At 45.8% G+C, this 70,937-nt stretch overlaps 2 protein-coding genes and 1 long non-coding RNA gene across 7 annotated transcripts; 2 read left to right on the forward strand and 1 right to left on the reverse strand.

Moving 5' to 3' along the window:
* The first annotated feature begins 233 nt into the window (after nucleotides 1-233).
* LOC137231508 (uncharacterized protein C6orf201-like) lies at nucleotides 234-6,135 on the forward strand. Its single transcript, XM_067751891.1, has 2 exons — nucleotides 234-466; nucleotides 6,072-6,135. Exons 1-2 carry the CDS (start codon nucleotides 249-251, stop codon nucleotides 6,133-6,135), a joined length of 282 nt encoding a protein of 93 aa, XP_067607992.1. The 5' UTR covers nucleotides 234-248.
* Nucleotides 5,894-26,389, reverse strand: ECI2 (enoyl-CoA delta isomerase 2). The gene is made up of 10 exons (XM_067751890.1): nucleotides 26,280-26,389; nucleotides 23,077-23,239; nucleotides 20,860-20,958; nucleotides 20,464-20,652; nucleotides 17,868-17,937; nucleotides 14,466-14,568; nucleotides 13,608-13,728; nucleotides 9,086-9,175; nucleotides 7,340-7,483; nucleotides 5,894-6,697 (listed from the first exon to the last, which is right to left on the reverse strand). The coding sequence occupies exons 1-10, from the start codon at nucleotides 26,333-26,335 to the stop codon at nucleotides 6,542-6,544; spliced, it is 1,191 nt and encodes a 396-aa protein (XP_067607991.1). The 5' UTR covers nucleotides 26,336-26,389; the 3' UTR covers nucleotides 5,894-6,541.
* A 257-nt stretch (nucleotides 26,390-26,646) lies between these two features.
* Nucleotides 26,647-48,272, forward strand: LOC137231509 (uncharacterized). 5 transcript variants are annotated; one of them, XR_010946626.1, is made up of 7 exons: nucleotides 26,647-27,147; nucleotides 27,239-27,414; nucleotides 28,736-28,870; nucleotides 34,108-34,274; nucleotides 35,380-35,925; nucleotides 36,754-36,897; nucleotides 40,111-48,272. It is a non-coding gene; the product is annotated as an uncharacterized lncRNA (long non-coding RNA). The 5 variants fall into 5 exon arrangements; XR_010946625.1 differs by having other exon boundaries at nucleotides 26,647-26,831; nucleotides 27,177-27,414; XR_010946623.1 differs by having other exon boundaries at nucleotides 26,647-27,414.
* The last annotated feature ends 22,665 nt before the right edge of the window (nucleotides 48,273-70,937 follow it).

Raw genomic sequence — 70,937 nt, forward strand, 5'->3', positions numbered from 1 at the left:
ATTACACCAATGACCTTCAGTACCTGTGGTAGTACGAGCACACCTGCTTTGTTCGTTCATTCACTCATTTCTTGCTGTGCATCTATTAGATGTCTAGAACCAGGCTACGGTCTAAGTGTTGCTCACTGATATTTTTGGAATGAAGAAATGGCAGAGACCTCAATAGCAATTAAGTGGCACAAACAGTCTTTCTCAAATTAATGGCATCTTTGCTGTGCAAAAATGGAAAGGAACATTGAATTGTATTAATGATTGTTCTACGACTAGGTGAGAATTCTGAATTCTCTGGCTTAGAAAGGATCTTAGAAAGACATCGATTTCCCAAAGAGATTAATCTGACCCCCAAACCAAGCAGTATGCCCCTGTGGAGAAGAAAAGTCAACAACAATGCAAATCAGGGGTGGAAGAAACGCCATGTGTGGAATAAAAACACAAAGGAGCCTCCAGTGTCAACCATAGTTGTCAGGTAGGTGCCTAATTTTTGTCCTATGCAGGCATATTTAGAGATGGATAGGGTGACCACAAACCCTCTTTATGCCTTAAAAAGCTAAAAAATGACTTAATGTTGTCTTTGGCATATACGGTGAGTGTGAAAACAAGCATTGCTCTGTATAAAAGCACATGAGTCCCGTTTGCACACCTCCCCGTGTCTGCAGGAGCCCTCATTGGGAGAAAACTCATGGAGACTGGAGCAGGTGCGTGGGTTCCCCACGGGCCATCGCATTCCAGGTCAGTGAGCAGAGACCTAGCAGGGCTGGAGAGGAGGGATTCTTAGGGACCCAACCACCGAGCTGTAGGGCTTTTATGCTGCATGAGTTGGGAAGCACCAGCCCACCCCAAGCATGACCAGGACGTAGGATGATATCATGAGAGTGGCAGAACTTCGGCTTTACACCTAGTCTACAAGATTTCTTCTTTTAAACGTAAGCACGTACAGCTATAACATTTCCGCTTAGCACTGATTTGACTTTATCCCACAGGTTTTGGTATGTTGTGTTTTTATTTCATTTGTTTCATGATATATTCTAATTTCCCCTTTGACTCATTGGTGGTTTAAAGGTGTGTTGTTTAATTGCCGTATATTTGTGGATTTTCCAGTTTTCCTTCTGCTGTTGATTTCTAGTTTAATTCCATTGTAATTAGAAGAAGATATATGATTTTACTCTTTTTAAATTTAGGGCTTCCCTGGTGGCGCAGTGGTTGAGAGTCCACCTGCCGATGCGGGGTACACGGGTTCGTGTCCCAGTCCGGGAAGATCCCACGTGTCACGGAGCTGCTGGGCCCGTGAGCCATGGCCGCTGAGCCTGCGCGTCCGTAGCCTGTGCTCCACAACGGGAGAGGCCACAGCAGTGAGAGGCCTGCGTACGGCAAAAAAAAAAAAAAAAAAATTATTAACACTTGTTCTGTGGCCAAACATATGATCTTTCCTGGTTAATGTTCCATGTGCACTTGAGAAAAATGTGTATTCTGTTGTAGTTGGGTGGAGTGTTCTGTACACATCGGTTAGGTCCAAGCGATCTATAGTGTTGTCCAAGTTCTCTATTTCCTTATTATCTTCTGTCTGATTTTCTATCCACTATTGAAAGTGGGGTATTGAAGTCTCCTACTATTATTGTAGGCTGTTTCTCCCTTCAATTCTGTCAGTTTCCTTATATATATTGGAGTTCTAATATTAGTGTGTAAATGTTTATAATTGTTATATCTTCTTGCTGTCTTGACCCTTTTATCATGATATTATGTCCATATCTTATAACAGCTTTTGAGTCTATTTTGTCTAAAATAAGAGCCATCCTCCTCTCTTTTGGTTACTATTTGTATGGAATATCTTTTTTTCATCCTTTCACTTTTAACTTATGCATGTCGCTAGATCTAAAGTGAGACTCTTATAGGCAGCATATAGTTGAACCTTGATTTTTTAATCCTGTCAATCTGTGTTTTTTGATTGGAGAGTCTAATATATTTAATTATCAATAGGGAAGCACTTACTTTTGCCATCTTGTTTCCCGTATGTCTTATATCTTTTTTTTGTCCCTCATTTCCTCCATTACTACTTTCCTTTGAGTTGAGTTGATATTTTTGTGTTGACACATTTTGATTCCCTCCTCATTTCTTTTTGGGTATTTTCTATGAATATTTTCTTTGTGGTTACCACGGGGGTTACAGATAACATCCTAAAATCATGATGATCTGTCTTAAACTTTTACCAACTTAACTGCATACAAAAACTACTGATTTACAGCTCTGCATCTCCATTTGTTATTTTTTTTATTTTTTATTTTTTGCGGTATGCAGGCCTCTCACTGTTGTGGCCTCTCCTGCTGCGGAGCACAGGCTCCGGATGCGCAGGCTCAGCGGCCACGGCCCACGGGCCCAGCCGCTCCGCGGCATGCGATCCTCCTGGACCGGGGCACAAACCCGTGTCCCCTGCATCGGCAGGCGGACTCCCAACCACTGCGCCACCAAGGAAGCCCTCTCCATTTGTTATCGATGTCACAGATTACATCTTTATATATTATATACCCATTAACATAGATTTATAATTATATCTTAAGCATTTGTCTTTTAAATCCTGTAGAAAATAAAAAGTGAGGTTACAAAGCAAAATTACAATAATAGTTTTATATTTGTGTGCATGTATTTACCTTTGCTGGAGAACTTTATATTTTCATGTGGCTTTGACTTACTATCTAGCATCCTTTCATTTCAACTTGGACTCCCTTCAGCATTTCTTGCAGGGCACATCTAGTGGTAATGAACTCCCCCAGATTTTGCATAGGAATGTCTGAAATTTCTCCCTCATTTTTGAAGGACACTATTTGCCAGATGTAGAGTTAGCAGGTGACAATTGTTTTTGTTCTTTCAGCACTTTCAACACATCATTCCGTTCCCTTCTGGCTGCTGAGAAATCTGCTCATCTCATTGGGGATCCCTTGTGTGTGATGAGTTGCTTTTCTCTTTCTGCTTTCAAGATTCATGCTTTGTCTTTGACAGGTTTGATTACAATGTGTCTCAGTGTAGGTCTCCTTGTGTTTATCCTACTTATGGTTCATTGAGCTTTTTGCATTGTATATCATGTCTTTCCTCAAACTGTGTTAAGTTTTTAGCCATTATTTCTTCAAATATATTGCTCTGTCCCGCTGTCTCTCCTCCTCCTGGAATTCCCATTGTGTGCACACTGGTCGCTTGACGGTGTCCCATAAGTCCCTTAGTCTCTGCTCACTTTTGTTCTTTCTTCTTTTTGCTCCTCAAACTCAACAATTTCAAATGTCTTTAAGTGTGCCGATGCTTTCTTTTTCCTGTTTTGAGTCTGCTGGTGAACCCCTCTAGTGAATTTTTCAATTCAGTTCTTGTAATTTTCATCTTCAGAATTAATTAAAAAAAATAATTTCCATCTCTTTGTTAGTATTATTTTGTCACACAGTGTTTTCCTGATTTCCTTTAGCTCTTTGCCCATGTTTTCCTTTAGCTCTTTTGAACATATTTGACAGTTGTTTTAAAGTCTTTTTCTCGGAGGTCTCATGCCTGTGTTTCTTCATGGACTATTTGTGGAGATTTTGTTCCTTTGAATGGGTCACGTTTCCCCGTTTCTTGGCATGCCTTATGACCTTTTCTTGAAAACTATGCATTTGAAAGAACAGCCACCTCTCCCAGTGCTTGCACGCCGCTGTGCAAGACCTTGAAATGGTGGGCCCATGAGTCTTGAGACCAGCCCAGGCCTTTTCAGGTTTAACTGGGCATGATTCCTGTCTGAGCCTGTGTATAGGTTTAATTTTTGGTTTTGTTTTTTTTAATCCTGCCCCCCCACCCCCAACTGCTTTTAAATGTCTTCCCAAAGAGTCTCATTCCAGCTTCTTCTTAAATGCTCTATTGTCTTCCTCTGCTTGTAATCTCTTTCTCTGCATCCACAGGTGTGCAATCAGCTTGTACTTTTCACGTGTTTCAGTGCCTTCTGTGGCTTCTAGCCCAGGACCCAAACTATGCCAATGTTTCCATCTGAACTTTGAGTCAGGCAAGACAGCAACCAATCCCTCAGGCAAGCCAGACAGGCCAGCATGTTGCAAACAAGTTCCAGTCTGTTCCTTCCATCCCAAGAGAAGGAAGTGGGAAGCAGACTAATTCCTTCCAACCACATCATGCAGGGGAGTAGGTGGGGCAAGAGTGAGTAAAAATGTCACAAAATCTCCTATCATTTTTAATGTAACTTATTTCTTGATTGGACATTCACTTGTTTGCTGTAGATGTCTGACGGGTTTCTGTAGTTGATTATTTGATGTTTCTGTTGGGCGATGAGGACCTGAAACTTCCAACATCTTGCTGATGTCACTCTGATTATTTATTTTTCCTAGTATTTTTTTCTCCCTGTACTTCACATTGCTTAGTTTCTGTTGATTTATCTTCTAGGTTCTTTGACTCCTTTGTCATCTACATTCTGCTAGAGTCCCTCCAGAGAATTTTTTTTTTTTGCCACATCATGCAGCTTTTGGGATCAAACCCAGGCCACCACAGTGAAAGTGCTAAATCCTAACCACTGGAATACCATGGGATTCCCTAGAGAATTATTTTTAAATTTCAGATTTTCAGTTCTAAATATTTTATTTGGTTCTTTGTGTGTGTAGTTTGTTTCTCTGATGAGAATTCATGTAGTTTTAATCATTTCAAGTGGGTTTTTCTTTACCTTGTGGAGCACAGTTATGAGAAATGCTTTAAAGTCTTTGTGGGACAATTCCAACATCTAGGTCATCTCGGGATTGACGTGTGTTGTCTTTTTTCACCTTAGTGTCCACATTTTCATGGTCTTTTGTATGTCAGTAATTTTGGATTGTATCATGGACACTGAATATTATGTTGCCTGGAGCCTGAGTTTGTTGAACTATCTGGAGAATGTTGATGGTTTTGTTTTAGCAAGTAATCAACCTGCTTAGGTTGAGACTATAAGCTGTCTTGATCTTGTGTTAGTGGTGCTTAAATTCCCAGTTTACTTCCCAAAGCCTTTACCATGTTGGTTTGAGCCTGTCCCACTTGTGAACCTAAGCTGTGTAGGTTTATACCTAGAATTAGGGGAGCATCTCACTCCTTCTCTGCTCTGGGATTCTCCTCTCCAGCCCCAGGGAATCCTTCTCCTGGTTAGAGAGATGTTCTTCTTGGCCTCAAATTTTCTTTTGCCAGTCACACCATGGCAACCACTGCACTGCTGCACAGTTGGGCCTGCCTCTGGGGCATATGTCCCGTGCTTAGGACAGAGATCCCAGCAATTGTTTCCTAATGTCCCACAATCTCAGAAACTCATGGGCAGATGCTTCTCCACATTTTGATGCCTTACCACAATCCGTCTGCTTTTGTTTAATGTCAGCATCCTCAAGCCATTGTTTTTCACCTTTTGTCCAGAGATGTTAGTTGAAGTTAGTGGGAGGGATGGGCGGCTCATGGGGACACAGTGGGGCTGGGACTCTCTGACCCTCACTGGGACTCTGACTCTGGAAAAGCTACTTACATCTCCATGCCTTGGACTCCTTACTTGTAAATGGGCAGCAGCAACAGTTTACCTCATTTTTAATTCTGGGCATTGTTTTTTGAGGACAAAATGTGCTTATGGGCATTAAGCACTAGAAACAAATAGTGCTCAGTAAACACGACTGGGTTATTACTATTAATGTATTTCCTATAAGAGTGAACACTTTGGGTTAGGATTACTGGAATAAAAAAATTAAGAATTAAGAAGTCAGAGGTTCGGTGGGTTGGCTATCTGGATGCTGACGCTTGAAGGAGGTTAAAAAGGAAGGAGGACATTTAGAAGAGCAAAGTCTTCCACGCCAATCCTACAGCCACTGGAATTAAACTCTTGTCAGGTGATTCATACGGCAGCCATCGAAACAGAGTCACAAGGACGGTTAAGGCAGCTTTCAGGGGTGCTTTTTATAAAGTACCACATTGAACGAGAATGGAGACTCCAAGACAGACGAGGAGATCATCACTGATACAGAGCATCACTTCCAATGAAATGGTCCAAGCCCTTCATCCCTTTTTATCAAATTATGGGGGGGATGAAACTAAGATTCTAATTCATCCTCTAGTAATACTGCTCCCTCTGTTTGCTCCCCCTGCCAGACGGCTGAAAAAGAACATGCGACCCACTGAAGATCTTGACTCGGTCATCCAGAGACTGTCGGTGTTTGGGCCGATCAAGTCAGTGAGCCTGTGTGGACGGCAAAGTGCAGTAGTGGTTTTCGAACACACGGTCTCAGCCTGCAGCACTGTGAATGCCTTTCAGAGCAGGACGCCGGGCACAATGTTTCAGTGTGCCTGGCAACAGCGATTCATAGCGAAAGACGTAAGACTCCCCACTACCAAAAACCTACATAAATTCTCAAAGCTGGTTTCACATCATTTGTTTTTCATCAGGGCTCTAGTGAAGTATAATTATCAGAACTGGTATTTTAGCACTGAAAAAAGGCACAGCGAGGTTTACTTAGTTCAGGAATTGGAAAGCAGAAATAGTAGCACATCCCTTCCTTGGAAACGCTTAGCTTTGATGTGATGGCCATCACAGCTTTGCTTTTTTGGACAGGAAGCTCACGACGGCGTTCATGCACTCATCTGACAGCCACCTCTCCCGCAGGACGTTGCTTTCTTCAGCATTAATCGCGTGCAACTTTTCTTTCTCCGTATTTCTGATGACCTGTTTTGAAATTCTCATGGCCTGAAAAAACAAAACCAACAGTGAGGTTAAGAGGCATTCTAAGAGGAGTGAGATTATTCTAGAATTCTGATGCTTGTTTCTCTGTCGTTCATTTGATCCTGTGACACCTTAAGAAACGTGTAGATAAGACACTGTTCCTCAAACGTTCGTGTGTGCACACATCCTCCCAGCAGGTGTGGGGCAGGGCTTGTGATCACACATTTCTAAGAAGCTGTAGACAGAAACCAAAGCTTCTGGCTCCAGGACATTTTGAGCGGTGAGAACATGAGAAAATCAGTCACCAGCTATCACATGTAAAAACGAAAGTGCTGTGTGGTCAGAATCTCCTCACAGTTAACCTGTCTGGCTGCTCACCTGGATTCAAGGATGAACGTGCTGGTAAAGGTTGCCTATCAACCTCCTCCAAGTGGTGCCCAGAGAGAACCGCCCCTCGGTCTCCACAGCACAGGAGTGGGACGCCTATTTGATCAGTTTTGTAAAAGTCAGTATTTCTAACATTATTAGGCTTACTTTTAATCTCAGATTTAGATGTGCTCAGAGCCAGCTGTCTTGTTTTTTAAATTGCTTATTCTCTTAAGGCAAACAGATGATTTACATGGTTCTTACAAGCAAAACAAAACAAACAAGAAAACGAATACGAACATTTGGGGGGAGCTTTGAATATGCTTTCAGCCTGACCCAAACTTCTTTCTGAAAAGTGCTGTCGGGAAAAACTTCAGTAACAAGTCCTTGGGTACATGCTTCCCGGGCTGTTAACTTCTTCCCAAAAACGAGCATCTCTGTTGCCTGAAATGAAAAGCGGGATTGAGACGTTACCGCAGTGAAACAAGGCTCAGCTAACTTCAGAATGAACTGCTTCCAGCAGACACAGGGACATCTCCTTCTGGCCGCTGAGGCTGCCAGTATTTCTCATTAAGGGGGAAACTGATGGTGCCACAGGCAATGGTTTGCCAGCTTTGTGCTGACACCACTGGGCTTTCTGGACAGTTTGTAGAGGTTGCCGCTTCTGTGTTTGTCTACGACGCGGAGCAAAAAGAGCTGGGAGCCTGGGGCAGAAAGGCTGCGAGGCAGGTGTTGATTCTACGACACACGGCAGCAATGAGTTCCTGTTTTAGACACTATAAACAATTATAAAACAAAAAGAAAAATCACCGTCATAGGAAATGCCAACCAACATTTAGGCACACCAACTGTCAAAATTCCCTTCCCCGGGGACTTCCCTGGTGGTCCAGTGGGTAAGACTCCACGCTCCCAATGCAGGGGGTCTGGGTTTGATCCCTGGTTGGGGAACTAGATCCCACGCACCTCAATTAAGAGTCTGCATGCTGCAACTAAAGATCCCACGTGCTGCAACTGAGACGCGGCGCAGCCAAAATAAATAAATTAAATATATATATATATATATATATATATATATATATATATATATATATATATATTAAAATTCCTTTCCCTGGAAATTCACACAGTGGTCTGGCTCTGACAGTTTTCTTTACCTGCCCAGGTACTCCAATGAGCTCCACTTAACTGAAGGAAAGTGAGGGAGACTGATGTTCAGTTTCTAACAATACTGGGGGCACCAAGTGGATTTCCCTTCCCATGTCTGCAATTTCTCTTCCAGAAAAGGAAAGACGGTTTCAGAGTCAAATGTTCTAAGCCTTAGGGTTGGGTCTGCCCAAATTTTCAAAGTTCAAAGCTGTATAAGAATTCAGGGCACGTGACTGAAGAAAGAGATTTAAAAAGGGAATTCCTTGGTGGCCTAATGGTTAGGATTTCAGGCTCTCACTGCCGTGGCCGGGGTTCAGTCCCCAGTCGGGGAACTGAGATCCTGCAAGCCGCATGGCATGTCCAGAAACAAAAGAAAAGAGATTTTAAAAATATACACTTTTTTCAATGAAAACCTAATAGCAACGAACAGAGGCTCAATTCCCACTCCCCCCCTTTCAGATCCAAAGGATGTCTGCTAAGCCTCTCCCTACCCCCGGCTCTCAGTCTTGTCATGATCCCCTTGGGGTCCTGCCCACCAAGGGTGGGCACCTAGGTTTCCATAACTGCAGGGACAGACCTGAGCGGCCACTGGGCCCCTTGGAGCCTTGCTGCCCTGTGGGACAGTCTGGAGGAAAGGCTGTGGGGGCCGGGAACGGCGCTGAGAGCACGGGTCACCCAGCTGAGAGTCACCCCCAGTTTGGGGACAGAGCGTCTAAATTTCCCTGCGGACCAGACGCTTCCCACAGCCTGGTTCCTCTATGTTTAAAACTCTTGGAGTTGGGTAGCAAATAATTCGCTTCCGTCTGCTGCCTCTACTATAGAGGGAAAGAACAGAGAGTGTGGGGTTACTTTTGGAATGGAGATGACATTACCTTTCGTTTTAAGGTTTCCAAAAATTACCTTGCTTGGGCCCATTATCTTCGGAAAAGTGTAAGAGGAGCATCCTTCTGGACTCTGGCCTAGGTGACTGAATGGAGTATGAAATGTTGCCTTTTTGAAGAGAGAGGAAAAAAAAGAAAATCATCTTTTCACATGTGATTTCAAAAAAATCACTATTTGTTTCTATCCTCCTTACAATACTTAACTGAAGAACTTTAAAAAAAATTAGGGTTATTGTATTATTACACAGGCAGACCTCCTTTTATCGTGCTTTGCTTTATTGTGCTTCGCAGATACCGCATTTTTATTTTTTGTTTACAAATGGAAGGTCTGGGGCAACCCCAAGTCGAGCAAGTCTGCCGGAGCCATTTTCCCAACAGCGTTACTTTAAATTAAAGCTGTTCTAAAATGTCTGATGGTTTTCTTAGACATAATGCTATTGCACGCTTAACAGACTACAGTAAATGTAAACATAACATTTATATGTACTGGGAAACCAAAAAAGTCCCGTGACTCACTTTATTGTGATATCTGCTTTACTGCGGTGGCCTGGAACCAAACCCACAATCTCTCTGAGGTCTGCCTGTATACACACAAAATCCACTCTTGACGTACGCGGTTTGATGAGTTTAAACAAATGCATACAGTTATGGAGCCACTACCATGACCAAGGTACAGAATAGTTCCATCACCCACCCCCCCACGCCAAGGTGTCCTCACGCCCCTTCTGCAGTCAGTCTGTCTCTCACCCTCAAGCAACCACGGATGTTTTGTTCCTACAGTTTTGCCTTTTCTAGAATGCATATAAATGGAGTCACACGTTCTGTAGCCTCTTCTCCTTTGGTGGGCTTCTGTCCTTAGCAGAAGGCTCGAGTCACCACGTTGTTACTGCACATAGTAGGGTCTGCTCCTTATTTCTGAGTATTCCATTGTACGGATGCGTCACAATTCGCTTATCCATTCACCAATTGGAGCCACTGTGGTATTTCCAGTATTCTGGATGTTATAAATAAGGTTATGATGGAGGTGTATTTTCAACTCTCTTGGGTACATGCCCAGGCATGCAGCTGCTGGGCTGCGTTGTTCATGTGTGCTCAGACGTTGCCAGGCTATTTTGCGAGGTGCAGCAGGGAGTTCCAACCACGCTGCATTCTCCCTAAACCTGTCGTTATCCTTAGTCTTTTCAATTTTACCCACGCTAGTAGGTGTGTTGTGGTGTCTCGGTGGTGGTGGTGGTGTTTTTTTGTGGTACGCGGGCCTCCCACCATTGTGGCCTCTCCCATTGCGGAGCACAGGCTCCAGACGCGCAGGCTCAGCAGCCATGGCTCATGGGACCAGCCGCTCCGCAGCATGTGGGATCTTCCAGGACTGGGGCACGAACCTGTGTCCCCCACATCGGCAGGCGGACTCTCATCCACTGCGCCACCAGGGAAGCCCTTGGTGTGGTTTTAATCTGCTGTTCCCTAATGACTAATGATGTTGAGCATCTTTTCGTGTGTTTATCAGCCATCTGCATACCTTCTTTGGTGAAGTAGCTTGCAATACTTTGCCCACTATTTTTAAGTTGTATTGGTTGTCTTTTTTTTTTTAATTAATTAATTAATTAATTTATGGCTGCATTGGGTCTTCGTTGCTGCACACGGGCTTTCTCCAGTTGCGGCAAGTGGGGGCTACTCTTCGTTGCGATGCGCGAGCTTCTCATTGCAGTGGCTTCCCTTGTTGTGGAGCATGGGTTCTAGGCACGTGGGCTTCAGTAGTTGTGGCATGAGGGCTCAGTAGTTGTGGCTCGCGGGCTCTAGAGCGCAGGCTCAGTAGTTGTGGCGCACGGGCTTAGCTGCTCCTCGGCATGTGGGATCTTCCCGGACCACGGCTCGAACCCGTGTCCCCTGCATTGGCAGGCAGATTCTTAACCCCTGCACCACCAGGAAGTCCTTTTCTTAATGGTGTCTTTCTCACGTGTTTTTAAGAGCCATTTATACTTTCTTTTCTGTGGGCTATTTATTCCTCTCTGTCGTGTATTTTTATATTAATTTGTTGATCCATCACTTTATAGACACATTTTAAAAAATATATTAGAAAGTTTAGCCTGTATTGTGAGTTGAAAAATTACTTCCTCAATCTGCCATTTGTCTTGATTTTGCCCCAGAGGTTTTTTGATTGGTTTTAAATACCAGAAACTACTTTAATGTTGGTTATTTAGACTACAGAGTCATTTGTAGTTTTTTTCTAGATGTCAGAAATAGTTTTGTGTGTTTCTTGATGAATGAAAAGTTCTTATGAAAGGAAATTAACTTATAATCAACAATTCCGTAAACAGCATATTTAGACTTCATTTCCCATAATCAAGTATGGAGGGTTTTTTTAATGAATATTGCTAGAAAATATAAACATATAATGTACAAAGCATACAAATCAAAATAATAAAAGTATAAAGTAAACAGTTATTAATGTCACCTGTCTTCTCTTTTCCCCCCTAAAAGAAAGCGTATTGGAGAAAATGTGCTGAGAAGTCACAGCCTAAGGAACATGACCAGAAAACTGAAAGCAGAAGCCGATCTTGGTAAGAGCCACAAACAGGTGCGTGGAAAGCTGATAATAAGCAGCATTTAATTCACTTATAAACATTATTATAAGCAACGGAGCAGTAGATGTAGTTAAGGGTTAGATGCTGGCCTCGGGCTGCCCGGTGACCCTGGAGCTTCTTAACTTCTCTGTGCCACGGTTTTCTCATCTGTAAAATGGGATGAGAGCACCTGCCTCGCAGGGCAGTTAACGTGGGCATTTACTGAACACATATAATGTGCATCAGCAGAGTGCCTCCTAGATACTGAGTGCTCAAAGATCTATTACTGTTATGATTTCTGCCTTTTTATTAACTCAAAGAGGAAATGTACTGTTTGCTGACAGAGAAGCTAATAGGCAGAGGCACTACTTATTGCCCATAATAAAGAATAAGTTAGTTATATGGGTTAAATGTTAACCCACATTTAATATGGTATCTAGTCATGAAGCCAGGAATGAGAAACCCTGTAAAATGAATTCCTCTCCACAGCTTCTTTCTTCTGTGTCTTTGCCTGATTTTAAATTGAGCCCTGGTGTAACTCAGTTGGGTGAGCTCTCAGCAGTGGTCACTGTTTGTCAAATATTTTGCTTTGGGCCCAACCTTTTAGCATACATAACATATATGCATTTCCCTCTGATTTCAATTGAATTCAAATTGTATCGTAAGATGGGAGTCCTAGAAATCTTTAAAAAGATGATGTACATGACAATCATTTGGAATCCAGTGGGAGAATCTGGACAAGATTCAAATATGATGATACTGGCCTCCAAGTACTGAAGAATGAGACCCCCAAGTTCAGGTCAGGAACTCCTGATCCCACCCTGCTCAAAGCAGGTCAATTAATTGGTCATTTAACACACAGAATGTGACCAAAGACTGTTAATTTCTGCCTTTGAGCAGAGACTTCCACCTACAAAGGTTAGGTAGCCTAGCGTCTAGACTTCCATTTGCTATTTTTATGGGAAAATTATTAGTAAAAATTAGATCTGACAATATGCCCAACCTCATTGAAAGGAATCCAGGAAAAGGTGAGCCACAGAGTTAAGGACCCTCATATACGGCCCCATCAGTGGAGAAAACACCTCCAGACAAAGCCAGGAATCTCTTCAGCGGTAAAAACCAAGTGTTCCCTGCAAGGCTGTATGTACGTTAGCAAACTGTACTGCCACAAAAGCAAAGTCACTCTAAGAATCTGATAACCCTACGAGGTGGTTATTAGTGCTACAGTAAACGTTCTAAGATAAACGTTCATCACATTTTTGTTTATAAGGATAAAAACTTATAGGGTTCCAGTGTCAGGGACTGGTTAAATGAGATAAGTTAAATAACCCAAATGTTAGCACTGCTTATCTGAGTGGTGAGATAAGGAGTGACTTTTAAATTAACTCTTTTCTTTGTACTTTTCCATATTTTCCAAAATTTTATTTTCTACTATGACATATATTATGACTGTAGTAGGAAGAAAAATTAAAATCTATATAACTCAATGGTGAACACGACTCCTCTGAGCTTTGGTTTTCTTATCTGCAAAGGAGGGAGTGAAAGTGGAATAACGCCTGAAAGTTCTTCCTTATTCTGGATTTATAAATTCCAGGATTCACTTACTTGGAAAAACTGATCAAATAACTCACTTGCATAACCTCCAAAACAGCTATTTTTTGCCCCCTGCTAACAAGCTTTGAAGGTTCCTGACTATTTTAGAGTAAAAATGAACAAGTGTTGTGTAACAGGATTAGAGCACAGAGCCAAAAGAGCTGGGGCAAAATGTTCACAACAATATTCGTGTTTAGGAAAATTCAAGTTAATAGTAAAGGAAAAAAAAAAGCATCATATTAGACTAATTCTTTGGGAAAAATTTAAATTCGGTCCATTCTACCATAAACCATATGTAATCTGTTTACTAGTAGCAACAATAAAGGAGAATTCAGAGGATCTCTTTTTAACTTGTATCACTTCATACATTTCCGGGAGCTGACTTACCCTGTCGGTCGCATACACGATATCAAATAGCCCGAGAATGGTGACGGAGATTCCTACAGCTGGTCCATTTACCACTGCAACGAGAGGCTTCGGAAAATCTATAAAACAGTCGACAAAATCCCTACAGACGTGGAAATATAAAAGCATGTTTAAATATGCCGAAGTAGCAGCAGGCGAGACAGGGTGAGTCTGGAACGTGCTTTTCTGGCCAGGCTGGTGAATTTCCCATCGCCCAGCAGTGCCTCTCTGCCCTGCCACCTCCCTGGCCTCTCGCACCAGGTTCCTCCCATCTGAACGGCACTTGAGGGAAACTCGCAGGGTCCCACAGGTCAGCCTTCGTTCAAATCTTGTGTTCTAGGCATTCGGTCAGGGACGTAAGCCAGCTGTAGACTCAGAGGCGAGGGTGGCCGCCAGCACGTGCTGCGGTATCCCAGCTCAGTGGGCACCAGAGACGCAGCGGGGACTAATGAGGCGGGAGGAGATGCCTTCACGCCCTCTGTGTCTTCTGAGACCATTTCAAGTCTCCTATGAGCAGCGATCATGGCAGTCACGCCTTCCTCTGGCCAGAGGAGAAGTTGCTAAACTCCTCTGCCTCAATATGGGAGAATTTAATTGGTAGCGGTAGTTGACTTGTATGCTTTCCAATCAAATGTGGTGTAGGGAGGCCAGGAGAACGGGTAACAGAAGTTACAGTGATGGAGCAAATGCCCCCTACTGATAGAAGCTTGGAGAAATATGCTTGCCTAAAGTCACAGCCGATTACACAGAACCTAAGAAGTATTTATTTTACGTTGGCGCAGCTGAAGACCCCACACCGATAAGGATAAGCCCCCCGGGATGAGACAGACGTGCTCTCACCTCAGTAAAACGGCCCCGCTTCTGGCTTTCTCCTCCACTCCACCAGGGGGAATATCCGTGAAGTTGGTCAGATCATTCCCACTACAGTAATAGTCCCCATTGCCTGTAAACAAAATCCATGGATCCAGCACTCACTCACTCTGCAGTAGTCACTGGGCATCTTGTATGTGCCAGGCTCTGTACCAAGCTCTGGAAATACACTGGTGGACCAGCTGGGGTCCTGCCCTAATTGACAGTCCAGGGAGTCAGCTGGACCTTGATTTAAAGACACATGGATAACTGTAGGCAACGCAACTATGACGATACAAAGGGACACGAGGACAGGACAGCAGGCAATGGGGCTCTGCTCTCACCTGGGGGTTCAGGGAGGGACTTTGCTAAGGCGGGAATGACTGGACTGAGATCTGAAGGACACGGGCAGGGGTAGATGGAAAGAGGGTGGGGGGAATATTCTCCAGTGGTGACAGCATGTGCAAAGGCTCTGGGGAGGGGGGGACCCAGCATAGCATGGGCTGAGAGAAACAGATGCCTTTAATTTTCTTTTTTCAGTCCAGACAGATAAATTAGAAAACAGAATTTAGGAAATCTATATAACATGAATTAGAGAGGCAAGTCTAATTGATATAATTGTAACACTATACCTTAAAAATCAAGAATGAACTTTTAATATTTTTAAATTTCTTTTTTATTTAAAACATTTTTTTCATTACTATTATGTTTTTGGCTGCACCGTGTGGCATGCGGGATCTTAGTTCCCCGACCAGGGATCGAACCGGTGCCCCCTGCACTGGGGACACGGAATCTTAGCCACTGGACCACCAGGGAAGTCCCTGAACTTACTTTTTAAGTGTTCCTGGATGATATAAAATATTGGCCATTTTGTTGATTCTTAATCTTCAAGGCAGAGATTTCAATATATAGCTAATATACACGAAATTTTAATAGATTCTAAAAAAGTAAAATTGGTAAAACCAATCATTTCTGATTATAATACAATAAACTAGGAATTGATAACAGAAATGGAAAACCAAAAAAAAAAAAAAAATCCTTTCTGGAAATTAAAGGACCTACTATTACAACGTTTAGATCAAACAGGAACCAGAAAATGAACGTGAAGGATATACAGAAAATCACTATAGGAAAAGCACTATTTATCAAAACCTAACCTTTCAGTTTCCTCACCTGTAAGATACGAGTAATAACAGGGCCTAACCTCACAGGGTTATTGCAAGAAAGCTTAGAAAAGTGAAGAATCAAAACGCTATCAGATGAATTAAAATGCTTAGACCAGTGCTCAGCAAACAGGAAGTATGATAGAAACGTTAGCCATTATTACCATTATTACGAAACCCAGCAACTTCACTTCTAAGAATATAGCCTTTGGATTCTGCACATTCACTGCAAGACATATGTCCAAGGATACCCTTGCAGCATGATTTTAATAGCAACAGACTAAGTACGGTCTACCCATTCATCAATACAGGAATGATGAAATAAATTATGGAATCCCCAAACTTTCATACTTTGTAGTCCTGCAGATGTATACGTGCTGACAGAGAACAATTTTTTTGGATACGCTGTTAGGAGAAGGTGGGTATAGTATGTATGTACTATATGCTTCCTTTTCTGTTTACAAGAGGCGGGGTACACGCACATAGGCAGTTTCTGGAAGGCTCAAGAAAAGCTGAGTTTTTCTAGGAAGCAAGACTGGGGTTCCAAGGAGAGTGAGATTTAGTTTTGTTGTATGCCATTTCACAATCTTTGGATTTTTTAAAAAACCATGTGCCTGTATTATACTTTTAGTTAAAAAATTTTTTATGTATATGTATAGCTGACTGACTTCGTTATAGAACAGAAACTAACACACCATTGTAAAGCAATTATACTCCAATAAAGATGTTAAAAAATTTTTTTTAAATTAAAAAACCAGAAAACATTCTTCTCCTGTATCAAGCCAACGCCACCTCTAGACTGATTTTGTTGCCTCCATTCTCCGAGGTGTATTTGTGAAAAACAAGGGCCATGCTCAACTCTTCCCTTTCCTTCACCCCCTCTCATCAGCTGTTAGGTATCTCTCTTTCTCCTCATCTCCCTTTTTTACTGAAAGATCTCTGATATCTCTATATAATATTATATATTTTACACATTTTAATGAAAATTAAAAGAAAATAAAATCACTCTGGGAATTCCCTGGTGGTCTAGTGGTTAGGACTCCGCACTTTCACTGCCAAGGGTGCAGGTTCAATCCCTAGTTGGGGAACTAAGATCCCGCAAGCTGCGTGGCGTGGCCAAAAAAGAAAATAAATAAAATAAAATAAAATCAGTCCTGCTTCCACTGCGTCAACAAATGGTAACAGCTTCCGTCTTCCAAGTACCTGCTGTGAGCCCTGCCCTGCACTGTCTCGTGCCACCACCTCGACCATTCTGTGGGGTTAGGAAGACACTGTCTTCTCCACTCGGGAAGCAGAGGTCGCCCACAGGTAGTGAGGAATGAAGCCCGGATTTAAACACCAGTGGATCCGAGTCCTGACCCTCAGCTTGCACCACTACACGCAGTGCCCCTTCCAGGTTCAATGACTTCCGTTCTCTGAGTTCTCATCAGCCCAGGCCTAGAAGCATGCATAGTTTCCACTTATTATCACAGTGCTGATATAACTGCTAATGCTATTTATTATATCTTAAACATTTGCTATACTGTCGGTTTTTAGAGTTGTAATTTTTAATACTTGTACAGTATATAGTCTGCTGGATGTTCTATAATGTGCTTTATTATTCTGTCACGCAGCATATTTACAATGTTTTAACATTTTCACAATTATAAGTAATGCTGCAAAGATTATCTTTCTTGCATAAGACCTTTCCTTTTTCTTGGATAATTTCCCTAAAATAAATTCCCATAAGTGGAATCCCTGTATCAAAGTATATGAACATTTTACATACCGTCAAATGCCCTTTCCTTAGCTACTTACACTTTTTAGAGCCATCACGCTGTCAGCAAGGGAGTAGAGGCATTTATTCCACCATAACCTTGTCAAAACTGGGTATAACATGAAATTTTGCTAATTCAGGTAAGTATAAAGTGGTATCTCATCATTTTGATTTCTGTTTATTAATCTGGTTGCATTTTCCTTGTTTCTTTTATGCCTGTACTTTCTCATATAAATTATCTGTTCATTTTACTCACCCGTTTATCTAATAGGTCTTAGTACTTTTCTTACCAATTTGTATCTGCTTTTTACGTGATAAAGGTATCAATCCTGTGTCTATCGTATTTCTTATGTATTTAAGAATTAGAGTATCTTAGCACTAGGAAAGATATTAGAGCCTATTTACTCAATTTCCTACTTAGATGAAAATCCCCCCAAATAGAAATTTAACTAGAAATCTAAGAAAATGTCTCACCTGTTAAAACAGTTATGGCTGAATCATCCTTGCTTGCAGCCTCAAGTGCAAGTATGATGTCGTGATACATCTGTGTGAAAGGGGGAAGACGAGGAAAAGAAAAAAACTCTGAAAATGGTAACCATCACCCAGGGGCTTCACTAAACATCAGTCTGCAAAGCCCACCCTCTGCAAAGTGCCAAACACTTCGCTGGCTGTATTTATAGAGCCAGAACGAAAGACTGAAAGGACTTCCATTCCTTTTATGATTACGTGGTGCGTATTCTGTACCAAGTGCTATGTAGAAGATGCTGGAGAACATATCCACGTTTTTCCCCCAAAATGAACAAGTAAGACACAGTCCTTGAGCTTTTGGAATTAACAGACGGGGAGGGACAGCTCTAAAATGGGTGGAAAGTACAAAGCAGCAGAAAGCTCAGAGGAGCTGCCGGTCCTTTTCTGTGGGTACAATGGCGCGGGGAGCAGAGAAAGATTTCCAGGAAGCAGTTTTTTATTTGGGACGTCAAGACAGCATGAGTGTGGCAGGCAGCCTGGGAGTGTTATGGAGAGTGAAAGGCTGGACTCCGTCAAGAACAGTGGGCCCAATATTTCAAATCAGCAATGTCTCTGAAAATCTTGGACGTGTAGCTGTCATAGCTTTCAAGGCATTTAAAACAGGTGCAGTTTCTACCTTAGATGAGGGAGAGAATGGTGAAGAGCGCTGACGTTTGTAGATACACATCCTTTACTGAAAAAACAGACGCATGGACTTTACATAACGTATGAATGGAGGTGAAATCACTTCTACTGAGGCAGGGAATGAGGAAGTCGTTCCATTACGACTACCGGGATGATGATGCAGCATGACAGGGTATCTGGGAAGAGCCAGGCTCAAGGGATGGATAGATCATGGCTTCAACTTAGATCTTCCTGGTTATTAGTCATGTGAGTTGCAGTAAATAAGTACTTAACCTAATTATTTTCTTGTTAGGTAGCAATAGTGGTAGGCTCCTTGTGGGAATTAAACCTCTGTGTGGAAAGTACTGACACACACGCGCCACTCTGTAGAGTAGTTATTACTACTACTACCATGGATATATAAAAATGAGTCAGTGGGCTTCTGTGGTGGCGCAGTGGTTGAGAGTCTGCCTGCCGATGAAGGGGACACGGGTTCGTGCCCCGGTCCGGGAAGATCCCACATGCCGCGGAGCGGCTGGGCCCGTGAGCCATGGCCGCTGAGCCTGTGCGTCCGGAGCCTGTGCTCCGCAACGGGAGAGGCCACAACAGTGAGAGGCCCGCACATCGAGAAAAAAAAAAAAAAAAAAAAAAGAGTCAGGAGAAAAGAAAAAGTTTTGAGACTCGAATGCTTTGTTAACTGCATAGTGCATATCCAGCTTCATGGAATCCTTATTTGAGACTATTTTAAGGTAGTGCGCTTTTTCTACTACAACAGAGGTGATATGTCCGATGAAAAGGGGTTACGGCCGTTTTGAATTTTACTCCCAGTTCAGCACCAAGTATCCAATTAATCCTCTACTTTTTTCTCAAGGGGAAAGGGCTGAAGTGGCTATTTTTTCCTTAAACTTCGGTTTATTTTAATGATACATATGTTTGTCTCGCGTGTATAACATAATGATTTAATATTTGTATACATTGTAAAATAACCACAATAAGCCAACGTCCATCACCACACATCGTTACAGTGTTTTTTCTTTGTGATGAGAAATTTTAAGATTTATTGTCTTAGCAACTTTCAGACACGGAAAACAGTATTATAGTCACTGTGCTGTACAGGTGATCCCTGTGATATTTTCATTTTATAACTGGAAGTTTGTACATTTTGACCCCCTTCACCCCACACCTCTGACAACCGCCAATCTGCTGTTCTCTGTATTTATAAGTGAGATCATACGGTATTCGCCTTTTTCTAAGCTATTTCGCTTAGCATAATGCCCTCAAGGGCCATCCACGTCGTCACAAATGGCAAGATTTCACAATTTTTTACGGCTGAACAGTGTTCCACTGTGTAGACGCACCATGTTCTCTTTGTCCATCGTCCACTGATGGATGCTTAGGCTGTGGAAGGGGTTATTTCTATTATTGTTCTAGTTCAACGACCGATTCAAAGACTAGCAGTGCCCTTGTGAAGCAGCTCATTTCAAGCAGAGCTGGGTTATGATCTATTTAAGTTCTTCTCTCCTTTTTCCCTCTACTTGTACAAAATAAAGCTCCACGCAGGTTGATTAGTACTCACTCTCAAGTCTAAGTGACATGAAGGTATGTCCAGGGAGCGTCTATGCCAACCTGAGAGAAGCCCTCTGCATCTTCTCTTACTGTGACATGTGTTTCATTTATATTCACATCATTTATCTGTGTTTCCATCATCAGAAAAGTTGCAGTGCCTCTGGGCATGCATAACCTACCCGAAGCTCACAAATTCTAAATAATCAATGTCCCACTCTGCTGTATGAAGTAGCCACAATCATTAATCTTCTGTACGAATCAAACACAAGCTCTCACAGAAACAGGAAGGATGCTGACACACTATAGTTTTTGAGTGAAACAGACAGAGGAAGAAAAGAAAAGCAGGACGGACTCTTAGGGCAGGTCGTGTTACCTGAGTGGTGAGTGCATTTTTTTTGTCGGGCCGGTTCAATGTGATGGTTGTGATGCCATCTTGGGAGGTCACCACCACGGCGTCACTTCCTGGTTGCTTCCTGTCTGCTGCAGGTGTCACCTGGATGGAGGGCTCAGACGAAGCACTCAAACTGGACACCAAGTCCACGTAGTTACGCCTGGCGGTTTCCTGCAGAGAGATGACAATTTCAGCCCACGGTCAATGAACAAGCATTCTGAGAAACTTCCTGGCAATGAAGAAAGAACAGAGATTCTGGTTCGGTAGAGGGATCTCAAGATCTAGAAGGCTCATCTGTGATGGCTTAATAATGAGAAGCAACCCCTTCCTTTAGGAGCACAGCAAATGGAATAAGAGCAGAATGGTAAGTAAGTGTACCTTGGGCAGACTGCCAAGAGCACTCCAAGCATCCCACTTGGCCTTATTGATAAAGTCAAGCACACCTGGTTTGGGCACATTACAAGGTCCTTCAGTGGCCTGTGAAAAGGAGAGGGGCAATTACTGGTCAAACGCCCATGCAAACTGGAGCCTTAAACAGTTAAGACCCATAAGATGCACGCTAGCGTGAACGCACCTTCCCCTCCCAAGGCACATAGATTTATTTGAATTTCCTTCTCCCTTCGACGCTGTTGCTAAAAATGCACAAGCAAGAGAAAGAAGCCTGGAGGGACAAAGTACGCCATTGGCTGTTAGTCCCTAACATAAGTTACAGCTGCCTGTGCGTGAAAATAATGCAAGATTAGGGTTTGGGGAAAGTACTGAATACTTTTTAGAAAATCATCATCGTTCATTAGTTTTAGCGATGGTCACATTCTTCATACATGATGAAAATCTTCAAGCAAATAATCTTCAAAGGTAACTCGCCCACAAACATTTTGAACACACAGTGTATTCTGAAAGCCCATTCAAAAGAAACACCCTCCCCAACCCAGTTCCATGGCAGATATCTGATAACTGAGCAACACAGCTGCAGCTGCGTACGAGGGGGCAGGGGTGGGGTCATCAGTGCCGCTGGCCCTTAGGACACTTAACTGAAGGACACGCGAGCAGCAAGCAAAAAGCAACTAAAGTTTACTTGTTTGAGGGGAGGCGCACTGAGTGTTCTGAGATGAAAAAAATATGCACTCAGTTATTTTCAGAGATGGCAAATTTAAAACTCCATTTAATAACCATGCTTTTCAACTTCGTAATATAACTAGCTGAAGGAGGCTCTGAAAAACAAGGGCAGCAAAGGAGGCTAAGACTCTCCAAAGAAAGAGAGATAAGACTCACCTCGCAAGAGTTAGCCATCTGAGAAATCAGAGGCAACACAGGCCGTAAGACTGCGCCCCTCCACTTCTGACACCAAGTGCGAGATTGGGGGGCTCCCGAAACCACCCTCGGGTTCAATAATCTGCTAGAATGACTCACAGAATGCACTGAAAGCTGCTGTACTCTTGGTTACCGGCTATTAGGGGGAAAGGATATGGATTAAGGTCAGCAAGGGAGGATGCAGAGGGTGGAATCTGGGGAAGGTGTGTGTGTGACACCCCAGCCCGCCGCCAACCGGCCACTGCGGAGTCAGGACAGCGTACTCTTCCAGTCCCAGACTGATGCGTGACAACACACAGAGTACTGCCCACGAGCGAAGCTCATTCAAGCCTCAGTGTTCAGAGTTTTCACTGGGGCTCCACCACCTCGGCATGATTGAAGGGTAATTGCAGCCCCTACTCTAAATACCATGGTTAGACTCTCCAGGCAAACAGAGACACTTCTATCACTCTTAGTATTTCAAGGGCTTAGAAATTACCTCCCAGAAGCCAAGGGCAAAGGTCAGACCTCTTTGGGGGCAAAGTTAAGTTCTTTACTATACACACCAGTATGAAAGTAAGAGAGGCTGATATGCGTCACAGGAAGAGAAAAATAGAAAACACACAGGAACCCAGAGGGGCTGACTTCCCAGGACATTTTTCAGACACTGTAACTTAAAAACTTGAGTTTTAAAATTTTGTAATAAAAAATTTCAAACATATACAAAAGTAGAATACTGTCATGAACTCCCAATCTTCGTCACCCAAACTCAGTAACGCTCATTTTTGCCATACTTGCTTCATCCACCCTTTTCTTTCCTTTTTTGTTTCATTATTTGAGAGAATGCCAAACACCATACTATTTTACCCCTAGGTATTCAGTATGCATTCCTAAAAAAAAAAACAAAACAAAACAACAAAAAAACATTTTCTTATACAACCATGATGTCATTAAGAATAATTCCTAGGTAACACCTAATACTCAGTTCCTAATCACATTTCCCCAATTGTCTCAAGACCACTTTTTCGGCTGATTTATTTTAATTAGTGGCCAAATAAGATCTACACCTTTGGTTGTTATGTCTTTTAAGTCTCTTTTACTCTGGAGTGGTCCTGAGGAGTTACTTTTTGCCTTAGTAATATTTTGAAGTCTAATATAATAAACTCTCATGTATACACTCTTGGTAGGAAAGGCAGCAACACAATCCCTAAAAGCATTAAGGCTGCATTTTAGTACAACACACAGCACGTCTGTCTGAGGACCTATCTGCTCAAAATGTCTTTATGTCGCACCTTAGGCATTTACCTGCTTATACAGTGCATAGAGTTTTAGCTTCACTTCATTTCCTGGATCCTTCTTCAAGAGTTTCACCTGATTCAGGGCATTTTCAAAGTCCTTCTGGCTGGCTCTCATTGCTGGGCCACACAAGTGCAGCTGAAGTGCTGGGAAACGGGTGACCTGCAGAGGACTGCAAACAGACAGGCTGACTGCTAATCGTTCCCAGCCCTTACACGCCAAAATGCTACGTTTCTCCAGAAATAGTTTCCCTATACTTCCCCAGCCACCTGGCTGTGAATGGTTAGTGGTTTCCAAAACTGTCCCGAGATAAGAAATCAGTACAGAAGCTAACGGCAGTCACGGAGCCTTCAAATCAAACAGAGGGAAAGCAGCCAGAAGCCGGGGAGCCGTGGACTTGTGCCCCGAGCAGGAAGTCAGTAAAGGCCTGTGGGATGGAGGACAGCAGGAGTGCTGCGCGGGGTGTGAAGACCGCAGAGCCACTTGCGTACAACTGAAGTGAAAGGAAAGACCCAAAAAGTTGTTTTTAGAAGTGAAGTGGTTTTGATATAAGAATGATGTGAGCTGTGTCAGGTTGACATCTCATCCTCCTGGTTGGTAGCCGCTCGGAGCTCAGCGTCTGAGGGGTCCTGCGGGGGACGTACTGATAAGAGCAGATGAAGTGACTGTATGCAGAGGGGTCATTGAGACTATAAATCCCCAGAGTTTGTGAGGACCGTCCGAGAGTGTCAGTCTGGGCAAGGCTCCCCTCTGCTGATCCAGATAGCTCTCCAAGACCTTGGGGCACTAGCTCCTGCCATGGTAAAGGGGACTCTTCGATCAGCAGTGGTGAACGCCATGTAGCGGCCACCGAAGAATCAGCCTGCCTGGCCACACCAGCAAACTGCTCCAGCATCAGGGGACTTTTACTTGGGGGCTGGCAGCTGGACATCAGCTCTTGGATGGCAAAGTCAAAACTCTCTACTGCCTTATGAAGAGGCATTATCCTGTATGCTACTGGCTTGTGAAATTATTACTATTCCCGCAGTGAACCTGGGTTAAATAAAACAGTGGCAAAGACAATCTCAGTCTCTGAGTTTAATATGCCTGCCCCACCCCCAGACAAAATAAAGATACTGAGACCAAGGGGGTAAAGTACAAAGAATTCAGCCATTTGGGTCCCAAGGTCCAGAAACAGCCTCTGCAGTTGAAACTGAGTCCCCGTAAAACCGAGTTTCCTTACAGAGTTTGTGAGTCATCCCTCTGTCCAAAACTTTATTCCCTTTCTTGTCTCCTCTGACCTCAATCCTGGGCTAACTGAGCACTAATCAACCAGAGTCAGATGACTAAAATTGCTGCTGTCGATAACATGGTTTTTGTACTAAAACTGTTATTATAGACATCATTGTTAACGTGCAGACTCAGGTTGTTTCTGCAGAGCAGGACGAGTTCACAGACCCCTGTGCCATGGACCACCTGGCCAGAGAGTTATAAAACAGAGACACGCAATGATTAATAAATGTCACAAGAGGATAATTAATTTCAGCTTCTTTGTTCTTCCCCTCAAAAAAAAAAAAAAAAAAAGCCTGTAACACAAAGATCAATTTGGAGTGTACCTGAGGCTTGTCCTCCCACTGCCTTGCTTAGCGCCCTGCAATAAATCCTTACTTTGCTGCAAACTCCTGCTGTCAGAATTTGGTTTTCTGCCCCTCAGGCACATAAGCCCTTTGCTCAGTCACATAGTCACTGATCAACAAAGTATAAACTTTTATCAGGTCAATTCCTTACTCTGCTCAGCAAACATGTGTGTCCCAGCACACACACAGGTGAAAGGAGGGGAAAATGAAGATGTAAGAAATGTTCAGAGGAGGGCTTCCGTGGTGGCGCAGTGGTTGAGAGTCCCCCTGCCGATGCAGGGTACACGGGTTCGTGCCCCGGTCCGGGAAGATCCCACGTGCCGCGGAGCGGCTGGGCCCGTGAGCCATGGCCACTGAGCCTGCGCATCCGGAGCCTGTGCTCGGGAGAGGCCACAGCAGTGAGAGGCCCGCGTACCACAAAAAAAAAAAAAAAGAAATGTTCAGAGCAGAGATGAGCAGTTGCTGGCATTCCAGATAGAGAGCACTTCTTTCTTAGGGAGGTGAAAGTCCTACCTGGGGGAAATCTACCTGCCTTGGATGCTAGGCTGTGAAGCCTGCTGAGCAGACATACTCACCCCTAACCCAGACATGTCTAATGAGCCAGGTGCAGAGCAGAGACAGCAAGTGCCACCAGGTAACTAGCTTTTTAAGCACACACAGTAAGCAGAGGGGAGGGGAAAGCATCAATGCACAGCAGTGAGGTCACAAACAAACAACACTGTTGTTTCACAACAAATGACCCTCAGTAATAAAGTTAAAGGCATCAAAGATGATTAAAATAATAGCTACAAATAAAGCCCAAACCTAACAAATGTATCACCTCCTCTGCAATAATGTAACTTTCAAAGAGTAGGTTCAAACCTTGAGTTAGCCTCATTCAGTAAAATCAGCCTTCTATGAGTTTTACATTAAATAATTGAATCCGTTTTTTTTTTTTTTCCCCAAAAAGGGAAAAAACTGCATTTTACATGAATTTGGCACCTGGCAAGTTACAAGCAGAAAATGAAAGGAAAACTTAAAATGTACATAAAGGGCGAAATGTGCAAGTTCTCACAAAATATGGTGCAAACTTATTTATTTTAAAATAGAGTTTTTAAAAAATTACAAAACACGACCGCTTAGTATATAAAATCGGGAAAATCGTAACTCCACCCCCGAACGCAACCGGCACGTTCCAGGGTTTTCCCCTTGCCGGTGCACAGCCCGGTTCTGGTTTCCACGTGGCCCGGCTGTGCATCCCGCCACCATCACCAGGCAGGACGTTCTCCACGAAGCAGACGGGTCACCCCCACCTGACCTCGGGGCGCGCTCCCACGGCGGGCACGAGCCCACACGGCCGCTCACGCGACCCCCCCAACTCAGCAAAGCATCTCGGAGCCCGGCGGCGGGGGCGGGCGGGGACGCGCGCGGCGAGACCCAGCTCGGCCGTCCTGACCCTCCGGCCCAGAGGAGGGCGAGCGGGAGAGGGACACCTGACGTCACGCTCTGCTAGCAGCCCGCAAACCCTGCTGCTACCGAGACGCGATAACAGACAGCGCGCCCCCCGCAAGCAAGGCGGCGTCCGAGGGCGACCTTGGGCCCGGGCTTGGCACTTACCGGCTGAGAGCGCCCGAGCACCACAGCCGCGCCAGCCTTCCGGCCACTCCTGCCATGGCTGCTCCAGGGCGTGGGCGGGACTGCGGGCCGTGGGGTGGGGGTGGGGACTGACTCCCGGACGGGGCCGGGACACCATAGGTCTGAGCGGGGCCGGGGAGGGGCGGGGCCTGAACGCGATAGGTTGGATAGGGGCCAGGGGCGGGGCCGGAGCCCGGGGAGGGCGGGCTGGGGCGGGCCTGAAGGCGACAGGTGGCGGCGGGGCCGGGGGCGGGGCCCGCGCGGGGGGAGGGGCCGGGAGTGATAGGTTGGGTCAGATCAGCGGCCGGGGCGGGGCCGGGGCGGGGCCGGGGGCGGGAGGCGTGTGGCTCTGCCCTAGGGCCCTGCGGGGTTGGCGGGAGCACCCGCTGACCCGGCGTTTGAGGCCGGAGGCGGGGAGGCAGCCGAGGGCGCGTGAAAGGCACGTGTTCGCTCCGCAAAGTGAGCGGCTCGAAGACCCGGTAGAGTGGGGGCGTCAGACATTCTCTGTCGAACAGTTTAAATCCAGCTTTTCAGGTCAGTCACCGTCTCAGGGTGTTTTGGAGTTCTGCCAAAGCATTTAACAAACTGTTTTTATGGGGAAGAAACCCTGAGAGTTGGAAGGGCCTTTGTCACCTTGTCCAGGTCTCGGAGGAAAAAATTCCGATTTTTAGATGAAGGGAGTTGACACCTGCGGACCAGCTAGAGTGAGCCAGGCTCGTTCTTGTCCTCTGAGCAGCCCTGCAGGGAAAATGCTGTCGCCCTGTTTTGCTGATGTGTAACGTGAGGGCCGCGAAGATTAATTAGATGACTTCCCCGAGGACCTGAGACTTGCAAGTGGTTGAAGTCCCAAGTAATTTTATTATTTGTGCTTCATCATAGGTGGGGGGCAAGACTGAAGGCCGTGTAGAACAGTTTGGACTTATTCTGAACCCTTTCTCCAGATGTTACAAGGTGATGGTTGGTAGGCTGAGCTGAGACCCTCTCTCAGGCTGACGTAAGTAACCCTCGGAGGGAATGGAAATGCCTGAGAAGAGATTGAGATGCTGGAAGACTCACTGGGCTCCGGAAGGGGAAACACCGCTCACAGAAATATTAATTTAAAAAAAATTCCTTACTGGTAAGCATATTTGGATGGTGACACTTTTCGTAAGACAAGTGAAGACTTCTCAGGCTTATGCCTACTATATTTTACACAGAAAAGTGGGGTATGGGAAATTTGCCGTTTTTGTCAAAGTATCATTTAAAAAATACAGGAGCACGTGTCAAAGATTTACCTAACCCATTAATTAGGGAACCAGCAGGATGATAAAAAAGAATTTGAAAAACTGGTTTATAGAGTCAGTGTAAAAACGTGAGCCATGGCCGCAGAGCCTGTGCGTCCGGAGCCTGTGCTCTGCAACGGGAGAGGCCACGACAGTGAGAGGCCCGCGTACCGCAAAAAAAAAAGATAAAAAGAAAAAAAAAGAAACGCGGAAGCCCAGCCGAGACCTCACCTAAAGCTGTAATCATCCTGTGATATGAGCAGGTTCCCCCAGTGCTTATGAAGGCTTTGGGAGGGGGACGTCCCATCTGGTTAGATCTTTGAGTATTGACTGCAGGGGAGGGGTCTGCCTAGGAGGGGAGTCGATCCTGTTCTGCGTGCAGAGAATCCCTGATACCCCCTCGTGGCCGCAGGTGCCCGGGAGGAGCTGTCCGCTGCTGTAATGAGTCTTAGGGGCACAGTGTTGTGCTCAGTGTTGGAGCTAAATGTTTCCTTTTTAACATTACAGAGTAGAATCTACCATGTTTGACACGCCTGCAGTCGTAGTATTATTTTAATTTCCGATCTTTAAACCATCAGGTGCTGTTATAATGATGTGTGAAAAGCCTGTCGTGCTCAGTCACGAGGGACATTCTGACACCGTTATTTAGTTAACCATGCAGACCGGGAGCCGGAAGCACCCGGGCTCCCTCTGTCTCACTGACACATCACTTCTGTTGGTTGCTGTGTCCCGGTGATCCTGCCTCCTAAGTATTTTTTCATTTCCCCCCCTTTTCCCCTACCACTGTCTTTCCTCAGGCACTTATCATGTTTGGGTTACTGTTGCTTAGATTACTGGGTTCCTATAACAGCCACTGACCGGTTTTGCTGATCTCAGCCCTGCATCTGCAATCCACTCTCTTCCTGCTTCCTGACTGATCTCCCTACCTTGTAAACCTGACACGATACTCATAATTCTCCCCTAATCATCCCCCGCTTGGCTGAAAATCTCACAGTGGGACCCCTTCGCCTCCGAACAAATCCAAACTTCTTAGCCTGACGTATACGGTCCTCAAGACTTGGCCCTAGCCTACGGCCCAGTTTATCTCTCACCAGCCCCACACTTGAACCTTTTCGTTTCCGGTGAACTTGGGATGCTCAGTTTCTCTCTCTGTATTTGCATGTTCTCTCATTCCAGGCACTATCTTATCTAGGAAGTCTCCTCTGACCCTCCACTGGGTGTGTCCCCTCCTTCTGTGATTTCACAGGAGATCTCTGGTGATCTTCTCAGGCTTCTCTTTCTCCAAGTAGCTGTCACTATGTTATGTGTGTGGTGAGTCATTTGTCTTATTACTCACCCAAGGGACACCCGGGGAAGTCTCCTACCCTTACGGTAAACCCCACTGCCCTTCTCCTGACACAATCCGTGACACAAAATACCCTGTGAATGTGTGTTAAAAGTTCTTATCTCCGCCATATTTTTCCATGTTTGATAATATGTTGTGAGTAAATTGCTACCTTTTTATTAAGTTGTCAGAAGGAATTAACATCAGTGTTTTTGTGCTTTGAAATATTTCTTTTTCAGTGAGTGGTAGCTCATGGAGAAAGAATTTGACTATTGCTAGGTTCCTGCAGTAAAACAAACTAGAAAAAGTGGTACCAAGGAAACTATGGTATTATTAACTCTATAAATTTCTGGGGGGAAAATATGTTATGTCTTCCATTAGTCATTAAAGATCGTTAGTCACGTTCTGTGTTCTGTATCGCAACTGTTTCCTGCAATGACGTTGCTTGAGATCAGTTAAACCTATGCTGCTATGATGCTTTCTTTTCCAAATTAATGCTCTTTTTTTTTCCTAGTTAGGCTTTGTATCATCTTCCTACACAGCCTTGTATGTTCATGTCAGAGATATTAATGGTAGTCTTCTGGAATCTTATATGCATTTTGAGTGTTCTTTCCTAGTCCCAATAGTTGTGATTTAGAGAAGAAAGACATTTCATAAGTAAACATTTGACCCACTGTTCTACCCCTGCTGTAGTTCTCATCACCTGTGGGATGTGTTCATTCACCCAAGGCTGGTTTTATCCACTTTTTGGGGGGTGTTTGTGCAAACATTAAACCAGCCTTGGGCTCTAGGATTACTTTTCAACTGGCAAAGAAATCTCCCTCAGGCATCCCCGTCTGAGAATGATTGGAACCGATAGATATTATTGTGTAAGAAATGGCAGGTTTTTTTCCAGGGTCCTCCCAGTTCTTCATGTTTACACCAAAGCTTAACTTATAACCTGTCCAAATGCATAGAAAAGAACAAGAACAATGGCCACAATAAAAGGTCAGCTGAAAAGAGCCACAAAAAACCCATAAGCTCTGTATTCAGCACAGTGTTATATAGTATACGTTGGTTCCAGGGTTTTGAAAGAGAGCATCCCTGTTTGGTGGAACAGAGGGCATCCTTGCTGACCAGCAAAGGTGACCCGGACTCTCCTTTCTGTATAAGAAAGTTTAAAGTTCTATTCATAAATCACCACTTTAAGACTTTAAAAAAAGATTGAAAAGACACAGTCCATCCTCACTATTCTCAGATTCTGTATTTGAGAATTCACCTAACTTGTGAAAATTTATTCGTAACCTCAAAATCAGTACCCCCGGGGCTTCCTCTGTTATTTGCAGGCACGTACAGACTTGAGTCTCCCTGCACGCGTGTTCCCAGCTGAGACTGATCAAGGAGACCTCTGCCTTCTTGTTCTATCCCACACTGTAAATACATGTCCTTTTTGCGGTCTATTTAGTATAATTTCCACATTTTTGTTTTTTGTTGTTGGTAGTGGTGGTGCTGGGGGTGATTCTGCTGTTTAAATGGTCCCCAAGTCTAGTGCGAAGTGCTGTCCAGTGTCCCTAAGAGCAAGAAGGCTGTGACATGGCTTACGGGGAAAATACATCATTCAGGCATGAGCTACAGTGCTGCTGGCGTGAGTTTGATCCTAATGAATCAAAAATATATATTAAATAAGATGTCTTTAAACAAAAATACATATCAAACAAGGTTCTGTGTTGACCAGTTGATGAAAATGTTTTGACCAGAGGCTCACAGGAACCTGGCCCTTTGTTTTTCCTAGGAGCCATGGGTCGGTATCCGCTAATTCAGTATTCACTAACTACATTGACTTTGGAGAATCTAACTTCCATGAATAACAAGAATTAACTGTCTATGCAGTAGTCAGAGCTTGGGTTCTCCTAGAAGCAGACCCCAAGAAAGGAGTTTGTTTGGGAAATGATCCCAGGAAACATTGGTGTGAGGTAGGAAAGTAAGACAGGAGAGCAGAGGCAGCCAATGAAGGGTGAATTATCAAGCAAATTACTTCCATAGGCAACTGATGGTCAACGCAGGCAGCTCTGGGAGCCAGTGAAGAACATGTGCCTTGGAGTTTAATTCCCTTATGGTCCAAGAACAGAGTTTGTATGAATTCAGTTCCTTTAGATTTGCTCAAATTTGTTTAGCAAACCATACGTTGAGAGCGTATGGTCTATCTTGGTGACGTTTCCACGTACCTTAGAAAAGAATGGGTATTCTATCACGGTCCGATGGGTATTCTCTAAATGTCACCTACTGATTTTCTGTCCGCTTGTTTTATAGATTTCTGAGAGAGGGATGTTGATGTTTCCAAGTACAATTGTGAATTTACCTATTTCTCCATTCAGTTCTATCAGTTTCGGCTTCATGATCTGTTGTTAGGTGCATACAAATTGATGATTGTATGTCTTCTTGATGAATTGACTGTTCTATCATTATGTATTGTCCCTTTTAATCTCTGATAAATAATTTTCCTTGATATGAAGCATAATTTATTTGATATTAATATAGACAATACAGCTTTCTTTTCTTTGGGATTTATCTATTTCCAAACTTTTAATGTATGTATTGGATTGGCCAAAAAGTTCGTTCGGGTTTTTCTGTAACAGCTTATGGGAAAACCCGAACGAACTTTTTGGTCAACCCAATATATCATCATATTTAAAGTCGGTTGCTTGTAGACAGTATATAGGTTTCTTTGGTTTAAATCCAATCTCACCATCTTTGTTTTTGAAATGGTGTGATGTAATGTGTTTATCCATATAGTTGAATTAGTCCCACCATTTTGTGATTTTCTGTTTGTTTCCTCCGCTTTTCCTTCTTCTGTTCCCCCTTTCTGCCTTCCTCTGAGTATTTTTTTAGTATTCTATTTTAATATATCAGTTAGTTTTTTGGCTATATCCCTTTGTGTTTTTTTTAGCTGTTGCTCTAGGGATTATAATACACAGGTCCAAGTTTTTACAGTCTAGTTAATTTTTTTTTTTACAGCTTCAGGAAAAACCTAGAAGGCTTGCAACCACATAGGTCTCTTTACCTCCCCCTTTACCTTACGGTGTCACATGTATCGTATTTACACACACTGACAGCTTCCCAGACAATGTTAAATTGTTGCTTTCAGCCTTCATACATATTTTAGAGAACTTAAAAAGAGAAAAATATCACTTAACCAGACACTTATCATTTTTATTGTGCTTCCTTCATTCCTGAAGTTCCAGGTTTCCCTCTGGGAACATCTTCCTCCAGCGGAAACTTCCTTTAGCAATTTCTCTTAGAGCAAACATACCCGCAGTGAATTCTTTTGTTTTCCTTCGCCTGAGAATACCCTTATTTTACCTTCACCCCTGAAGGATGTTTTCACTGCATATAGAATTCTGCGTTGGTATTTCTTTCAGCCCTTTAAAGATTTCACTCCACCGCTTTTATGAATTCTGACAAGGAATCCTTTGTATTCTCTAGCATCTGTGGTATTTGATTATTATCCCCCTACACATAATGTATCATTTTGCTATGGCTGCTTTCAAGACTTTATCTTTGGTTTGCAGCAGTTTAATTTTGATGTGTATATGCATGGGTTTATTTATTTTTTTGAGTTTACCTTGTTTGGGGCTCCCTGAACTTCTCGAATCTCTAAATTTATGTCTTTCACTAAATTTGAGGAGTTTTTAGTCATTATTTCTTCAAATATTTTGACTGTCACACATCTTTCTCCTCTTCTTAGGGACTCCAGTGATACGGGGGTTGTCCCACAGGTCCCTGTGACTGTTTATGTTTCTGCCCTTTTTCTGTCTGTTCTTCAGGTTGGATCATTCCTATGGCTCCATCTTCAAGTTCAGGGAACTTTTTCTGTCATCTCCATTCTGCTCTTGCGCCTCCCAAGTGCCTTGTTTCTTTCAGACATTCTATTTTTCAGTTCTAAAATTTCCATTTGGCCCTTTCCTATAGTTTCTCTTTTTCTGCTGACAGTTTATCTTTACTTTCGTTTTAGAAGTGCTCGCACTTACCTCGTGGAGGAAGGTTATAATGGCTGCTTCCTGTTGGTTTCATTTTACGTTGCATCATTCTGTTTGGTCTCTTGCATTTGGCCCCTTGCATTTTCTGTTTCTGATGCGCCTGCTGTGGGCTGCCCATCCCTCACTGCCCAGTACTGCATTGGGCAGTGCTGCACTTGATGATGCCGTATCTTGGGTTCTCAGCTAGGCTATTAGATCTCTGCTGATTAGAGTGGGACCATTGATTCTCCTTCTTCAACAGTGTCTTTGATCCTGCTGAACAATTTGAAGTAAATTGAAGTAAGCGGATTCATTGTAGAAAATTCACAAGGCCAACCCAGCCACTGTAATACTTTGTTTATGACAATATGATTATTATCTTGAATAACTCTTTTCGTTCTAAGCATCTGTGGGATTTCATGGGAAAGAAATATGGTGCACATTCCCTACCACCCAGCATCTTCAGCCCAATTAAAGTTGCAGGCAGCCTTCATGAATATCATCGTGTACTTTACAGAGACTCCACAGGTACCCAGCCCAGATGGAATTAACCCGTTAGTGTTGCTGTCAATCACAGGAAGTTGAGACAAAGTGTTTATTAACATTATTGACCTAAAAGGAAGGATCTGCCGTTCATCTGCCATGGTCACCTGCTTCATTAACTTATTGGCAGCATTTAGCAAGGCTGGAAAATTGACTGGTTGATTCATTCATTCATTCCCTCCTTCAGCAGACATTTTTGTTTTTTTTCTTTTTGCCATGCTGTGCAGCATGCAGGGTCTTAGTTCCCTGACCAGGGATGGAACCTGCGCCCCCTGAAGTGGAAGCGCATAGTCTTAACCACTAGACTGCTGGGGAAGTCCCAGCAGACACCTTTTGATCGTTCATTATGTATCAGGCGGCAGCAGCAGAGGATTCTGCTGGAGTGCAGCTGAGCCCTGGGTGCCCACGGAGTGATGAGTTTGTTGAGGAGAAGCTGTGGAACAGCAGGTCTCCACTCTTTCTGCTGAGGCAGAGAAGGGAGAGTGAGGCTCCAGTAGAACCGGTCCAGGAAGCCGCAGGGGAGGGAGGGTCTTAGGACCCATATTTGCTATAACAACATCAGTAGGAGTTCAGTAACTCTTAAGTTCAATAACTTAAGTTGAGCAATATGGGAAAGCCGCAATGTGCCACACGTATCATCCAACATTACCACAGAGGTCGGTACAACTATGTTTGTTATTTTACAGATCAAGAAATTGAAGCACAGAGAGCCTAAGTAGCTTGCCCAGCGTCTCCCAGTTACTAAGTGGATGACCTGCTCTGGAAGCTCAGACGCTGAACCACAGTGTTTTCTCTGTGTGATCAGAGAACCAAGGACATGGATTATGGTGAAAACATACATACAGAGTTTCTGGTAAGCAATACTTTTTTTAAAGTCAGAAAATACAAATATTGTGTCAAAAAAAATCAAACGCCTTATTATTTTAATCCAAGTGAGTCTCCTCTGTGTTAAATTGAATTCAGATAAATGAATCTGGTATAAATGGAAAAGGATTACAGATTAGAGAGGTTTGATGGAAAACTCCCAGGAAAATATGTTTATGGGTTTAAGACCATCTGACATTAATATGTGGAGATTTTTATTAAAGGAAAAGGATGGAATTAATGAATTGTAATTATTGCTGATTGTTTTTTTAAATTGTGCCAAAATACACATAACATCAAATTTACCTTCTTAGAGCCTTTTAAGGATACAATCCAGCTGCTTCAAGTACAGTGACAACACTGGGCATCCAGTTGCCAGAAGTTTCCATGTAGCCAAAATGAAACTCCGTACCCATTAAACAACAACTCCCTATTCTTTCCTCTCCCAATCGCTTCTCTACTTTCTGTCTGCGAATTTGACTCCTCTAGGGACCTCATATGAGTAAAATCATACAATATTTGTCTTTTGCAATGGGAATATTTCACTTACCATGATGTCTTCAAGGTTCATCCACATTGTAGCCTGAGGTGTCAGAATTTCCTTCCTTTTAAAGGCTGAACAATATTCCACTGTATCTGTAGATGACATTTTGTTTATCCGTCCATCTGTTGATGGACACTGCTTCCACCTTTTGGCTATTGTGAATAATGTTGTGTGAACTTAGGTGTACACTACTTTTAGTTCTTCCGGATATATGCCCAGTTGTTGATTATTTTTAACCAAGTTTCTCCAAATAGTTCTGAGTCTCTTTCCCAGCAGATAAGCTATCTGTTATGATAAGTAGGGAGAATAGGTAATTTCTGCAAATTTTCTGGGGGGGATCCTCTCTTGGTTTACAAACTGTATGACTTAGCTTTCCATTTTCTTTTATTTTTTCACTTTTTTTCGTATTGAAGTATAGTTGGTATACGATATGAGCTTTCTGTTTTCTTACTAGAAAAGTAAGACTAGAAAATAATTGTCCTTCATTGAACCAATTGAGTTAAGAGAGTTGTGATTAACTATTAACTCGGGCCCATAATTTCTGCCCCAGAGCAAGTTGAAAGGCTTTGAGAACCTCCTCGCTTTGGAGGATGTCCCACCAGAGTGAAAACATTCAAATGGAGAAGACTGCTGCCTTGGTCGTCACCTGTCCACTAAACACAGAGCGCCGTCCAGACCCCCTTCAGGCAGAGGGCTGGAAGCAGTGCGGGCACTAGCTGCCTTGGTGTGGGAATGAAGGGACCATGAAAACCCTTTGGGCCAGTCTCTGACCTCTGATATCCTTCAGTTTCCATTCCTCTTCAGCGAAAAGAATCAGATTGGTCTGAGAGGAGAGACCACCTTCTTGTTTTGCAGGTCTTAGGAAAGTTGAGGAATCTTTTTTTTTTCCCAGCCTTAATCCACGTGGCACATGTGTATTTGGATGAGAAAGGGTGCCTCAGCCGGGCATATGCAGCCCCATGAGAACCTGGCTTGGCGAGCTCAGCTGGCTTGACTTCGGCCCTGCCCTTTGTCCCTTCGTCCAGGTGCCCTGAGATAACACGCACCCGTGCACACCTGTGCTTGTTTCACGGCCCTCTGGTGGCCCTGATGTCAGGTACGTTATGAGACAGTAAATGTTTTGTTCATTATGCAGAGTGCCTGGTTGTTTGGCCCAGTGAAGAGTACGGAACTCTTCCGACAGGCAGACTCGGGGGAGCTGGAGATGGGAGCTGCCACTGTGGTCCGGGGTGGGCAGGGGAGGCCTTGGGGCTGTGGAGAGATGTGCGTATGTGGCAAGTGGGGAAAGATGCTCTATCTTCAGAAGATATTTTATCCGATTCCTGTTGTGAGCCAAAGCCCACACTACCCAGTACAGAGCAGGCCTTTAGATCAGCAGTAGGCACTGTTGTAGGGTAGACACTATAGTATGCTCTTTTGATCTTCTTTGGGAATGCCATAGAAGGTAGAGAGCTCTAAAATTATGTGTCTTTCAGAGGATTCTACTCTTTAATATATTCAAGGGAATAAGGACTCAGTGGAAGTGTATATTTTCAAAGAGAAATAGTAGATAAAACTTGAGATGACCCATGGGCTGTTTCACCTTTTCTGTCACTAATGCTGGGTATTTAAAGGCAATAAATTCCTTCCTAACTCAAATAAAGTAATGGCAGATACACCAAAGGCCATAAATCTTTTTAATGGAGCTGGGGTTAATTTGCTTAATTGTATATTCCTAAGCAACGATTTCTTAAAACTTTGTACTCAACTGATTTTCAGAAGCTAGGATCAACTCTGTCGCTGCTCTACCTTTTTGAATTCATATTGAGTACTAATTGCAGGTCTCAAGCCCATCAAGAAATGATTACATTGAATCTGGATAACTATATTCCTTTCTATTGAAATTTTCCACAGGAAAATGTTTACTTTTTCTGATAAATTACAGATATTGAAAATTGCGGTTCATTCCTCAGCGTCTTCGGGAGGTGCTTATGAGTGGTTGCTGTGAGCCAGGTGTGTCCTAAACACCAGGAAGATGGTGGTGAACCAGAGCCTTGCTTCCAGGGAGCTCACATTCTGCTGCAAGGAGGTGAAAAATAATAGACAAATAAAATAATTTCAATATTAAATATTGTGTGGAAAATACACCAGCGTCCTGATTTTAAAAGGTGCTGGCTGGGGCTTTGTCAAGAAAGACTTCTCAGAGGAGGTCGGGTTTGAGTTGAAAGCCAGATGATGGCAAGAAGCTACACATACGAATGTCTGAGGGGAGAAGGTGCCCAGCAGAGGGAACCAGTGCCAAAGCCCTGCACCAGGAAGAAGCTTGGGAGTTCAAGGAACGGAGGAGAGACTGCTGAGGCTTTAATCTAGCAAGAGATGGGGAGGAAGGACAAAGCCAAGGAGGAAGAGTAGGAAATGACCATATCATTTAGGACCTTGTAGGTTATGTTCAGAGTTTGGATTTTATCCTGAGATTAAAGAGAAATTATTGGAAAAGTTTAAGTAGGAAGATGTCTTGAAAAGGCCAGTCTGGAGGCAGAGTTGGAAATGGATGGAGGAGCGAAACAGCAGTCAGGGGTCAGTTTAATTCAGATAAGAGATGAATTTGAACCAAGGTGGAGCAGTGAAGATGGAGAGAAGGAAGTCGACTTGGCATGTGTTTTGGACAGAGAGCCTTCAGGACCTTAGGACGAATGGATGGCTGTGGGGTATGAAAGAAGGATATGAGTTAAGGATAACTTCTAGGCGTTGGCTTGAAGGTATATGGTGGTGCTATTTAGACAAAATTGAAGACTAGGAGAAGGACAGTGGAATGAAGTGGGAGTGAAGGATTCATCTTGACGTGTTACCATAAGATGCATACCAGAGCAATGTTAGGGAATAATTAGAATAGAATATGATGCAGCTGTTATAAAAAATGCACTTTTGACTTCGAAGTGGAGGCGTTAAGTTGCAGTTAAGATGCTTAAGTTCAGCCACAGTTCTCGTGCTTGACACTGAGAGGGACCAAAGTGAAGCAGACAGCATCTCTGCCCTAGCAGCTTTCCGTGTACTGTGGGATTCAGATGACTAGGTAAGTTAACAGGAGACTTTAACTTGGAGGAATTTTAACTGCTAGAAGCAGCCCTGAGAGCCCCGTGGCCTGTAGAAATGTGCCGGAGAGGTATGCACCTCCTGAGGGCGGCTGGGAAGATGGCTGGCTGGCCTCAGGCTGAGCCACACGGCTGGGCTGCAGCAGAGTCACTCACACTGGCCTCGCCAGGCTGCCTCGGATCTTATCTGCATCTCAGCAGTGTCTCTGGTTTTAAGGTTTCCAGTGAGCTCAGAGCCTTGAGGTGAGGTCTGAGGAGGGCCCAGGGGGATGGGGAGGTCCTATTAGGATCTCCACTGCTGCATCTGCATCCTACAGATTTTGATATGTTGTATTTTCATTTCCATTGTGTTAAAAATACTTTCTAACTTTCCTTCTGATTTATTTTTTATTATTTTTTAATTGAAGTATAGTTGATTTACAGTTTTGTATTTCTGCTGGACAGCAAAGTGACTCAGTTATACATATATATATATATATATATGCATTCTTTTTAATATTCTTTTCCGTTATGATATATCCCAGGACATTGAATATAGTTCCCTGTGCTGTACAGTAGGACCTTGTTGTCCAACCATCCTATATGTAATAGTTTGCACCTTTTGATTTATTTTTGACCCATGGATTATTTAGAAGTATACTATTTAGTTTCCAAATATTTGAGGATTTTTTTTTCAGAGCTCTTTCTACTGTTGATTATTAACTGTGGTCAGAGAATGTACTTTATATGACTTGCATCCTTTAAAATATGTTGAGGCTTGTTTTACGGCCCAGAATATGGTCCGTCTGGTAAATGTTATGTGTGCCCTTAAAAACGTGTATTTTACGATTGCTGCGTACAGTATTCCATAAACGAATTCAATTCGGTTGATTTGGCTGATGGTGTTGTTCAGGTCTTTTATAGCCTGTTGGTTTTCTGTTTATTTTTTCTACCGCTTGTTGGCAGAGGGCTACTGAAGTCTCTCACTATTACTGTGACTTCTTCTGTTAACCTTTGTAGTTCTATCAGCCTTTTCTTCTATATTTTAAAGCTTCCTTATTACATGTGTAAACATTTAGGATTGTTATATTCTCTCAATCATTATCTCGACACCTGTGTCATTATAAAATAATCCTTTTTATCTCTGATAATATTTGTTGCTCTGAAACCTGCTTTGTCTGATGTTAACATAGGCGCGTCGGCTTTCTTTTGGTTACAGTGAGCATGATATATCTTTATCCACCCTTTTACTTTTAACTTACTTATGTCTCTTTACTTACAGTGAGTTTCTTGAAGGCAGTGTGTAGTTGAGCAGTTTTTATCTTTTAATTCAGTACAACAATCTCTGCCTTTTAATTGGGGTGTTAGACCACATACACTTAATGTGATTATTGATATGGTTGGGTGTAAATCCACCATCTTGCCGTTTGTTTCCTATTTTTTCCATCTGTTTTTTGTTTGTTCCTCTCTTTTGTTTTTTTTTGGCAGAAAAGATTGATTTTATTTTATCTCATTTTTTATTATATATTATCCCGTTTGTTGGCTTATTAGCTATTATTAGCTGTAAGCTTTTGTTATCTCAGTGGTTGCTTTAGGGTTGACAGTGTGCATCTCGAACTTTTATCACAGTGTATCTTCACCTGATATTGCACCACTTCACATATAGTGTCAGAACCTGAAACTGCACACTTCCATGTATTTTCCCCCTTTGACTTTTGTGCTATTGTCACATCTTTCACGTCTGTGTATGTTATAAATGCCACAATACACGTTTATTGTTAATTGCCTTTTAAAGAGATATAAATAATAGGAAAAAGAGTCTTTATATTTACCATGTAGTCGCCGTTTCTGGCTCTTGGGTTTTTGATGCAGATCCGGATTTCCATCCGGCGGCATTTTCCTTCTGCCTGAAGGATTGCTTTGAATACTTCTTGAAGTGCAGATCTGCTGGCAATGCATCCTTGCAGCCTTTGTATGTCTGAAAACAAACCTTTATTTTGGTTTAATTTTTTAAAATTTTAGAGTAATTTTAGATTTACAGAAAAGTTATAAAAAATAATAGAGAGAGCACCCATATGCCCCTCACATGGCTTCCCCTGATCGGATAACTTACGTTGCCACTGTACGGTATACGTGTCAAGAAACCAATATTGATACATTACTATTAACTAAACTCTAGACTTTATCCAGATGTCACTTGTTTTCCCACTAATATCCCTTTCCTTTTCCAGGGTCCCATCCAGGGCACCACGTGGCATTTGGTCATGTCCTGAGTCTCCTCGCGTTGGCGACAGTTTCCCAGCCTTCCTTTGTTTTTCATGACCTTTCCAGCATTGAGGAGCGCCAGTCAGACATTTCACAGAATGTTCCTCAATTTGGAGTTCTGATGTTTTGTTTATGACTGGACTGCAGCCATAGGTCTCTGGGGAGGATCTCACAGAGGTGAAGTGGCCTTCTTCTCGCATCGTGTCAGGGTGCTTTCTGCCAACACAGCTTCTCACTGTGATAGTAACCCCGATCACTTGGTGAAGGCGGCGTTTGCAAAGTCTCTGCGGTACAATTACTACTTCCTCCTTTTCATACTCTGTTCTTTGGAGGCAGGAACTGAGTCCAGCCCGTGCTTGAGGATGTAGGAGGTGAAGCTTCATGTTGTGGACAGGGAGTAGTTGCTTAAGTGATTTGGAATATTCTGCAAGGAATATTGGCCTCTTCCCTCCCATTTTAAAATTTGAGCCATCATTTATTTATATCACCGGGGTAGGCGGAATATCAGCCCCTCCAAAGATGGCCACGGCCTAATCCCTGGAGGCTGTAAGTTTGTCACCTTACACAGCAAAAGGAATTTTACAGGTGGGACTGAGTTAGGGATCTTGAAATGGGAGGTTATCCTGGTTTATCTGGTGGGCCCAGTGGAATCATAGGTATCCTTTTAAGAGGCAGGTAGGAATTTCTGCACCTGTCTCGTTGTTCGGCTCTGCTCGCTGATGCTCAGTCCTGTGAACTTTAGCTGCCTTGGCCTCCTTGGACTCCCAGTTCTAATGTCTCCTCAGCTCAGCGAGACCCTGGGCTCTGACTGGGTCTCCCTTTCTGTACCAGGGTCTGGAAAATTTCTCAAGGCAGGAAGCTGGAGGTCATTGTAGACATCATTTTATTTGTTTCCCTTCTCTCTGGGGTGACTGTCCTGTGCTACCTGTTATCCAGTGTCTGAAAACCTCTGTTTCATGTATTTTGGCCCTTTTTCCAGTCATCTCTGGTGAGAGGGTAAATCTGGTCTCCCTTGGCCCATTTTGCCTGGAAGTAGAAGTCTTCTTATTCTTCCCACAAATAATTTTTAATGAATGGCTGAACTATAATTTATTTAAGAAGTGTCTGTTGTTTGTGACTGCTGAATGATTTTCATTGTATTGATGTGGAATCAGTTATTTAACGGGCAGCCTATGGTTTGACATTTGGGTCAAGTTTTAGTTTTCCTTTTTATAAACACATCTACGAGACTATCTTGTAGCCACACACTGTGACCTGCATGCTTATTTCCTTATGATATATTTTTAGATACAGAAGACTGGCTCGTGGGGTGTGCAGCACCTAAAACCAGTCTTGTGTTGTCAAGTCGTGCTCCAGAGAGATGGTGCCAACTTACATGTTGCCCACGTGTAACTTCCTCAAAGTCACCTTTTCTCTTGGCTTTTTCATGTCATCTTCTTTGGTACGAACCTCCTCATATTGGTGGGACCCTCTGTCATAATAATTCTGAGTTCCAGAATTATAACATCTGACACTTTGAAAAGATGAATATTTAGACCATCCCATTAGTCTTGATTAACCCTATAGTAATTACATTTCATATTTCTGTGAAAATGTGTAATCTGAGCCATGAAGGAATTAAAAAAAAAAACATGTCAATAGCCCCTAACCTCTCGGTTGGGCTATAGACTGAATGTTTCTGTCCCTTCCGATGTGACGGTGTTAGGAGGTGGGGCCTTTGGGAGATGATTAGGTCATGAGGGTGGGGCCTTCATGAATGGAATTTGTGCCCTTAGAAAGGGATTCCAAGGAGCTCTCTCTCTGCCTTCTGCCCTGTGGGGACACAGCGAGAAGATGGTCATCTGTGAACCAGGAAGCAGGCCCTCAGCAGACACTGAATCTGCCAGACCTTGACTGGACTTCCCAGCCACCAGAACTGGGAGAAAAAGGCTAGCTATGTGACAACATAGCCCCCAGTCGATGGTATTTTGGCTACAGCAGACTGAGCAGACTAAGACAGTAGGCCCTCAAATTAGAAACACATAGAAACATGGGCCAATAGGACAACAGCAAAGAGCGGATGCATTCCACCTGTCTGATCAAACTGCAGCTGGAAGTGAGAGACAAAGCCAGGCTCTCTGCTTGGTGCGGGGAGAGTGGGGCTGGGAGAATGTGGGGAAAACCAACAGCCCAGGACCACACTGCAGTGCTGGCAGGCAAACTGCCCTGTCCCTTTTCCTTGTGTATATTTCTTAAGAAGGGTTTATATGTATTATTTAATTCCTATTTTTTTTTATTGAAGTAAAATTCACAAAACACAACATAAACCGTTTTGAAGTGTAGAGTTCTGTGGCATTTAGTGCACTCACAATGTCAGGCCACCGTCACCTCCAGCTGGTTCCAGGACGTTTTCATCACCCTGAAAGAAAACCCCATTAAGCAAACACCAGTCTGCATGTGGTCTCTGTGGATTTACTTATTCTGGAAACTTCATACAAGTGGAAGCATACAGTATGCTTCTTACGACCGGCTTCTTTCACCAAGAATAATGTTTTCAAGGTTCATCCATGTTGTGACACGCATCAGAACTTCATTCCTTTTTATGGCTGAATAATATTCCATTGTATGGATAGACCACAATTTGCTTGTCCATTCACCTGCTGATGGACATCTGAGTTATTTCCACCTTTTGGCCACCGTGAATAGTGCCGCTATGTACATTAACATACAAGTATTTGTTTGAGTATTGGTCCCTATTTTTAACCCAAGTGGGGACATTATATTTGCCTCGATATTTCCCACATTGCAGCTTTGGCTCAACTGTCTTGCTCAGGGGTTCTCAGTACTGTATGCACATCACCCAGGGAACTTTTAACAAATGTATGCTGGGACCCCACCCCCAAACAATGACATCAAATCTTTGAAAGCTCCCCAGGTGACTGTACCTGGTGGCCAGGGTGGAACAGCATGGGCCCCTTGCCCAGCGTTCTGAGTTTACCACGCAGCAGACTCACCTGGAGGCCTTGCGAAAACACAGATTTTTGAGATTCTGTCTCAGTAAGTCAGGGGTGGCACACACACGTTTGTATTTCCAGTAAGTTACCAGGTGATGCCAATGCAGGAGCCATGCTTTGGAAATCACTGGCCTCTTGCCCATCAGAACGAGGTGGGGGCATCAGGGTCACTGGGAAGGTCTGGCAACTCCTTCCCGTCTTTCATGCTTTGCTCTGGTTGGCAAAGGCAGCATCTGTATTTTAGAAACTTCCCAGCTCACTTTGCTTACTCCCTCTCCTCCCACTTGCAGTTGAGAACCATCCTTCAAGCTTCCATGTATTTCTGGATACGGCTTCTCCATCCATCCTGTTTCCTACCCCTACCAGCCATGTAAGCCTTCACCCTTGTATTCACGTTGTTCTTCCGTCTAAATGCCTTCCTCCTTCTGTTGTTATGCTTTAGTGGGTGTCTTTCACCCACTAAAGCATCACCCTGATAACTTCTCTGACGTGCTCCCCAGTCCCTGAATTCTCGTTGTATCTACAAGGCTGCGAGGCACTAGGATATAGAACACAGCGTACTGTTTTCAGTTATTCACAGACTGTTTCATCTGGGCAATGAGTTGCTTTGTGTTTCTTTCATACTCTCCTTGTGCTATGTACTTATTAGGACCTCAGTATAAAGGAGGAAAAGATGTTAGAGTATTTCTCTAGGAGAGCATTTGCCCAGTCGTCCTATTATACAAAGATTGCTGAGTGGGTGACCTTGAATTCTACGCAAGGGGCCTGGTTACCGAAATGCCTTGTCGCAAGGCAACTTGCCTACAAAAGGCTCCACAGCACAGATACCAAAGGCAGGGTTTTTGCAGTGGCCAGCTGTGATACTAGGTCTACTTCTTCTACATACAAACAGTGCACATTACTAATTAAATAATATACAATTTAGAATTGTTATTTTCCTTGGAAACCACGCAGTATCTCCCACAGGGCAATTAGGAGAAAAATCGCTGTTTTCCTCAGAAGCAAATTGGATAAAACATGAAATGAGGTGTCAGGTGTGGTGATACCTAGAGCCTTGAACTTGCTCTGACTTTTGTCTGTGTCCACTCACTGGGCCTGCAGTTCTCACCTAGAATTTTGCGTGCTGCCCAACTAATGGCGTTGAGAAGGGCACGTGGATGAAGCTCTGTCAGGGGTCGGCAGGCTGCGGGGCCTGGGTCAGAGCTGGCTCCCACCCCTTTTTGATTTTATTCTATTTTATTTATATTTTTGGCTGCATGGGGTCTTAGTTGTGGCACGCGGGCTTCTCTCTAGTTGTGTTGCATGGGCTCCAGAGCACGTGGGCTCTGTACTTCGCGGCGCACGGCTCTCTCGTTGAGATGCGTGGGCTCAGCAGTTGAGGCGCGCGGGTTTAGTTGCCCCAAGGCACGTGAGATCTTAGTTCCCCGGCCAGGGATTGAACCCGCACCCCCTGCATCATTGGAAGGTGGATTCTTTACCACTGGACCACCGGGGAAGTCCCTCCCACCCCCTTTTGTAAATAAAGGTTTACTGGAGCGGTCCCATCTGTTTGTTTACCTAGTGTCTGTGGTGGTTTTCTCTGTACAAAGGCAGAGTGGAGTAGTTGCAACAGAGACCGTGCATCGATCTGCTGGGGCTGCCATAACAAGCAATACAGACTGGGGGGCTTAGCTATAGAGCTATCTTCTTACAGTTCTGAAGCCTGAAGTCTGCAGTCCAGGTGGCAGCAGGGCTGGTTTCTTCTGAGGCCTCTCTCCTTGGCTTGTAGACGGCCGTCTTCTTCGTGTCCTCACACGATTGCCCCTTAGTCTGTGTGTGTCTCTCTTCATGTGAGGGCATCAGCTGTATTGGATTAGGCCCCTGCCTAATGGCCTCACTTTACCTTAATTACTTCTGTAAAGACCCCCATCTCCAAATAGTCACACTCTAAGGTATAGGGTTGAGGCTTCCACACATGAATTTGGTTGGGGGCACGATTCAGCCCATTATAGACCGAATGGCCCCAAAGCCTAAAATACCTGCCATCTGGTCCTTCACAGGAGAGGCTGTTGACCTCTGTGATACACTTTGATTTCTCCTATAGAATACAGTGAAATACAACTCCAGATGAAACCACTGGAGTTCTTCTCCTCCCTTCTCTCTTCTCTCCATGAGCAGCGTTGGTCACTGTGACGGTGTCCTGGGCCACGCTGCCACATCTCTGAGAAGAACTTTAGTGGATCCATTGCCATCAGAGACCCCAGAGCCACAGCCGTGCTGTGATGAGCTAAAACCTCCACCTTCTGGAAGAACCGTTATTTCCTCACACCTGCTGAGGCAGGAGATAGATGGGCTCCAGGCCAACTGGCCTCCTGTTCACACCTCCTGGGGGGAGGAGGAAGGTGGGCTCCAGGTCAGACATTCGTTACCAGCCCCCCGTTCACATTTCCTGAGGCAAGAGACAAACGGGCTCCAGGGTTTATGACTGGACTCCTGTCTATATTTCAAAATCTGCACTTTGATATGAAAAACAGCAACAGGAATAGGGTAGATAACCATTGGGCACTTTCACAGCAGGGACAGAGAGGGGCTAAACCCTGTTGAAAGATCAAGAGGTTGTACCTTTCCCATCCTTGGGGCGAGGGAGACATTGCACGTGTGCAGAAAGGCTCCTTGGGGGTCAAAAAGGCAGGGATGCCAGACCACAGTAAGTCTGCTGTCTCCCCCCCCAGAGGCCTTTGCAATGAAATCCATCTTGATTGAGGGGTGCGTGCACACCCAGGGGAGGGTCCAGAGACAAATTAGCCATGGGGTGAAAACAATATGATTGGCCAAGGAGAAGGCAAAGACCTGGAAGACTGCCCCCTTTAAAAGGATTTAAACCCCCCAGAGGCACGACTCTCGCGATGCTCTCACTGAGCTTGTCCGTGCGTCTCTCTGCATGTATTTGCTTTTCTAATAAACACTTTACTTTCTTCTATACCTTCCGTCACCTTGTCAGAGTCTTCCTTTCAAGATAGGCAAAGGACTGGGGACTCAGATTCTGACTGCTGGCCCCGTGCTCTAGCGGCTGAGATCCTGGTTTCCATCCAGGTGACCTGGGTTCGATTCCTGGTCAGGGAGCTAAGATTTTGCTTCCAGCTACTGCAAGCTGCCGCGTGCTGCCACCTGCGTCTGAAATCACTAGATCCCTTTTTTTTCAACTTCCACCACCAGCATAAGCATTGGCCCCTTGGGGGAGCTGTTTCCATCGGAGAAGTGAACTTCTTCTCCCTCATGACGGTTGGCTGAGTGTGCCAATGAGAGAGAGAAGAGCAAGGTGGTTCCTCTGTAGCTTCTGCTACCCAGATGGGGCCCCAGAAAAAATCCCCTGTTGTTCACAGGACGTAGAGAACTGTTGGAGAGAACTCAACACTGCGTTGTGAACTAAGAAACTGACAAGCTTCCTCCATTATTATCATTCGAGAAGTAATTCACCTGGGCCCTGGTCAGTGTAGGTCCATGAGAGACTCAGCCGTGGCATTCTAAGGCGAAGTTTAAGAATCTAGGTGAACACTCCTATTATTTTCTGTTTCCTTTGGAGACTGAGATACGTTAGGTCTCCAGCTGGGATGGGGCTGCTCTCAGTGCCGGTGTCCCAGTAGAGGCTCTATGCGTCCAAACCTCCTCTTTCTGCTGAAGAGGAAACCAAAGCCAACAAGTGAAGGAAGAACTGAGGGAAGGTCACGTCAGATTGGACCTGACCCTGGGCTGGCGCCTCCCCCTGCGCTGTCCGGTGTCCCTGGAACGTGCCCTCTGGCCTGCTGCCCTCTGAGGCCACAAAGGGTCCCCTGGGCAAAGTCACTCGTTGCAGGAATTTGGAAGCTGGCAGAGTGACAGTGTCGTGGTGGAGTTAGGTCAGAGATGGAGAGGACTGTGTGTCTGTTGCGACATGAAGGGCCTTCTGAACGCGGGTGGCAGCCCGGGGCACTGCAGTCAAAATGCAATGGAACAGGTCCAAGGGAGCTGGTTTTTGCAGGTCAGAAGCGTGAATTTGCTGGAAGTACATTTGCAGAAAGAACAGGTGCTGTGGTGCTCCAGCGCTCCCAAGCTCTCCTGTAAGGGCCGAGAAGAGCCGCAGACAGCGGGGCCAGCTCAGGGCACCAAGAACCAGGCAGCAGGACACTCTGGCCTGCACAGCACACAGCTTCAAGGTGGAAGAGAGATGGGGCCGAGATGGACATTCACACGGCCATTCATTCAGCTGTCGAGCTCCTATTGTGTTCAAAGTCCTGGAGCTGTCCTGCTGAGCGCAGCCCTTTGTAGCTTTCGGGAAAGGGAAGAAGGCAGACGTTGATGAAATCAGCTCAGGAGTAAATGGAAAATCAGGTGGTGATCGAGGCCCTGGAGGAAGGGTGGGTGCAGGGTGGAGACTAGAGAAAGGGACCCCCCTGAAACAGTGAGGATACCTAGAGAGCGGTACAAACTGTAGCTGCCGCCTGGACTGAGCCTCCCCTAAGGGGTCTGTTCCCAAGGAGTGCTGACTGCGAGGCGTGTGGAAAATGCCGAGCGTTTGTATGAGAAATGGGATCGCAGACCCAGAAGGGGCTTCAGTGTCTTCTGATCCAATGTCCATCCAGCTCCAAGCGACAGTCGTCTCTACAGCATCCCTAACGGGGGTTACCCCGCCACCTCCAGGCACGGGGAACAGAACACTGTGTCACTGTTCTCTTAGGCTTCTTGGGACACAGGTCAGGAAGTTGGGGACAAATACTTGGCTGGCACAAAAGCAGTCCGAGAAGAGAGAAGTGAATGCTCTGAGCTGGAACCCAGGCCTAGGGGTGCCGGGACAGCGGGGCCATGCAAACGCACATTCAGAAACAAACCGCTCTGAAGCTGGCGCATCGCTGCCTTTGGGGATGCCAAGGAAACGCCACACAAGTGGCCAGGGCACATTCGGGATCTCACGAATTCCCCTCTCCTCCCGCCACTGAGACTCCTAGCCTAGTGTTTACTTGAGAATGATGTATTCAAATCAGTTCCACGCTGTGTTGTGCTTATTTTTTTTATTATTATTACATATTCCTGTTTTTATTCCTATCGTAAATATTTCTAGAAGTGGGTTAGAGGTTATGTACACTTCAATTTTAATAAATTATACAAGTGGTGTACTTACTTTTTTTCTTTTTTGCTGTACGTGGGCCTCTCACTGCTGTGGCCTCTCCCGTCGCGGAGCACAGGCTCCAGACGCGCAGGCTCAGCGGCCATGGCTCACGGGCCCAGCCGCTCCGCGGCACGTGGGATCCTCCCGGACCGGGGCACGAACCCGTGTCCCCTGCATCGGCAGGCAGACTCTCAACCACTGCGCTACCAGGGAAGCCCTGTACTTATTTTTGATATCAGTAGATGCCATGGTGGTTTGACATATTTGATGCCAAGAGCAAACGCAGCACAGTCACCTAGACCAAAGAAAGGTCAGTGATTTGCTTCCAAAGCCAGGGGTGGGGCAGAAGTCACAGTAGTCCCTCTGCTGCCACATACTGGCGACAGCACTGCAAAGTGCTACAGGGTCTTTTGGGAACAAAAAGTTTTAAAGCACATTTATCTTTCCAAAAGGAAGCTTGTAATTCCTTCCTAATGCTCTATCTTGACTAAAATTAAAGATCATTTTTAAACTCCCAAAATTCTTGTGCATGTTTAAAAAAATCTGCACTGTAAGGGATTCATCATCACTTTCAAGAACCTAAAAGTTTTGATCAGCATTTCAGAGAGTAGACAGAAAATGACTTTCACGAAACAGTCTCTAAACAAGCTGCTGCATTTATCGAAAAAACATGTCTCTGGCTCTTCAGCACGTAAATTCCTTTATACCCCTGGGTATAGTCACCTGAAGGCTAGGGGCTGTCAAATTCGGTCCCCAGTTGGTGGTCTATAGCCTTTCCTTCTATAGCTTTCTCTTTAAGTGGTGTCTGAAAGGATTTAAAAATAGTTGTGATTCTGATGTCTGGGTGATGTTTCCAGTTATGAGGAAAAATAAGAAAAGGGACATGAACTTCTGGCTCCCTAGGGGAGGTGGCTGTGCCTTATTAATCCCTGTCTATTGTTCCAGCACCAGCTGGGTTGCAGTCGGTGCTAAGTGCTGATGAACGTGGAAGGGGAAAGAGGCCGACACATGCGTGGGTCCCTCCTAGGTGGTCCGGGCTGGGTTGGAACTTTTTAGTACGGTCTCTCCCTGCCATGCTCTCAGGCGAAATGCAACACGGTTGGAAGCCCCTGCCTCTCAGAGGTGGGCGGAGGTGGGCACTGAGGGGAGAGAAGGGGCACAGGGAGCCTGGGGGGTGGTGCGGCTACGGCTGCCCGGCTCCTTCCCCCTCTCCCTTCTGCTCCAGAAAGGGACACTGCTGGAGACGAGACAAGCGTGTCAGGGTTCTCTGGACAATCAGAACCGACAGGACGTGCACATATACAGAGAGAGAGAGTTTAAGGAATTGGTCCACCTGACCGTAGAGACTTGGTAAGCCCAATATCTGCAGGGTGGCCAGAAGCTGGAGGGCCTCGAGAAGTGTGTCAGTCTGATCCAGAGCTGTCTGCGGGCAGAACTCCTTCTTGTTCTGGGGAGGTTAGTCTAGGTTATACAGGCCTTCGAGTGATCAGACGAGGCCCACCCTCATTATGGAGGGCAATCTGCATTACTCAAAGCCTACTGCTTTAAATGTTAATCTCATCCAAAACACTCCTACACAGAAGCGTCCAGAATAATGTCTGACCACCTGTCTGGGCGCTGTGGCCCAGCCACCTGGACACATAGGATTAACCATCCCAGCTGGCACCAGGAATCACTCAGAAGATGCGTTCAGTGGTCGCTGGTTGGACACGGTGGGCCTCCCAGTAGAGAGCCCGCTGGCTGTCGACCCGGAGCACGAAGCCCTCTGGGTCAGGGTGGCTAGGAAGGCTCTGCCATCACCTGTGCCTTTACTCTCCCCAGCACTGTACGGTGTAAGAGACATTGTCACAGTACATCTCCCAGGGCGAGTTTCTGCCATCGTTTCTTGAAAGCAGGACTGCAGGGATGCGTGTGTCCATGAATATGAAGACACGAGAAGTTATCCTCTGGGTCCGGGACTGGAGAAGAGCAAGGGGAAGGAGGCGGGGACCCGGAGGAGTTTCCAGACTTCCTGCCAGGATGTGCTTCCAGGCTGCTCTGGGTCAGGGCACACGGCAGTCTTGAGATGCCTGGGCTTCATGGAACAGCCTGGCTTTCTGTTAGGTTATGTTTTCACCAGTTTGCTGTGTATGCAGCTAGTTTGCAAACTCTCTTCAGTTACTGGGTGTTTAGCAATGTGACATATACATATGTGTGAATATAAATACACTTATTAAAACAAACTAAAATGAATTATGGAGGAAGAATTTTGGGGGGATAATTTCATGCCTTTACAGTGTGAACACTGAAGACCTTCAGAGTGTTGAAAATATGCAGTTTGGGGGTCCCTGGAAAAATGACTTCAGGGGTCCATTTACAATTGTCTCTGCGCTCTGTAATGGCCTATATGGGAAAAGAATCTGAAAAAGGGTGGTTATATGCGTACGTATACCTGATTCACTTTGTTATAAAGCAGGAACTAACACACCATTGTAAAGCAATTATACTCCAATAAAGATGTAAAGGGCTTCCCTAGTGGTGCAGTGGTTGAGAGTCCGCCTGCCGATGCAGGGGACGCGGGTTCGTGCCCCGGTCCGGGAGGATCCCACGTGCCGCGGAGCGGCTGGGCCCGTGAGCCATGGCCGCTGAGCCTGCGCGTCCGGAGCCTGTGCTCCGCAGCGGGAGGGGCCATAACAGTGAGAGGTCCGCGTACCGCAAAATAAATAAATAAATAAATAAATAAATAAACAAACAGAGAAAGTAATCTGGAAAGCACAGTTTCACACAAATCAAGGAAATAGATGCTTACTTTTTCACCATTTTTAAATTTGATAACAGCTTTAATAACTTCCCACAATAATATAATTTTATACACATTTACGCATTAATTTGGGTTATATGTCTTTTTTGAGCTTAAGATATCATGACGTGTGTGTGTATGTGTTTTGTTGGAGGATGAATCTTCAAATCTCTCTCACATTATTTTTATTATTATTTTTGTTTTAATAGTGGGGGACTTTATTTTTTTATTTTTAAAAATTGGCTGCGTCAGGTCTTAGTAGCGGCCTGCGGGATCTTTCGTTGTGGGCGCGCGGGCTCAGTAGTTGTGGCTCGTGGGCTCTAGAGCGCAGGCTCAGTAGTTGTGGCTCACGGCCTTAGTTGCCCCGTGGCATGTGGGATCTTCCCCGGCCAGGGATCGAACCCATGTCCCCTGCATTGGCAGGCGGATTCTTAACCACTGACCACCAGGGAAGTCCCCCTCTCACATTATTTATTTACTTGTTAAAATTTTTGTTGGGGTATAGTTGATTTACAGTGTTGTGCCAGTTTCACCATTTTTAATGAAAATCTTTAAAAAAGATATAAATCCTCTGTTTTAAACAACATAAACTGAACAAACTTCAGCCTTTCCTTGATGACTTGGTGCCTCCCCTCGGCGGCTCTGAGCTGGCATGCGATGCTGCCTTAGCACCTCCTGAAGTGTCTGTAGCCTCTCTCCTGTCGCCACTGGATTAGCCCTTGTTTGTCAGTGTTTTTGTTGATACGTTATTCAACACATTTTTTTATGGAAAGCATATCACGTGCCAGGCCCTGGGTTAGGTATTAGAAGTGCAAAGATGTGGCCACAGTTGTATTTGCAGGAGATCGCAGTCTGGGGAGGGGTCAGGCAATTGACCAGAAACGCAGACTAGAGATAAAGGTGTGTGCTGGTGCTGGGAGCACACGGGCAGGCACTTAATCCAGACAGGGAGGTGGTCAGAGCACGTTTCCTTGAGGTGAGCCTCGAGGGACGATGGGAGTTATCCAGGGGAAGGGCTTTGTGGACTAGGGCTGGGAATCTGTGTTGGGGACGCCAACCCCTTCCCTTCCTCTGGGAACTCTGGTTCTCCAGGGCGCTGCCATGTTCCTGGGGTGCTCTCCCCTGTACCCCACACAGGCACGTGGTACTGTAGGTGGGCTAAGGGGAGCCCCTGTCCCCTTGGCCACAAGTCAAGGTGGGCACGCCGAGAGCCCTCCCCCATCTGGAATATTTGAATTGTCCCTGGGACATAGAGGCTCCTTCTGAAGGGGGTACTCAGGAGTCATCCCATGTGGGGAAAGCTCTGTAGCCGAGAGGGAGCATGGGGGCTACTGCAGGGAGACACAGACAGGGGTGGAGGGTCCTGGCACATCCAGACGCTGACTTGTCATCCCCGTTTTTCTTACGGCTTGCTCGTCGACCCTTCCTTGGCTCGCATGAGGCATTCTAGTACCTTCCAATAAATTCTTAATTATCTAATAAGTAATTTATAATAAATAAGTTCCTAAGAAATAGCTTAAGCTAGTCTCAGTTGGGTTTCTGTCATCCACAATCGAAAGAGTTCTGACAAACGCAGTGTCCTCACCCCTGGGACCGTCACTCGTGAGTCCGTGGGAGCGGGCAGACAAGGGCTGTACTGAGGAAACCAGCCTGCCTTACGGAGCAATGGTTTCACGGGCATGGTGGGGTTGTCATGCCAACGGTGCAGACGGGTTTATGAATCAGATTCGTTGGAGCCGTGTTGGAGGCCGTAGGGGCATGCGGGCTGCATTACTTAAAGACCATCAAGGGGGGCTGCCACGCGCTCAGTTCTGAGACCTGGCCACCCAGTACGAACCCCGTCTCCCGCCCTTGCCTCGTCTTGAGCCCTGTGCCCTCGATCTCAGACCACCCTTGGCGTCAGAGGATCGCAGCCCTCACCCAGATTAGAGCTGTCTGCGCCTAACTCCGTCCTGGACCCCAAGCTGCTTCTCTGTGGCAGAGCCTTGGATGACGTGCCTGGTCATTCACTAGTATGACCGCACTCTGAGTTATCTTTTCAGCTTTGACTTTTTATGTCCACACTGAAAACTTAAAGGGACCCACAAGCCACGAGGGGGCGCTACCTGTGTGGGAGCTGCTCAGGGGCCCTCCAGACACTCAGTGGCTGAAAGACGTGAAATCACTTACATAACCCTTCCCGGACCTTCGGAACAGCTGCGGCCCAGCAGGCCACGGGGGATGATGATGGAGCCTCTGAAGAGTGAAAAGCAAAGATAGTTTTTAGCAAAAGTAGCTGAAAGGAGAAACATCTGGGCTTCATGAGGAGAGGGTAGGAAGATAACTGGGGGTCTGGGTAGCTACTGGGGCCAAAACCCTAGTGAGCTGTCATCTAAGTCCTTGACGGCCCAAAGCTGATGTGGTCTGGGGGAAATGAGTCTTATATCCATCCTTGTTCTGAGATTTTCCAGGCAGCCCTGGGTGAGCATCTGCACCCACAGTTGGGGCTCAGCCCTGGGTCCCAGGTGCTGACGCAGAAGTTCAACAAGAGCCTTGACTCCAGTCCTCATGGTGGGAAAAAAGTTCAGTCTAGTTTCAATGCCAATGTCAACTCTGTCCTTGCACTTTGCTCTCCCCCCACAAGCCTCTTAGTGGCACAAAATAGGTCAGGAAAACAGCAGGTCTTTTGAGACACTTTCATCTCAAAGTGCAGAGCTGAACAGGCTTTCAAGGGTCAAATTTGCCACGCGGATTCTCTTGTCCCTTCCTAAGCTCTACTTGTCCAAAAACATGAAGGAGTTTTCTCCCCTCCTGGAGAAGTTTTCTGGAAAGGACTTTAATGGGCAAAGTGAGGAATAACAGACCTTGACCCCTGCAGCCTTCCCTCTGCCCCCTTCACGGCGCTGGACGCTTACCTGACGCTGGGCCATTGCCACCTTCTTCCTCCTCCTGCCAAAAGAAATTTGGAGGAGAGATTAGACAAGATATTTTGGTGAAGCAAGTTTTAAATATAGAGTCAGCTCTCCCTTCTCTGAGGTGTAAGGAGCTGGGGGCCTGATCTTGGGTGGCCTTGGCCTGCAGCGGGTTGAAGCAGGATGTCGGTTCCCTGGCCAGAGATTGAAGCCGGGCTGCGGCAGTGAGAGCGCTGGATCCTAGCCACTAGACCACCAGGGACAGTGGCCAGCGACAAGGCCCTGGCCCGTCGGCTTTGTGGAAATGAATTTCCACAAAGAGACAGAAAGTAGTGAAACAAGTAAAGTGTTTATTAGGAGGGAAAAGAGTGCTTGTGAATAGACACACACAGGCGGGCTCAGAGAGAGTCACGCCCTCATGGCAGTTTGAATCACATATGGGGCATTTCTTCCGTGTTTCCCCTGGCCATTCATCTTGCTTTGCCTGGTTCTGAGTCCGTATTTGGTTTATCTCGGGGTCCTCACCTGTGTGCGTGCGCATCTCTTAGCCAAGATGGATTCCAGCGAAGAAGCCTATGGCTAGGTTGACGTCACCTGCTATGGGCTGGTGCCCCCTCCCTTTTGACCCTCAGGAGCCTTTCTGTGCATGTGTAGTCGGGAAGGTCTCCTTGAGTTCGGGAATGAGGAATGTGTGGTCTCTTATCTGGGCAGGGCTCCTCTCCTCCCTCCTGTTATCTTCATCTTGGAGTCCACAGGGGACAGACCCCAGCTGCTCAGCCTGGGGCCCATCTATCTCCTGCCTCAGGGCCAGGGAAAGCTGTGAGGTCCTGTTTGGGGTAGCAGCCTCCAGGGTGCTGAGTGGGGATGTGACTGGGAGGCAGTAGCCGGAGGGGTCAGGAGGGCAGTGAAACAGCCCAGGCGATTCTCAGGCGGAATCCACCCTCGACTTAACAAAACACGGTGCTGGGTTAAATTGGAAGAAGTCGGGAGAAATGCTGAATGCTGAATGCCTCACCTTGAAAGAAGGCGGTAAGGCAGGTTCTAAGGTCTCAGCAGAAGCCTGGGGGGACCGGGTACAGGGGGTACAAGGGGTGGGAGCTGGTGCTCAGCCAGGGACTGACACCTGGATCTGAGTCAGGTGAACCGGCCTCGGTGCAGCTCGGATGGCAGGAGGTCCCCAGCTCTATCCCTGTCAAGCCTGGAAGTGAAGGCTCCTAGTTCCGAGGGAAAGGCGCAGTGTTCCAAGCAGACCGTGAGAAAATCTATGGATTACATTCCAGTGCAAGTAAAGGCATCTTTCAGAATTATTGTTTAAATTATATACAGGCTGTTCTCCTGCCTGTGTATTTATTGAGACTCTGTAATGTAGTAGAAGCTAGAGGGTGGCAGCCACGTAGGGGTGAGACCTCCAGTGAAGGGGACCACGACAGGCTGGAGGCGGCTAGGCAGCTCCCTGGTTTCGGCTGATAAGCCTTCCATCCGGCTCCACACCAGCTTCACCTCCCCCCTGTGTGTCTGCCAAGAACAGTGGGCTGAGAGGGTTACTGCAGGGTCTCCTCAGGCTAGAACGTAGACGGGGAGCCTGGAAAATGGGCTGTGTGCCCACTCACCCCCGATGACTCCCTGGCCGACTGCTGGGCCCCTGACCATAATTCGTGAGTCTCAAGCAACAACTCTGCAAACTGGCTTTGGATGAATCAGCCCTCTAGTGACTTTGGTCATTTCGTGAATTACTTTCTGGAGAACTGATCTTTGGGGGAATGCGGGGGACCCCTCCAGGGCCTGTCTCGGGTCTAGTGGACGCGTTGAGATGGGAAAGTTTACCCAGACAGAGCTCGGCCTCTGGGTTGAGCTGGAGCTTAAAGGTGATGGGGTGCGAGTGGGCAGAATTTTCCCTAGGGCTCTGTGCCCCGCAGTCGCCCGAGGCTGGGAGCTGCGCTGCTGCAGAGCAGAGGGTGGGCATGCAGGTGCAGGCGAGGTGAAGAGCCTCCAAGAATGGACTCGAAGTGAGGGTGCTGGGTCAGGGAGGAAGGGAAGGAGCTGCTGGGGGAGGGCGGGGTCCCACGGAGCACCGTGTGTCTCTGCTGCTGGGCTGGGCGTGTGGGCGAGCCTCCCTCCCTCACAACCCTGCCTTTGGTTCTCTGCTTGCGGAGGCCGTGATTTTCTGAGCCCGCCTACGCCTCCCCGGAGGGAAAATGCTCCTTGGTCAGAGGGCCTGGCGGCTCTCCCTGGGCTCTCAGGCTGCTGTCTGGATCACAGCCAGCCCGGCCCTTCCCACTGCAGTTTCTTCTTCTTGCCCTGGGTTGTTTGTCATTTTCTCTGCAAAGGTGTGCTTTCTGCTCCCCAGATGCCTGCCTCGCCCCACTCGCCCCTCCTCTTATGAAATGAAGTTGAGGGACTTCCAGTTAAGAATTCTTATGTTTGTGCAGCAGATGAGCTGGGCGCAGGCCAGGGACTAACCGCCACACCTCCCCCACCGCACCCCCGGGGAGGAAGGTGGGGTTCCCCGTTCCTCTTCTTTCTTTTCTGTACAATGATGGGAGTGGAGCTAAATATCTTTACATTCTCTTTATTGTTTTAAAACATCTTTATTGAAGTATAATTGATTGTTAACCATATGGCCTTGAGTGAGGTCTGGGGAGACCACATGCAGATCAAGAGAAAGAAGTCAGGTAGAGTTTTACTGTTTTGTTATACTCACAGCTCTCTGGAGACAGTGCACACAGGCAGGGCCACATGGGGAAGCGCCAGGTCCATCAGGAGGCCAGGGAGGGGTGAGCTGTGGGAAGAGCCTCTATTGTGGTTTCAGTGGGAAGGAACAGGCAAGGCGGGGTGAGCGGGCATAGAATTGGCCAGTTTGAGTAATTTCAGAGGACTCTAGGGCACAGCAGTTGTCCTGGTTGTCTGGTCCCTGGTCCTGGGGTGATTAAAGCAGGTGGATGGTGGCCTGGAGTGTGAGAGTTTGATGAGGGAGGTGGTAGGGGTGTGGACTTAATTAGCTGCTAATTAAGAAGGGGAGCTGACCAGTTTCTAGCCAGGGCCTCAAAACTGGGTCAAGACGGCGTTAAAAAACTATATTATTGGGCTTCCCTGGTGGCGCAGTGGTTGAGAGTCCGCCTGCCGATGCAGGGGACAGGGGTTCGTGCCCCGGTCCGGGAGGATCCCACATGCCGCGGAGCGGCTGGGCCCGTGAGCCATGGCCGCTGAGCCTGCGCGTCCGGAGCCTGTGCTCCGCAACGGGGAAACTATATTACTTTGACATAAAATAAAGTATACAGTTTGATGATTTTTGATATATGTAAACACCTTGACACCGTCACCACAATCAAGATAGTGAACATATTCATCACCCCAAAGGTTTCCTTGTGCCCTGGGGACCCCACCTCCCCAGGCAGCCAATGCTTTGCTCTCTGTCGCGGTAGAGGCGTCTGCATTTGCTGAATTCTACATAAATGGAGTCACACAGTGTGAATTCTTTGTCTGATTTCTTTCACTCAGCATTATGACTTTGAGATTCGGCCACGTGTTTGCATGTGTCAGTAGTTTATCCCTTTTTATTGGTGAGTAGTATTCATTGTGCAAATGTACCATTTACCCTTGGGTTAACGCACACTTGGGTTATTTTCAGTTTTGGCTGTTACTACAAATAAAGCTGCTGTGATATTCATGCATATTTGTGCACTTACATTTTATGCATATATACTTTTGTTTCTCTTGGGTAAACACCTAGGAGTTGAATGGTTGGCTTGCATGACCCATTCAAGAAAAAACTGTTTTCCAAAGTGGCTGTACCACCGTAGAGCCTCACCGACACTGCAGGATAAGGGCTCCAGCTGCACCGCGTGGGGTGCCAGCACCTGGTGTGGTCAGTCTTCTAAATGTTACTCATTCTAACGGGAGCGTAGGAGTATCTTATGATAATGCTGCTCTGCATTTGCCTAAGGGCTTTCGATGGTGAGCACCTGGTCACTTGCTTATTTGCTGTCAGTAGATCATCTTTGGTGAAGTGTGTGTTCAGATCTCTGGGGTACAATTTTTCTTATTCGTTTAAATGAATTCTTATTGTTGAGTTGTAAGAATTCTTTATATAATCCACATACAGGTTCTTTGTTGCATATATGTTTTGTATATTTTCTCATAATCTACGTCTTACTTTTAAAATTTCCCATTCCTTCCCTTTTGAAGGGCAAACATTTTCGTTTTGCTGAAGTCAAATTTATTGTTTCTTTTGTACTTTGTGTTTTTGTTTCGTATTTAAGAAATCTTTGCCAAAACTAAGGTCAGTAAGATTTTCTTTTCTGTGTTCTTCTAGAAATTTTATAGTTTTAACTCTTACACTTAGGTATATGATCCATTTCCTTTAATTTTTATTATTTTTATTTTTTAAAATTTTTTTGCGGTGCGCAGGCCTCTCACTGCCGTGGCCTCTCCCGTTGTGGAGCACAGGCTCCGGACCATGCGGCCATGGTCAGCGGCCATGGCTCACGAGCCCAGCCGCTCCGCGGCATGTGGGATCCTCCCAGACCGGGGCACGAACCTGCATCCCCTGCATCGGCAGGCGGACTCTCAACCACTGTGCCACCAGGGAAGCCCCTTCCTTTAATTTTTGTAGTGGTGTCAGTTAAGGGTCCAGGTTGATTCTTTTGCATGTGGACATCTAATTGTTCTAGATTATTCTTTCCCCCTTGAATTGCCTTGGTACTGTTATCAGAAATCAATTGACTGTATCTACGTGGGTCTATTTCTGGGCTCTTCTCTTCTAGTCATCGATTCCTCTTTTACACTAAAAATACAGCATCATATATTGTAGATTTATAATAAGTTTTTTCTTTTAATTAATTAATTTATTTTTGGCTGCATTAGGTCTTCATTGCTGCGCGTGGGCTTTCTCTAGTTGTGGCGAGCAGGGGCTACTCTTCATTGCAGTGCACGGGCTTCTCCTTTCAGTGGCTTCCGTTGTTGCGGAACACGGGCTTTAGGTGCGCGGGCTCAGTAGTTGTGGCTCACAGGCTCTAGAGCGCAGGTTCAGTAGTTGTGGAGCAGGGGCTTAGTTGCTCCACAGCATGTGGGATCTTCCTGAACCAGGGCTCAAACCCACGTCCTCTGCATTGGCAGGTGGATTCTTAACTACTGTGCCACCAGGGAAGTCCCGTAATAAGATTTGAAATCAGGTAGAGCTGGTCTTCTGACTTGGTTCTTCCCTTTCAGAGTTGTTTTGGCTATTCCTACAGCCTATTCTTTTGGCCTGTGCCAATGCGACCCTGTTGTAACTCCTGCGGAGCTGTCCTGTGCCTGGATGTTTGTCAGGACTGGTTCCTTCCCTGTGTGCTCCTAACCACTCAGAGACAGAGGCTGAGCCCCCACACCTGCAGCCCCCAGCTCATGCATTGCCTGGATTCTCCTGTCCCCGGGAGGGCCTGGGGGCCCTGAGGACAGAGCTGAGCATGTGCACAGAGGAGGACGGGAGAGGTCTGCCCTTTCTGCACAGGGCGTGTCTGACCGAAGGGTGTGCTGAGTGGTAGAGGAGCCAGCGTCCAAATGGAAAGATGTGGTCAGATTCTGCCCAGAGGTCTCGAGATCTGAACACTTGAGGCATAAAGACACGTTTGTTTGGGGACCGGTGGTGAATAGCAGGGGGAGCGGGGGGAGAGGTTCCCATGGCTTTTCTTTGAAATTCTTTCACAGCAGCATGGCAGGATTTGTGTAAAGAGGGAGTTTATTGGCAGATTCTGAAGGAGAGAGAGACAAGCTTATTATTTTCAGGCTGCCGGTGATCTTCCGTGTGTATGGTGTTTCTTCTTCACAGATTACAAGATGCTTTACAAAGGTTAAATTGCCAGACAGTCATCAGTCCTTCGAGCATCCCCGTGAAATGAAGAATACAATCGAATGGTTTGAGATGAATGCAAATTACCTTCCGCCTATGCCCATCCCCCAACCCCCAAATGGAACAGTGAGTGATGGAGTTCCTCCATCACGCTGTGCTGGTGGGATGCTGATGGGAGCCCTGAGCTCCCGCCCAAGGAGCTCCAACCACTCACATCATGCCAGATGCCCATTGTCTAGGAGGGTCTTGCCAATAGCCAGACGGACATCCCTCTGACAAACTTATGCATCTTTTGGGAAAGAAGTCCTGCAACCTCTCTAGGTAATCCTGTTCAGATAGAAATATGTGATCTCTTTTCTATAAAATCTCCTTTTATTTTATGGACACATATGCACATTTATGCAAATTTACACATTTACCAATTGTTCTTCAGGAGACAGAAGGAAGAATCATTGACCACAGCGGGTGTGAGGACTGGCTCGGAGAAGCCCTGAGCTGCTAGGGGAACAAAAATGGGGTCATGTCGGGAGAGGAGGGAGGTGCAAGGCAGGAACGGGCAGTCTGAGCACTCCTGTTGTCAGGAGGGCCCGTGTTCCGAATCTGACTACAGCGCCGAGGCCCAGCGGGAACCGCAGGAGCTGCACGGCTTGACGGCTCACTTTACCGAAGGGTGCCGCCCGCTGAGAAAGACACCAGTTAACGCTGTTCTCTCCTGAAACTGAGATACACCCCTTTGATCTCTTCATCTCTTTTTTGAGAATTCTTTTATCTCCCCTCCGATACACATCCTCAGAATCAGAAACAGAAAGTGATGAAAACTTGAGGTCTCCGGGTGGACCTGTGAACTTCTTTCCTGCGGAGCAGTTGCCCACAAGGAAGAGGCTTCAGACTAAGACAGACTTGGGTCTAAATCCGCCTCTGCTCCCTGGTACTTGTGAGACCCTGACCAAGCTCTGTAACTCCCCAGCATCAGTTTACTTATCTATAAAATGGGGACAATTGTAATTATAATAATTATACATAAATGTGTAGTTCTATACATGAAATTATAAAATATAAAACATAACTGAAATTATATTACAAATGTAATTTATAGATATATAATTATATATATGTATAAAAATAGAAATAAAATAACTGCCTAGAGGAGTTCTATTAACTACGATCATTTGGTTATTTATCAATGAAATAACATAGTGCATCACAAGGTTGGCTTACCTGGAGCTTTGCAAATTAACCTGATGGAAACGGGTCACTTTGGGAGAAGAGCGACATGGTCAGGTTTGGGACACATGTATCAGGGGCTCAGTGATGCAGATGCTCTCGAGAGTAAGGACTACCTGCTCGTGGGGAAACCCCCGGGTGAGACCCCAGGCTGACAGCTCAGACATGCCACAGCTGCCGCTTCTGACTTAGTGACACGTTAACATCTTAAATTGTGGATTATTTCAAACATCCCCCAAAATACAGAAATGTAACAGGTACTTATAGGCCCACCACTGATGGTAAATGTATGTTAAGATTTGGCCGTGTTTGCTTAGATCTTTCTAAGAAGCCTTAAGACATTCCCCAACAGCTGTCTTCCTCCTCGGAACCCTCCCTCTCCACCCGGTTCCAGGCGCCACCAGCATTCCTTCACACATGGCTCTTGTATCCATAAATAACCACACCATTTTGGGTTTGCTGAGAAACTGTAAATAGATGGTGTAAATGGTACGTTCTAAGTGTTCTTTGCAAATGACCTCTTTCCCCCACTGGACAGTGTGCCCTTGAGATTAGATCTATGCCCTTGTGCATAGATCTACCTCATTTTAACTGCCGACCAGCACTTCACACACAACCAAACGTGTTTTATTTATCTGTCCCTCCCCCTCGGGAACATGGAGACTTTTCCTCCCTCCCCACTCTCTCTCTTTCTTCTCTCCCCTTTTCTTTTTCTATTACCACCAGCCATGGGCATCCTTCCGGCTGTCTCCCGGGTCTCGTGTGCGTTTTGACGGCGCCTCCTTAGAGGCAGGGCTGCTCCTGACTCTTCCTCTGTATCTCATGGCTGCAAAGTTGCTTTCCCTCGCCTGCCAGCGGCGACGTACTGAGCTCCCACTCCTCCACATCCTTGCTGATCACTTGGTGTTATCAGACAGAGGTATCCACCCATCTGACGGGATGACGTATTGTCTTATTGTTTGAATTTGCATCTCCCTGAGATTGAACATCTTTTGCATATGATGATGGGACCCTGGTTTCCTTCTCTGTGAATCCTGTTTATATCTTTTGCTCATTTACCGACTGGGCTTTTTCCTTGTTGATTACAAGGAAAACGTATATTCTACATATTAATCCTTTATCATGTTTGTTGGCTGCCAATAATTTCTTTAAATCTGTCGGCTGGTTTTTCATACTGTTTGTGGTTCCTTTATGATACAGGTGTTTTCCTTTTAAGAAAACCAACTTAATATATAAGTATATATGTATGTGTTTCCTTGGTAATTTATGTTTTTCGCATCTTAAGAAATCCTTCCATATCCGGATGTCATAAAAATATTTGCCCATGATTTTTTACGTATTTTTTTCCTTTTTCCTTTTTTTACGTCTACGTTTTTAATCCATCTGGACTCTGTTTTTGTGAACAGTGTGAGCTAGGGAACTAATTTTAACTTTTGCCATACGGCTAGTCACTTTCCCAGCGTCACTTACGGAATAGTCCGTTTCCCCCACTCATGCGGAGGGCTGCCTCCTTCATGTACAAATATAACATATAAATGCTGTGCCTTTAGTGCTTTTCTGATGACTTCCAACTTCCTGTTTTATCTCTGTGCCTGAGGACTTTACAGAACCACGAGCCTGGAAGTGCTGGGCGTGAACCTCCCGTGGGAGCGGTTCCCAGCCCCAGTCTGAGAGGCCTGGCTTGTGACTGTCCCAGTGCCTCCTCATCCCCAGGTGGGATAATTCTGGGGCAGAGTTTACATCCCTTCCCAGAGTTTCCGCACGGGAAGCGGCACCCCAGCCCACTATTCACCCTTTGCAGACTGTGCCTCTCTGCCCACCTCATTCCCTGCACCTCCCACTTCAGCCATCTCAGAGCTTCTGGACGAGCTAAACTCACGTGTGTGGATGTGCTTCCAGCTCTCTAATCGACCCCACTCCTTTATTTGTCTGTCGTGGCCCCGATCAGCTTCTTGAAGCCGGTGAACTCAACCCCATGTCACACAGCAGGTTGACATGAGAACCAGCCTCCAAATCCTCACGTCATCTTCACGTTGTCCTCTGCCACGAAACTCTTCTCTGTTGGCCTTCGCATCTGGCTTTCACGTTGATTCTTCTGGCCTTTGCCCTCGTGATTCACCTCACCTGGCCCCTTATCCTGTTCCTCAGCGGCGTCATTTCTCTGCAGTTGAAACGGAGCAGGACCCTAGGGTCCTTGCCCCCATGTCCTCCGCCTGCCTTTTGTCTGTAGAAAAACTTTAGCCAAAGAATAAGTTTAATCAGAGAAGTGAGAAAATGCAGAAACAAAGGAAAACAGTCCAACAAGACTAAATGATAATAGTGTCGTCATTAAGCAGAGTCAGGGGCCTTTAGTTCCTTCTCAAGGGCTGTGGATAATGTTCTGAGCCATATCCTGTCTTGTAAATACTGAAACCTCCACCAGGTGGAAGAAGTTAACTGCACGATAACCAGACTGTAGCCATGACACAAGCTGCCACAATTCCGAGAATTTGCCTCGAGGAAATGGGAACCAACCGACCCTGGAACTGAAGACTAACTGTACTTAAAACAGTCAAGATGAGGCTGGTCAGAGCACCGATGACCAATTTCAAGATGACCGTCAGAGCTGACTCTGCTGTTTCTGCGTGTAGCCCCTTCCCTCTGTCTATAAAAGCTCTTGCCCACTGGCTGTCCGTTGGGGGGAGTCGGCCTTTGGACAGGAGTCCCCCCCTTCCCCTGGTTGCCGGCATCTGAAATAAAGCAAACTTTCCTTTCCACCAGCCTTGCCTCTTCATTGGCTTTTGAACGGCGAGCAGCTGGACCCCACTTTCGGTAACACAGTGGCTTAAGATAATTTGGATTTTCCTTCAGGCTATGGCTCGGGTAGATAACACACAGTCTATCACGAAAAAATAGAACCAAACTGGAGCAGCAGAAGAGTGCAGATAATTGGTGGTTGTCAACATGGTGCCCCTTGGGGTCCTTCTTGGGTCTTCACTGTGTATCTCAAAGAAAAAGCTGCAGCTTTTTCTCTGAGATACAAGTAGAAGCCTATGTTGATTTCACAATGTACTGTTCTTGTTAGGCTTGGAGAGATTGCCTGTACTCTTCACCTTTCCCCGCTGTACCTCACTGAGGAGTGATATGGGACCCGCAGGGGAAGCCTCAGTCTATCTCTAGTTCCTTTGGAGGAACTAGAAATTGACCTCAGAACACACTGTACCTCCTTTATTACCGTATGTCATGATTGGAACATAATTCTTATTATGCAGTATGAGTATAGTCATTCTCAATTAATGCTTTTGTAGTCTTCTTAAAGTCTGGAGGTTTTTTTAAAACAATACCGCTATAGTTGTTATATGTAAACATCTGGACCCTAACCCCAGCCATCACGGTTAACGATCTACAGTCCAGAACCAGCAAAACCAGGTAGAGAGCCCTCGCGTAGAATTCTTAACCTTCCTATTTCTGTTGGGGAGAACTGCAGGTGTCTACAATATAGGTGACACATCCGAGACCAGGAAGTGACCATACAATTGTAGGAAGTGTACCAATGTCAGGGAAAGGGCGTGGTGCAGCCAGGGTAGAAGAATGAAAGGTCAGGAAGAGCCGCCTCATTCATTCCTCGGTCAAGTTTGAGAGCGCTGGGATGTGTTATCCTTTAGGAGCTCCAGCTCTGCCCAGTTTCCTTGTTCAGTTCTTCTTCCTGGGCTCTGGCCCATGATCCTTCTCAGCCCTGAGCAGAGCTGAGTTAAACTACACAGAGAACCAGAAGTATAAGCTGTGGTTCCAAATCGTGTGGTAAATCTAACAGGACTATTCTGAAGCTTTTCTGATAACTGGTTTTGTCGGTGGCTATGTTGTTTTTTTATCTATAATAAACATTATTCTTGTGACACAAACACAGGAATTTTACTTACCTTACATATGTTTCCAAAGCTAGCTTCAGACACTTTTTTCTTTTCTTTTGTTTTTTTTAAATTAATTTATTTATTTTTGGCTGCATTGGGTCTTCGTTGCTGCGCGCGGGCTTTCTCTAGTTGCGGCGAGCGGGGGCTACTCTTCATTGCGGCGCACGGGCTTCTCATTGCGGTGGCTTCTCTTGTTGCAGAGCACGGGCTCTAGGCGCATGGGCTCAGTACTTGTGGCTCGCGGGCTCTAGAGCGCAGGCTCAGTAGTTGTGGCTCACGGTCTTAGTTGCTCTGCGGCATGTGGGATCTTCCCGGACCCATGTCCCCTGCGTTGGCAGGTGGATTCTTCACTGCACCACCAGGGAAGTCCCTTTCCTTTTTTTTTGCAAATTTTGGTGGAGTTACCAATCCATTTAGTCTGTCTTCCCAGAGTGGTTTTCAGATAAACGACTTCTTCTGCTTGGAGGCTCTTAGTACAGTGTTTTAAGTGTTATTTACATCAAAATCACAAACTGGTTGGCGGCCCCCTCTTGGGCCGATCACCCCTGGGCCGGGGGTGAGGTCGGTGGGGGGCGGCAGCCACAGGCCCAGACAGGATGGGACGCAGTTGTCCAAGCTCCTTTCCCTATTCCTGGTGCTTTAAATTGCCTTTTACCCCCAGGAAAGGCTCCTGGTTCCCAGCACACGATGTGATTGTTTCGGAAAGCCCCGTGGACTCCAAAGAGCTGTAATTAAGGAGCCAGGGATTCCCGTTGAGATAATTAAAAGGCGATGGCAGAGGCCTGCGAGTTAAACACTTTTTAGACCACGCGTATCTGCGCGCTTTCCTCTTTAAGTGTATGTTCCTTGCTGCGAGTACTTCATTTCTAGATGACCAAACTGATGCTAGTTCCAGTGAGCAGAAGCAGTGGTGTGGATCCTCCTGAGATCTCCACGCACCGTCGATCAACCCTACGGTGCAGCGACACCTGCTCCAGGGCCCGACTCGGTGCGTCCCACCCACCCCTGGGGCTCCACGTGTCGCCAGGAGCAGTCACTGTTAAACCCAGAGTGCCTTCTTCTTTGGCTCTCTGTCCCCCGAGGACAAAGGACGAAACTTCTCTGCGCTCCACACCACTCTGTTCCCGCCTCTGTTAATAGCACTCACCACCCTGCGTTGTAATTGCCTCGGTGTCTCCCATTTTCCCGAGGCCACGTGGACACAGGGCAGTGGCACCGCTCGCAGCGGAGTGACCACCTGGCTAAATCCTTTCTCATCCTTCCGTGAACCTGGGTTCTGAGGATGCTTCGCCTCTGCAGTCCTCAGATGTTCTCGCTGTGTCGTCATTGACTCTCTGCTCTCCCTCCTCTCACCAGCTGACTGTGACAGCTCTGCCCACCTAACCAGTGCCTGGCGTCTCGTAGGCCCTCAGTAAATACGACTAGCTAAATGAAAGCGGTCTGGTATTATCTTTTTCTCTCTCTTTTTTACTGCAGTTATCACAACTGGGGTAATTGGGTCGGGGGCAGACTTTCACCTTGAATTAATAAGTCCTACTCTCCCAGGTGATCAGCACTTTTGGCAAGAGTAGTTCTCACGAAATATTCTTTCATTTATGCAGCCTCTCCCTGGGCTGAATTCCTACAGGTGTTTTCTCAAGGACTGGATTGGAGGATGTTTGAGTAGCGCCACCCAAGGTCACTTCCAGGACCATCCCTTCATGCCAGACCCAAGGTTCTAGACTCAGAGCCCTCATGAATATGTTACACAGGCAGGTAATGACAATGAAAGAAATATCTTCAAGGAGTCCTCCCCCGACCCACGTGTTGCTCAGCGCTTATCTCTGGCAAATTTGACTTTCCTTCCCCCATAAACACACAGATGTAGGAGATAGAGGAGGGATACCCAAACACTCTTTGGACTTATCGGATCCCACAGATGGATGAACCAGATTTAGATGGCATGCTGAGAACCTAAAAGTTTATGAGAACCTAAGATCTCTATGCAGATGTGTTTTAGCATCACCATGGAAACGTCCCCTCAACAGTCAGATAATGAGATGGTAATGAAAAAGATGGGATATCATAAACTAAAACAGAATAGACGTGCAGGCAGTTGAAGGGGGAAGCAAGAGGAGGGGGTCAAAGAGAGGCAGAGTCAATTACATTAAAATCTAGAATTAGGGCTTGGAATTTGAGCGTTACAGATTTAGAACCTATCTGAGGCCTATCCCAGTTGACTACTGTGAAGATTAATAAAGGAAAAACTCACTAAAGTGGTGTCCGGAGGCCAGAAGGGGGAGCTCTCATGTACATACCACTCCATGTCGATATAGATCCCACTGGGAAGAGAGGTACCTTGCATCTCTGGAGGGTAGTGACACTGCTTTACTACCCAGCAGGAGGAAGAAAGATTTTCTCTTTGCCTGGCAACAGTTCAGCCAATGAGAGACTGTCACAACTCAGCCAATGGAAAGCCACTATACTTCAAACTCTCAGTTTCCTCCAATGAACTCTTTGGTTACAACGGCTCCTCCTAACTCCCTCTTCTCCTCTATAAAAGAATTTCCTCTCCTTTGCTTTACCAGACTTGCATGGGGTTCGCCCCAGTGGTATGCCCCAAATTGCACTTCCTTGCTGCTCCTGTATAAACCTGTTTTGCTGATAAAAATAACTGGCTGTTTTTATTGTTTTAGGTTAACACTACTATGATGCCTAACAAATAGAGTTTTGATTTATGAACTTTATCCTCCCGACTTGCTACAGTGCTCAGGCCTCAAATGGTCCATGGTGGCTTAAGCAGTGAGGTCTAACTGATTGATTTCTACCGGTGCTATATATTTCTCAGCTTGCTGTGCTGGAATACTGTCGGGGGAACAATAACAACTTCGGGAGAGCAGCGCAAGCCCTCTGGTCAGACTAGAACCTATGAATCTTGACATCACTTAAATGCAAGTGCTTTTTCTTCCTAGGATACTTCCCCCAAATTAAAGGCATCTCTCGTAGTTTCTTATTTGGGAGTAAATACTAACTAGTGCTCAAAGTTCCCATCATGTTTTCCACCAGGGGGTAGATATCCCACTCCAAGAGCTGAGTGGTCCCACCACCAGCAGCATCTTTAGTTCTAAAACAATGTCCACACCCAGATTTTAGCCCCTGGAAAGGGGGTCCCCAACATTATTTATCTTTGATTCCTCGGCATCTTGCACACTGCACACGTATAGTTAGTAGAAGCTCATACGTATTTAGTAAATGGTTTTAGAGGAGACCATCTCTTTGTAATCAGAGTGGTTTATTGAAGAGTTTGCCACTGTGATCAAAGCAGCTAAGAGGGCTCAGAGATGGACGTTTCTACTGGGGTCTGGGATGACGTCTGAGAATCCTGAAATGCAGCTGTGCACATACTATTGCCCCCACCTCCTCTGACAGTTTATTTCCAAATGCTCCTGATTGCCTGGTTGAAGAAGAATTAGTTACTAGGTTCGGGAGTAGTTTTAAGGGTGTATGCATATTTAAAAGCACAGAGGAAAGCATCTAAAAATTAAGACAGCTATTACAATAGCTCCACCGTCACTATTCCTGTTAGCAGTAAAGTTGAGGCACATCTTTGGCACTGCGTCTTAAACCATGGGTCCTTCTGAACTGTACGTGTGATCTAGGTGGACTGGGGGCTCTGTCTGCGTGGCCTCTGTCCCTGCTGTCATAGCCTCCTTCTCAATGTACCAACATTCCTGGATTTTCTGAGTCTCCCTGAGTCTTTGAAGACTGTGCACTACTCTTTTTCTCATGAAGTTGATGAAGAATAACCTTCTATAGAATCACTGTGACACCTTGTGGGCATGGCTAGGATTGCACGCCGGCTTTTGATTGTTCTAAATACTACTAGACCCATGCGTCTTGCCTTGGGGCGGGCCAGGGCGCACTCTTCTCCACCGGAAAGCCTCACCGCCCCCTTCTCTGCATCATTCCCAGAAGAGCAAGGATTCTGGACCAGGAGCGTGCGCAGTTGGCATGCGTGACTCCGGGTGACAAGGCGACCCTGTTAGTTTGCTCCTGTCTTGAGTTGAGTTTTCAAAACCGTCTCCCCACCGCAGACGCAGGATTGGACAGGCACGGGGTGTGTTAGCTTCCCACAGCAGCAGGGGCCACTCTCTCCCAACTCCGCGGCCCTTGGGGACTTCTTCACACTGAGGCAATGGGCCTTTATGGATCACCTTTGGCAAATACACTTCTCTCCCCCAGAGACAGATTTCCATGGAAACCAAACCCAGAGGGAGTGTTCTAGAGAGCAGGGAGTGGCAAAAACCACAAGAGAGGTGAGGGTAGAAAGCAGTTGTCTCAGGATTACATTGGAAATGTGAACAAGATGCAGAGGCAGCAGAAAAGCATGTGAACATTTAAAATGTTTTAAAATGTTTCTATTAATGGGAGTGAAAAACCATAGAAAAAGGAAGGCCGTACACAGAGCCCGTACTGTGTGCAAGGCGTGATGCAAAGTGCTGAGGGGCTCAGATGTCAAATGTGACCCCGCCCTCAATGACTTTGCATCCTCCACGCACACATAATCACAGCAAACAAGAGCACAGTGAAGGACCAAAGGAGCCGGGCCAGCATCACTGGGCAATAGGCACGCATGACTCTCACTTCAGGCCAAACCAATTACTTCTGGAGCCCAATCTGTTTTCACTTGGCTGCTCTATTATGTTACAATAAGCAGTGACGGGGGGTTCCCTGGAGGTCCAGTGGTTAAGACTCTGCGCTTCCACTGCAGGGGGCGCGGGTTCCATCCCTGGTCGGGCAACTAAGATCCCGCGTGCCACGCAGCCAAAAGATAAGTAAAATAAAATATAAAATAAGCAGCGAGAAGAACAAAGCCATTCTGGGGTGAACTGAAAGGAACTCAGTCGACTGCTCTGGTTCTCAACCCCTTCGAAGGAGAAGTTTTGAAGCATGGATGGGAGGTAGTAAGGCCTGGTTTACACTGCTGGTGATGGCGCAAGAGATGGAGTTAGATGACTTGGGAGAGAGCACAGTGGTTTATAACACTGGCAGCACGTGGGGATCACCTGGCGAGTTTTAAAAAACACTGATGCCTGGCCCACCCCAGAGATTCTGATTAACTTGGTTTAGGGAAGAGGGAGGAGCCTGTGGGATTAATGAATTTCCCCCAAATGATTCTAATGTGCAGCCAGGTTTTAGAACCACTGGAAGGTCCTATTCCCAGCACCTTCCCCCTCCAGGTTCTGCGAAACACACACACACACACACACACACACACACACACACAGTCGCCCTTGCTCTTGTAATTCTCAGCTTTGCAGAAAACTGGATTACGTGTTAAATGGAGGGGGACAGACTTCAGAATAAGCTAACGAAGAGGGTGATGTCGCAGGAAGGGTACTGCAGCAGCGGCTCGTGGGAAGAACTTACCCTGAGGGTGGCTCTGACACACGCCTCTGACCCTTGACGTATTTCCCTGCCCCAACTCTGAGCCGCTATTAGCCACGGGATGTATCTGTGCCAAGGGTGGTGGAAACATACCATGCTTTTCAGCATCAGTTATGACACACCACGTCCCTGCTGTCCCCCTCCCTGGGCTGGAGTCCCTGTGTCTGCCTTCTCCATGTATCCTGTTTGTACCTATGCTTTTCCTTCTGCATCTCTGTTAAAAAAAAACAACAACCAGAAAACAGAAAACACGCGTTTTTAACAGAACAAGGAGAACTTGTTCTATCTTCTGACAATGAACTTGAGCCCGTAAAGGAGTATCGGGTTTATTTTGTGTCTTCTGGTGGTAAACATGTGCCACGACACATGACATACTCCTGGTTTTCCGTTGTTTGCGTGATAGTTTGTTGCAGTGCGAGGAGTTGCTTATTTGCTGTGATTTTGGGAATGTTGAGAAAATGCTCTTTTCCCCTGACAATCCAAGTTACTACTGAGGAAGCCTGGCGGTGGGCAGGACAGAGTGGACCGGGGCACTTAGGGATTATTGAAGTAACGTGGGGGGTGAGGGGGCAGTCATAAGAAGATCCTACACTGGGGAAGTAGCAGGAAAAGGAGGAAGAAGTTGGATGTTGCTTCACGA

This window comes from Pseudorca crassidens, chromosome 10, assembly GCF_039906515.1.
Source record: "Pseudorca crassidens isolate mPseCra1 chromosome 10, mPseCra1.hap1, whole genome shotgun sequence".
NCBI lineage: Eukaryota > Metazoa > Chordata > Mammalia > Artiodactyla > Delphinidae > Pseudorca > Pseudorca crassidens.

Bases quoted from the DNA above. Each gene is read 5' to 3' on its own strand.
- LOC137231508 (XM_067751891.1), top strand. From the start codon at position 249: ATGATTGTTCTACGACTAGGTGAGAATTCTGAATTCTCTGGCTTAGAA. The intron at 467-6,071 runs GTAGGTGCCTAA...TTCATCCTCTAG, and splicing joins GTGTCAACCATAGTTGTCAG to TAATACTGCTCCCTCTGTTT.
- ECI2 (XM_067751890.1), bottom strand. From the start codon at position 26,335: ATGGCAGGAGTGGCCGGAAGGCTGGCGCGGCTGTGGTGCTCGGGCGCT. The intron at 9,176-13,607 runs GTAAGTCAGCTC...CTCTTCAAAAAG, and splicing joins TCGTGTATGCGACCGACAGG to GCAACATTTCATACTCCATT. The intron at 7,484-9,085 runs GTAATTTTTGGA...TTTTCATTTCAG, and splicing joins AGATAATGGGCCCAAGCAAG to GCAACAGAGATGCTCGTTTT.